Source organism: Hydractinia symbiolongicarpus, chromosome 5, assembly GCF_029227915.1.
Source record: "Hydractinia symbiolongicarpus strain clone_291-10 chromosome 5, HSymV2.1, whole genome shotgun sequence".
Taxonomy (NCBI): Eukaryota; Metazoa; Cnidaria; class Hydrozoa; order Anthoathecata; family Hydractiniidae; genus Hydractinia; species Hydractinia symbiolongicarpus.
The window spans coordinates 12,440,650-12,512,738 of record NC_079879.1 but is presented as its reverse complement, the minus strand read 5'-3'; the positions used below and the strand labels follow the sequence as shown (position 1 = coordinate 12,512,738).

General features: G+C 32.4%; 3 protein-coding genes and 1 long non-coding RNA gene across 5 annotated transcripts in view; 2 read left to right on the top strand and 2 right to left on the bottom strand.

Moving 5' to 3' along the window:
• Window positions 1-3,799, bottom strand: part of LOC130644825 (uncharacterized) — a 4,401-nt gene extending 602 nt beyond the window's left edge. The window contains exons 1-3 of the long non-coding RNA XR_008982630.1: window positions 3,157-3,799; window positions 435-560; window positions 1-288 (exon numbers count right to left, since the gene is read on the bottom strand). The exon at window positions 1-288 is cut by the window's left edge and continues 602 nt beyond it. This is a non-coding gene — a long non-coding RNA (uncharacterized LOC130644825). The remainder of the gene's footprint in view (window positions 289-434; window positions 561-3,156) is intronic.
• A 10,067-nt stretch (window positions 3,800-13,866) lies between these two features.
• Window positions 13,867-23,022, top strand: LOC130644824 (telomerase protein component 1-like). Its single transcript, XM_057450583.1, has 11 exons — window positions 13,867-13,976; window positions 16,512-17,064; window positions 17,194-17,378; window positions 18,014-18,242; window positions 18,611-18,706; window positions 18,993-19,298; window positions 19,409-19,991; window positions 20,640-20,713; window positions 21,101-21,298; window positions 21,641-21,862; window positions 22,531-23,022. Exons 1-11 carry the CDS (start codon window positions 13,954-13,956, stop codon window positions 22,873-22,875), a joined length of 2,814 nt encoding a protein of 937 aa, XP_057306566.1. The 5' UTR covers window positions 13,867-13,953; the 3' UTR covers window positions 22,876-23,022.
• A 10,417-nt stretch (window positions 23,023-33,439) lies between these two features.
• LOC130645967 (uncharacterized) lies at window positions 33,440-35,359 on the top strand. Its single transcript, XM_057452095.1, has one exon. The coding sequence runs from the start codon at window positions 33,440-33,442 to the stop codon at window positions 35,357-35,359; it is 1,920 nt and encodes a 639-aa protein (XP_057308078.1).
• A 19,634-nt stretch (window positions 35,360-54,993) lies between these two features.
• Window positions 54,994-61,374, bottom strand: LOC130644823 (uncharacterized). Of its 2 annotated transcripts, XM_057450582.1 has the most exons (16): window positions 59,975-61,369; window positions 59,648-59,820; window positions 59,494-59,565; window positions 59,041-59,409; window positions 58,822-58,926; window positions 58,423-58,661; window positions 58,165-58,349; window positions 57,960-58,059; window positions 57,507-57,833; window positions 57,228-57,345; window positions 57,008-57,099; window positions 56,700-56,820; window positions 56,243-56,551; window positions 55,942-56,118; window positions 55,642-55,811; window positions 54,994-55,538 (listed from the first exon to the last, which is right to left on the bottom strand). In XM_057450582.1, exons 1-16 carry the CDS (start codon window positions 60,223-60,225, stop codon window positions 55,320-55,322), a joined length of 3,027 nt encoding a protein of 1,008 aa, XP_057306565.1. In that variant the 5' UTR covers window positions 60,226-61,369; the 3' UTR covers window positions 54,994-55,319. The 2 variants fall into 2 exon arrangements, with proteins under 2 accessions (XP_057306565.1, XP_057306563.1); XM_057450580.1 differs by having other exon boundaries at window positions 59,041-59,565; window positions 59,975-61,374.
• Window positions 61,375-72,089: the final 10,715 nt, after the last annotated feature.

Genomic DNA, 72,089 nt, shown 5'->3' with positions numbered 1-72,089 from the left:
TGATTTTCACCACACAGTGTTCTGTTAAAGGCACATAAGACGTATATTGGTTCCATGGTTACAGAACTCTCATGCACACATTCGCTAAAATTTTCAAGAGGGGAAAGCAAATACACAGTTTGTGCTTGCTATCAACGACACAGTATCCATAAATTCGGCAGATTTTTTTAAAAGTTATATTTGGCGCACTTTTTTACATGTGTTGTAAACGACTCAGCATCCGTACATTTCTTAGATTGTTTTTCACTGATCATTCACTCGTTCGTTGTAATCTAATCAGTTTCTCCACTAAAAAACAAAACACAAAACAATAAAATATTGAAGCAATTCTCCGGAATTTGCAGACAATACATAGAGGTCTAATAGTACTCTAAAAGATGTGTTCACATATTTCTATTTGAGGAGTCTAAAGCAATAAAAAAGCAAGGACTTACATTTACATTGTATGGATCTTCGTTTAATATTATTCTTACGATTTTTCATATCAGTAATTGGCTGTCTGTTCTATATTACCAAAAATACAATTTAGCAAAGCAAAAAAATGAATGCCAAGATTTAACCTAAATATAACGTAAATATTTCTTAATAACCCTAGAAGGACACTGGTCTCTGCTTCATGTACAATAAAAATATAAAGTAAAAGAACGTTTTAGTCCAAAGTAAAAGTCTGCATAACTTTTTAAACAGTTGTGTGAAAGTTTAACAAACATTTAAGAAATTTCCTCAAATAATTATTTTTAACGTTGCAAAAATAAGAAATATAAAAACATTTATATATATGCAAATAGTAATGAATGGAAACATTTAAGAAGTTTCCTCAAATAATTATTTTTTAATGCTGGAAATATATAAATAAAAAAACCCATCTATTCATGCATGCAGATAGTAATGAATGGAAACTCGTTGTTCTTAATTGAAAAAAAATTTTTTTATAGAAAAATTCTAGTTGGTACACATTGCATTTTTGCTGTTTTTTAGGCTGAATCAAAAAGAAAAACATTTATGTGGAGTATTTGTTCCACTAGTGCTATTGGATTTATACCATAGGTTATAACTGTGTGCCGTTTTCATGAATACAAATAGGTCCAGAATCAATTTTTAAAAGCCAATTGCTTTTTTCAAGTACAAGTTTCAGGAATTTCATAAAGTTTCTTCATTGACGGTATTTTTTGGGCTTGGTGACTTGTTGATTATATTTTCAGCCTGAACACATATGTATTGGTTTTGACGCACAATCAAACACTTGCAACACTGACACTGGTCCATTGTGGCCAAAAAGTAGCGATGTATGTCACTCACTAACTGCAATGCTTGTTGATTCTTTTTTCCTTATTGCTTTATAAAAATCCAAACAATGTTTTCAATTCTGTTGACATGGTCACAAAAAGACAAATAGAAATAACAGACTTCGTAGACTACACATTCATTGAGAAAATTGTATTACATCCGGACTATTAGAGAACTCCATTTCAATTAAATTTTAACAAAGTTTTGTGATATATAGTATGATTTTCATTAAGTATATGCGGGAATATTGGAATACCATGCTTGACTCTGTACAGTTAATCAGTTAAAGCTAAGATGTTAATGGATAACAATATAGAACCACTAAATTATGTTTCACATGAATTAAATTCCATGTGGACTATTTTTTTTTGTGGATGCCACATCGTCTGTAATTAGTTTGCAGATATTTTTTGAGCTGATTAATTAATGTGAATAACTGTTTTTTGTAGACAGACTTAGTTCAAATATCTCAAGTGGACTTAATTTGACAATTTTTTTAAACAACAATACCATGAATTTTACCCATGCTAAACATAATTCACGGAATACAAACACTGTGATCAGTAGGAAACGCATGTTTGGCCAATGTAGCTTTGATACACAAAGAAATATTGACATAAATTCTGTATTTTTTCTTAAAAAAAACAAAAAAATGTTCCCTGATTTTTAAAATGTATGTTGGGTTTATAGTTAACGGACTAGTTTTTATGTGTCTTGAGCCATCGTGACAACGTTTTGCAAAATAGAAAATGTTTGGTGGCTAATCCTGCTTGAAAAGGTTTTAATATGGTGTAGTTATTTCGTGCTTTTTTCACCGCTACTTGTGAGATTTTAAAATATATGTTCAGGTAGGGGGTACAGTACATCTGAATAAAGCACTCCGCCATGATGTGTGACGGTTTAAGTGATCCAACTGGCATTCAATGTCTTATAAATAACTCAATTTTATTTGAATCGCACTTGCAGAAAACTTCTTTCTATAACAACTCAACAGAGTTTTAGTATAACGTATATCTGCACTAATCACTAGATGAATGGCAGGGTTTAACTGCATTTAACGCTCAAACTGTCGTTTAACATAGATATTGAGGTCAAAATACCCATACTCATCGAAAAGGATTGAAATGAGTACTATTACAGGGAGCTATTACAATTCAGGCATGAGCCATCTAACGAAGTGGACGGAAATGCAATAGCAATAATAAGAACTGATTCTTTACAAAACGAAAGCATTGTTGTACACATGCCACAAAACATATCAAAAATATTTTTCATGTTCTTGAAAGTCTCGAACACTTCGATTACAGCTTAGGTTTGTGGAAAGAGAGTTAATCGTGGAGGTGGATATGGTCTGGAAATACCAGTTGTGTATAAGTTTTATGGACAAGAAAAATTGATTGACTGGTTTGCGAAGAAGATTGAGACTGTAAAAGCAGACATTTCCTGTAAAGTTTTAAAGTGTTTAAAATAGATATTTTAAAATTAAATGCTTGTCTCTAATTTTTTGGATTGTACGCTAATTGGAGAGAAAAAAAGCCTATAGTTGCCATTTCGTGCAAAAAAATTTGTCCGCTCGAGTGTCCGTTAATTAAGTGTCCGCTAATTGAAGAGAATACTGTATACATTTATTTTCAGCAGCGTTTTAAGCTCTACTCAATAAAGGCGACGGGGAAACACGGGGAAAATTTTTTTTTTGTGTATTCACTAAGTAGATTTTTCTGCGGGCCTTATCGACTAGTGTAGGTGCTTACACGATTTCAACTGAGTTAACTATTTTTACTCGCTAAACGACAAAATTACAAGACGAAATTTAAGCAACAAATTACACATGTAAGATGACATAAAATATAATAAGAAATAAACACTTACTAGATATATAGTGGCGTAAGCCAAGCCAACTACATGTGAGAGAAAACAACTAAAACAGATGCTGAGATACAGGACAACTCCTGTGATGTATGAAAGAAAAATTTCACTCAACAGCAAATTTAATACAAAAATGTATGTTCGACTCTGTCATTACATGTTGAAGACTGAATGCGCAGAAAAAAGATGTGCAAGATGTGCAGAAAATTTAACTAAAAATAGTACCAAAATTACAATTATTCTCTTTACATAATTAACACGGGACAATACATCACAACACAAAACTAACAAAATGCATCTTGTTCTCCACCGCAGAGCGAACTCTACAGCAGAGCACATACGCGACACCACAAGGACAATACAAATGACGTATCAAAATAAATGTCAATACGGCCGGAAATTCATGTAGGCTGTTGTTTTGTGAGCTACTTTACGTATCCGCACCCTAAGCAACGTTCATTTACACATATGCGCATTAGAAAAGATAGAATTATCACATTTATGTTATCTTAAAATAACTCGAGTTATCTTACAATCAAGACATTTATGTGAATATACACGCATTCCGAAATCACATTAATAGAGTTATCTTAAGATAGCACTTGTTATCTTAAAATAACTTTATTAATGTGACTTTTGAATGCCGTAGGGCTGAGCCGAAACCAAAACATTGCGCTATCGCAATTAAAAAAGGTATTAAAATTAAAAACTTAAATTTAGAGTTAAAAACTCTAATTTAGTATTTTTAGAAAAAACAACTTTTCTTTTTTATTTCCAGATCTCCTTCCTGGTTATTTCTTGAAGTTAGATATGTCAGGTTAACAATAACAAATTTTGAAGAGGTTTTTCTGTTTGTGTAAAATCTTTCTGACGCTATACGTTAATTATTTACTAAGGGTAATCAATTTCATTGTAGCGCGCTCTCAAAATGAGCCCTAAAAGAAAGCCAGCCCTTAGCAAAAAATGGCTATAAATATTTCATAAGTTATTAAATGTTTCAATCCAAATATTAAATTATTACGGTTCTTGACATTCCTTTACATTTCGGGGATCGTGTGCGCGGGGTTGATGATGGGCTATGTTACGGTAATCCCCTAAAAATAAGTTAATAAAAAGGGAGAAGAAAAACGCGAATGGTCTGAAAAAGATCCTGAATCTAAACATAGATCTTGATAAACGTAGGTCTCTTTTAATGTGTTTCTTTGTGAACTAAAAAATCTCACTATAGGAGTCTCAAAGGCTCTTTATAGGAGAACAGAGGTTTCTACTGTTACATGTATGTTAGCAATTTATTATGTATAAATATGCCTCAGGGTAAGATATCAAAGTTTCCAATAATCTGTTAGGTTTACTGAATTTTGTTTGATCTGACCTACATACTAACTATGAGTATAGCCTAACGCAACTATGACATCATAACCATTGAAACTTTAAATTGCTTCTAGTCAACATTAGAGTAAAAATAAATAATAAAAACATGTCTGTCATGTCACATCATACTTCATTTTAAGTGAAGAAAATAAAAAAAAAAGTTTGACCTTTGTTTCCCGTTACCGCGAACGTTTGTCTGTTTTATAAAAATAATGTTTTGAGTAAAAAATTTTGGAATGAATTTCTCTACAAATTGTCATTTTGCTCGATATTCAGCAAATTATAAAGTGTAGCCTTTCTGGAGTATGGCATTGAAAAATAGGTGCAACTTACACTCGTTTTTCCGTAGTATATTTCGTGCACATTAACCAATCACAGAAAAACTTAACCACATAAGAATATAAAAACCATTTCCGTTAAGGTGGATTTCCACTTAAAATCAAACAAATCGGAAAAAAGCAATAAAAATACTGAAATTTGATTAAATATCTGCTAATTATTTTGTTTTTAAAATTTTTGTTCCTAAAAGTTGACTGGCTTTAAACCTTTCTGCTTTCTTAGCGTTGAAATAATCCACTCCGCCGCTATTCCTTTGCAGGTTTAATTTTGTTTTAAAAAGATTTAATCTTTGACGTCAGTTAACTAGAGAATTGATATTAAAACTGGCTGAACTGACTTGAACAACGCTCAATCAATAGTCATGACTATGCCAAACCTACAATCTTGGGCGACGTTTTTAGTTATAAAATATGGTGTAGGTAGGACCAGCTCATACACGTTGTTAACATTTCTGAAAGTACTGAGAGAAAAAGATATTTTTATTTTCCCATTTTTTGCTAAAATTGACCCAGTCCCAAGTCATTTAACGTACAAAACGCCTCAGATTATTCTGGGGCCTGTTAACAATACAGTTGATAACTCCAGCATTCATTTTATCAAATCACTTTCTCGAGTCTCTTGAACTTTCGTTAATACTTCATGGAGAAAGACATAAACAGAAAAATAACTGATACAAATATAATCTGATTTCTAACATATATACATTGTGCTTTTAAACAATTTTGGCAGAGCTACATATCAGTCCAGAACCTTTAGGACTGTGAAATATTTCTACCAAGTAATTGTAAAAAATGTTTAGTAAAATAAAAAAAATAATAAACCTATGTAAATAAGCAAAATAGAAAGAAAATAAAACACTTCAACACTACAAAACAAAAGTAGGTTCAAATAAAAAAGATATCGTTCTAAATTTTAAACACTTTCTAGACAAAACAGTGATTTTATATATGTCCTTTTTGTTTTTCGACCAATAACAGCCTTGACAAATTGTGCACTTAATAAGGTTCAGCATAATTAACGTAATATATATCTACGATATCTCCAAAATTACATAAGATGTAAACTACATTTATTAAAACGCTTAAAAACGTATTTGTCCGAATCATGCTACTAGACACAAAAAGTTATTAAACAAAACAAAGAAGCACGACATTTTATAGTTTGTTACCACTTGCTATTTTAATATAACACAGTAAAAAAAAGGAGGTAATTCAGCACGTCTTTTATCTCATTTTCTTTTCCGCTTCCCTTCCACCCTCTCATTAGCGCTCAGGCTGTCAAATAGTATAACGCTTTCTAAACGAAGTATAATACAGCTAGTTATTTATATACTAGTTTATACTTCATGCATTTTTAGCACAAAGTGTAGATTATGAACGATTAGTTAGTGCAACACTCCAGTTCTATAAAACATCGCCTAAAAATTTTCTAAAGAGATTCTATTTCGTCGGAATTTTTTTTTTATACGCCGGTTTTTACAACGGGAAATGTAATTGTTTTGTTATGAATTGGTGTGTTGGTATTATTTTGTTTTAATCTGCAACATTTTTTAAAAATTAGGGTGATAAGAATGCACGAAAAAAACTTCGATATTTCGACTTACAAGAACACCGTCAAGGAATATTAGAGCCAGTATTAAACACTGCAGGACCTCTGAAGCAAGTTATATATATCCTAACATGGGGAGCAATGATTAGTGCATATTATAGTATCAGGATACGAAATTGTAGGAATCCCGCAATCCCCCCTTGCCTCTGCATTCCACCACGCCACACGCATATCGATGTTAAAAATTCCCAATTAGAAATATTGTCGTCCCAAATTTTACAAAATTAAAGATAATCTTTGAAGCTCAAAAATAAACAACTTAGCTTTGGTCTAATTTAGGTAACGCAGTAGTGTTCATCTTATTGGCGTATAGATATTTGAAAATATAAAAAATCAAACAAAAACAATAGGGATAATACTAATGATTTGTCAAACTACAGAGTACCACTGTTTATTCAACATGCTGTCGTCGAGTGTTTATTGTAGCCTCTTTGCAACGGTTGTTGGTTTTCGACTAGTGACTTACACGAAAGTCAAGCTAATGGCGGGGGAAAATGTATGATCACTGAGGACAAAAACAACAAACTTAAATCATCTTAAATATCACACTGGACATCCAAATACAAATGACAGAAAAGTGCCATATATAGCTTTATTACCCAGGTAAAGGGCGGCATGTCATTGGTTACAACTTACGTCATAGCGGGCAATAGCAACCGTGTTTAAAGTTTTAATAATCCACATAACAACGTATTACTATTATTGTATTACCGAATACTACAAGGTATTACAGTATATTACTGAATACTACAAGGTATTACAGTGTATTACCGAATACTACAAGGCATTGCAGTATATTACTGAATACTACAAGGTATTACAGTGTATTACTGAATACTACAAGGTATTACAGTGTATCACCGAATACTACAAGGCATTACAGTATATTACCGAATACTACAAGGTATTACAGTGTAGTACCGAATACTACAAAGTATTACAGTGTATTACCGAATACTACAAGGTATTACAGTGTATTACTGAATACTACAAAGTATTACAGTGTATTACCGAATACTACAAGGCATTACAGTATATTACCGAATACTACAAGGTATTACAGTGCATTACTAAATACTACAAAGTATTACTGAATACTACAAGGCATTACAGTGTATTACTGAATACTACAAGGTATTACAGTGTATTACCGAATACTACAAGGCATTACAGTATATTACCGAATACTACAAGGCATTACAGTATATTACCGAATACTACAAGGTATTACAGTGTATTACTAAATACTACAAAGTATTACTGAATACTACAAAGTATTACAGTGTATTACCGAATACTACAAGATATTACAGTATATTACTGAATACTACAAGGTATTACAGTGTATTACCGAATACTACAAGGCATTACAGTATAATACTGAATACTACAAGGTATTACAGTGTACTACTGAATACTACAAAGTATTACAGTGTATTACCGAATACTACAAGGTATTACAGTGTATTACTGAATACTACAAGGCATTACAGTATATTACCGAATACTACAAGGTATTACAGTGTATTACTAAATACTACAAAGTATTACTGAATACTACAAAGTATTACAGTGTATTACTGAATACTACAAGGTATTACAGTGTATTACCGAATACTACAAGGTATTACAGTATATTACTGAATACTACAAGGTATTACAGTGTATTACCGAATACTACAAGGCATTACAGTATATTACTGAATACTACAAGGTATTACAGTATATTACTGAATGCTACAAGGTATTACAGTGTATTACCGAATACTACAAGGCATTACAGTATATTACTGAATACTACAAGGTATTACAGTGTACTACTGAATACTACAAAGTATTACAGTGTATTACCGAATACTACAAGGTATTACAGTGTATTACTGAATACTACAAAGTATTACAGTGTATTACCGAATACTACAAGGTATTACAGTATATTACTGAATACTACAACGTATTACAGTGTATTACCGAATACTACAAGGCATTACAGTATATTACTGAATACTACAAGGTATTACAGTGTACTACTGAATACTACAAAGTATTACAGTGTATTACCGAATACTACAAGGTATTACAGTGTATTACTGAATACTACAAAGTATTACAGTGTATTACCGAATACTACAAGGTATTACAGTATATTACTGAATACTACAACGTATTACAGTGTATTACCGAATACTACAAGGCATTACAGTATATTACTGAATACTACAAGGTATTACAGTGTACTACTGAATACTACAAAGTATTACAGTGTATTACCGAATACTACAAGGTATTACAGTGTATTACTGAATACTACAAAGTATTACAGTGTATTACCGAATACTACAAGGTATTACAGTATATTACCGAATACTACTAGGTATTACAGTGTATTACCGAATACTACAAGGCATTACAGTATATTACCGAATACTACAAGGTATTACAGGGTATTACTGAATATTACAAGGTATTACAGTATATTACTGAATACTACAAGGTATTACAGTGTATTACCGAATACTACAAGGCATTACAGTATATTACTAAATACTACAAGGTATTACAGTGTATTACTGAATACTACAAAGTACTACAGTGTATTACCGAACATACAAGGTATTACAGTATATTACTGAATACTACAAGGTATTACAGTGTATTACTAAATACTACAAAGTATTACTGAATACTACAAAGTATTACAGTGTATTACCGAATACTACAAGGCATTACAGTATATTACTGAATACTACAAGGTATTACAGTGTATTACTGAATACTACAAAGTACTACAGTGTATTACCGAACATACAAGGTATTACAGTATATTACTGAATACTACAAGGTATTACAGTGTATTACTGAATACTACAAAGTATTACAGTGTATTACCGAATACTACAAGGTATTACAGTATATTACTGAATACTACAACGTATTACAGTGTATTACCGAATACTACAAGGCATTACAGTATATTACTGAATACTACAAGGTATTACAGTGTACTACTGAATACTACAAAGTATTACAGTGTATTACCGAATACTACAAGGTATTACAGTGTATTACTGAATACTACAAAGTATTACAGTGTATTACCGAATACTACAAGGTATTACAGTATATTACCGAATACTACTAGGTATTACAGTGTATTACCGAATACTACAAGGCATTACAGTATATTACCGAATACTACAAGGTATTACAGGGTATTACTGAATATTACAAGGTATTACAGTATATTACTGAATACTACAAGGTATTACAGTGTATTACCGAATACTACAAGGCATTACAGTATATTACTAAATACTACAAGGTATTACAGTGTATTACTGAATACTACAAAGTACTACAGTGTATTACCGAACATACAAGGTATTACAGTATATTACTGAATACTACAAGGTATTACAGTGTATTACTAAATACTACAAAGTATTACTGAATACTACAAAGTATTACAGTGTATTACCGAATACTACAAGGCATTACAGTATATTACTGAATACTACAAGGTATTACAGTGTATTACTGAATACTACAAAGTACTACAGTGTATTACCGAACATACAAGGTATTACAGTATATTACTGAATACTACAAGGTATTACAGTGTATTACTAAATACTACAAAGTATTACTGAATACTACAAAGTATTACAGTGTATTACCGAATACTACAAGGCATTACAGTATATTACCGAATACTACAAGGTATTACAGTGTATTACTAAATACTACAAAGTATTACTGAATACTACAAAGTATTACAGTGTATTACTGAATACTACAAGGTATTACAGTGTATTACCGAATACTACAAGGCATTACAGTATATTACTGAATACTACAAGGTATTACAGTGTATTACTGAATACTACAAGGTATTACAGTGTATTACCGAATACTACAAGGCATTACAGTATATTACCGAATACTACTAGGTATTACAGTGTATTACCGAATACTACAAGGCATTACAGTATATTACCGAATACTACAAGGTATTACAGGGTATTACTGAATATTACAAGTTATTACAGTATATTACTGAATACTACAAGGTATTACAGTGTATTACCGAATACTACAAGGCATTACAGTATATTACTGAATACTACAAGGTATTACAGTGTATTACTGAATACTACAAAGTACTACAGTGTATTACCGAACATACAAGGTATTACAGTATATTACTGAATACTACAAGGTATTACAGTGTATTACTAAATACTACAAGGTATTACAGTGTATTACCGAATACTACAAGGCATTACAGTATATTACTGAATACTACAAGGTATTACAGTGTATTACTGAATACTACAAAGTACTACAGTGTATTACCGAACATACAAGGTATTACAGTATATTACTGAATACTACAAGGTATTACAGTGTATTACTAAATACTACAAAGTATTACTGAATACTACAAAGTATTACAGTGTATTACCGAATACTACAAGGCATTACAGTATATTACCGAATACTACAAGGTATTACAGTGTATTACTAAATACTACAAAGTATTACTGAATACTACAAAGTATTACAGTGTATTACTGAATACTACAAGGTATTACAGTGTATTACCGAATACTACAAGGCATTACAGTATATTACTGAATACTACAAGATATTACAGTGTATTACTGAATACTACAAGGCATTACAGTATATTACCGAATACTACTAGGTATTACAGTGTATTACCGAATACTACAAGGCATTACAGTATATTACCGAATACTACAAGGTATTACAGGGTATTACTGAATATTACAAGGTATTACAGTATATTACTGAATACTACAAGGTATTACAGTGCATTACCGAATACTACAAGGCATTACAGTATATTACTGAATACTACAAGGTATTACAGTGTATTACTGAATACTACAAAAAACTACAGTGTATTACCGAACATACAAGGTATTACAGTATATTACTGAATGCTACAAGGTATTACAGTGTATTACTAAATACTACAAAGTATTACTGAATACTACAAAGTATTACAGTGTATTACTGAATACTACAAGGCATTACAGTATATTACCGAATACTACAAGGTATTACAGTGTATTACTAAATACTACAAAGTATTACTGAATACTACAAAGTATTACAGTGTATTACTGAATACTACAAGGTATTACAGTGTATTACCGAATACTACAAGGCATTACAGTATATTACTGAATACTACAAGGTATTACAGTGTATCACTGAATACTACAAGGTATTACAGTGTATTACCGAATACTACAAGGCATTACAGTATATTACCGAATACTACAAGGTATTACAGTGTATTACTAAATACTACAAAGTATTACTGAATACTACAAAGTATTACAGTGTATTACTGAATACTACAAGGTATTACAGTGTATTACCGAATACTACAAGGTATTACAGTATATTACTGAATACTACAAGGTATTACAGTGTATTACTAAATACTACAAAGTATTACTGAATACTACAAAGTATTACAGTGTATTACCGAATACTACAAGGCATTACAGTATATTACCGAATACTACAAGGTATTACAGTGTATTACTAAATACTACAAAGTATTACTGAATACTACAAAGTATTACAGTGTATTACTGAATACTACAAGGTATTACAGTGTATTACCGAATACTACAAGGCATTACAGTATATTACTGAATACTACAAGGTATTACAGTGTATTACTGAATACTACAAGGTATTACAGTGTATTACCGAATACTACAAGGCATTACAGTATATTACCGAATACTACTAGGTATTACAGTGTATTACCGAATACTACAAGGTATTACAGTGTATTACTGAATACTACAAAGTATTACAGTGTATTACCGAATACTACAAGGTATTACAGTATATTACTGAATACTACAAGGTATTACAGTGTATTACTGAATACTACAAGGCATTACAGTATATTACTGAATACTACAAGGTATTACAGTGTACTACTGAATACTACAAAGTATTACAGTGTATTACCGAATACTACAAGGTATTACAGTGTATTACTGAATACTACAAAGTATTACAGTGTATTACCGAATACTACAAGGCATTACAGTATATTACCGAATACTACAAGGTATTACAGTGTATTACTAAATACTACAAAGTATTACTGAATACTACAAAGTATTACAGTGTATTACTGAATACTACAAGGTATTACAGTGTATTACCGAATACTACAAGGCATTACAGTATATTACCGAATACTACAAGGTATTACAGTGTATTACTAAATACTACAAAGTATTACTGAATACTACAAAGTATTACAGTATATTACTGAATACTACAAGGTATTACAGTGTATTACTAAATACTACAAAGTATTACTGAATACTACAAAGTATTACAGTGTATTACCGAATACTACAAGGCATTACAGTATATTACCGAATACTACAAGGTATTACAGTGTATTACTAAATACTACAAAGTATTACTGAATACTACAAAGTATTACAGTGTATTACTGAATACTACAAGGTATTACAGTGTATTACCGAATACTACAAGGCATTACAGTATATTACTGAATACTACAAGGTATTACAGTGTATTACTGAATACTACAAGGTATTACAGTGTATTACCGAATACTACAAGGCATTACAGTATATTACCGAATACTACTAGGTATTACAGTGTATTACCGAATACTACAAGGTATTACAGTGTATTACTGAATACTACAAAGTATTACAGTGTATTACCGAATACTACAAGGTATTACAGTATATTACTGAATACTACAAGGTATTACAGTGTATTACTGAATACTACAAGGCATTACAGTATATTACTGAATACTACAAGGTATTACAGTGTACTACTGAATACTACAAAGTATTACAGTGTATTACCGAATACTACAAGGTATTACAGTGTATTACTGAATACTACAAAGTATTACAGTGTATTACCGAATACTACAAGGTATTACAGTATATTACTGAATACTACTAGGTATTACAGTGTATTACCGAATACTACAAGGCATTACAGTATATTACTGAATACTACAAGGTATTACAGGGTATTGCTGAATACTACAAGGTATTACAGTGTATTACTGGATACTACAAAGTAATACGGCATATTACTAAGTACTACAGTATACAATACGGCATATTACTAAGTACTACAGTGTATTACTGTATATTACAAAGATATTACATTAGGCAGTAGTATGTATTAACAACATCACGACGTTGATAAATTGTTTAACGTCGCGTGTCGGAAGCAGTTGAGCTGTCGTGAGGAAAGGAATACGACAATGTCGGGTAAAGGTGAGGTTGTGTTAGAGGTTCAAGTATACGACATATTCACAGACTATATGGATCCTTCCATGAAGTGCTTCCCTAATTTAGAGGTTGTTCCGTTTTTTACAAAGAGGATATGATATAGCTACTTACAAAAGGAAGAAGAAAAATGGACGTAGAACAACAAGCAAGGTAAAAAAATATCTAACTAGCTATCTAAATAACTTTTTATGGGTGCATGTTCTTGTAGGTAATAATATTTCCCATGTGTGTGCCAAAACTAAAATGTGCTTGCAGGCTTTTTTTCCAATTCAAGAAAATATTTCCCACAATAAAACAGACAGGATCAAGAAAGCTTGTGGGCAGCATACTTAAAATGTTAACAACATAAATTTTCTTCAAGTTCTTCATTGCATTCTATATGTAAGCGACAGGCAGAAGATTAGTTATTCAAACAGATTTTTGTATTTTATGAGAATTATGTAAAGTGTGTTTACTTTTTTTGTTAAAATGTGTATCAACCATATAAACTGGAAATAACCAGCAGAAAATATTCTGTTCTGTCCTTGACCTTCTTCTGCGAAGCATTTTCTTGAAGTGGAAAACAGCCTTCATCCTCTTTGCAAAATCAATACATTATATACATCACACAGAAACTGGTCTAGCTTAAACAGTAGATACAAGAATAGATTTTGGATTTATTTTAATTTATTGCGAGTATATAAATTATTTTCTGCATAATCACAGCTACACTTTATCAAGGTGTTTAGGAACCATTCATAGGGTAACTTCTTATCCTAGGGAAAACATGATAGTTTCTTAGCTCTGTTTTACCAATTTGTCCATATCACCTCCATCCAATTCTGTTGTTTCATTAATGGTGACCTAGGTATTTTCATTTGTTTTAATTACAACAAATCATAAGATATTTCGCATTTCGCAAAGCAAGTGAAAAGATTAGTGAAGGATTTAATATCTAGATCAAAATAGCTTACCAATGGGTCAAGTCTTAATTTCAGTTTGTCGATTGATTTATTAATCCAATGTACAAAACAAGAAAATACATAAAGTATATAGGTGAAAAAAATAGGAGCAGCCTTTGTCCTTCAGATCTCTTTTTCATGAATAACTAACTTTGACTTTTTTCAATTCACTGCAAAAAAGTTATCAAAAGTACCAGAAGAGTTTGAAGTAAAATGCAACAACTATACTATCAATGTTACCGACGAGTACAGCTATTTGGGCAACATCATTACTCTAACTTTAAACTTGGACAGAAACTTTCAAGAGCGTTATAGAAAATGTCCAACAGGATCAGATTGTTAACAAAAATTTGTGAATATCTAACACCTGAAGCTACATATAAAGTATATGATAGCATGATTGAACCACTAATGTTGTATTTTTGTTCATTAAACTTAGATCTTACTTCAACCCAGCAAAAGAAGCTCACAAGTAATGAGAATCGGGCATCAAACCGGGCTGTTATTGAAACTCCCTAAAGTTAGGTTGGAATTTGGAAGAAAGTCTTTCCTCTTTCTTGGGGCTAAACTTTACAATTCTATACCCAGGAATATTAGAGAAGTTGAAACTTTAATTCTTTTAAAAACCATATCAAGATGCTAGAATTTTAATTTGTTTTTATTAATAATAAACTTTTGATTAAAAGTATGAGTGTTTGGTATAGTCTGTACTTCTAGTGTTTTACGTCTTGCTTCTTCAGCTTCTTTCTTCTTCAGCTACACTTTTCCAGACACTCTGTATATTAACTTCTTATTTATTTTTTAACCTTTCAACTTTATAACATTTTATTGAAAATTTTTATACATTTATTGTAACATTAATATATATATTTTTGGTCCAACATTTATAGCAGAATATTACTTTCTGAAGTTTGTAACCAAGTAAAATATTGAATACTAATACTAATAATAATAATATTTTTTGCTGGTTTTTTCTTAAAATGAATAATCATATTTCAGAGAAAAAAGAGTATTTTTCACAAGATTTTACACCATTCTCATTTTATGCACACATCAAATTGATAAAGTTTCTAGTGAGCTATTAATTACCTGTTAATAAAATTGCTTCCTAAAAGTTATTTCCTTGACTTCTGTACCATTCATTAATTACATCATATCCACTGATATCAAATCAAATGGTGGTTAATTTGTGATTAAATTTAATTACATGCTGAAAGTTTTCATTTGTGTAGTTAATATTTTATTGATACAAAAAACTAATTATATACATACAATGGTAATGGAATGAAATTTGGTTAATAATTATATAAAGAATCATGCTAAGCTATTAATATTGCCAATATTTTAAACTTGTGGGGATCAGAAACATTTTTTTAAATTGGGTTTGTTCTCTATATATAACCAATCTTAGAAGAATCTGCAAAATTAAAATTCTTCTTATTCTTCTGCGAAATTTAAACCTTGAATTTTTCCAGGTTAGTTATTTCTGTTTATGTATGAAGAATTATAATCTGAATACTATTTTTTAAAAAAGTAAACTTTTTTAAAATTTTGTATTAAAAATTGAATTTTGGATACATTTATTTATCTGCAAAAATGAATATAAGTATATAAGTGAATTATTATTATTATTGTAATTATTTACCCAGGATAGCCTTTTATGTAATTCATGCTGATAAGGTATTTAATGTTTGAAAAGATAATAGGAATTGTCTAAATCTTGCTAATTCTTTTTAATATATAGTATATCTGATGGACATGCAGAAAAAGTGAAAATAAAAATCACTAATTCAACTCCAATAGGACATTTCATAAAAAAGACACAGAAACAGGGACATGCAACACCTCCTGCTTTACTACATGATCAAGTAAATACTACAAAGAAAATGGGTGTTATTATAAGCTCTTGTATTCGTGGTACAACAAAAGACTTGCATTCAGATAAATTTAGAATAGTTGGACATGGAGGTGGACACGGGCGGACAGGAAGAAATATTGAAAAATGTGAGGATCAAAATATATCTGGTGGTGAGGGTCATGGCAGTCAAAATCCAAATCTTGCCTTAATTGTTGAAGATGAAATTGCAGAAGACCAATTACAATTCATACAAACTGAAATAAAAAATGTTATTGACAAGGTTTGGAATGACATTGAAACAAGTAAGACAGTTGCACAACAAGTTGCGTCTAAAAAGTCAAGTACGGTATCACACAAGAAGGGCTGGAAAGTCATCAGGATTTTTATCTCTTCCACGTTTGCTGATTTCCATGCAGAACGTGAAGTTATTGTAAAAAAGGTAAGGTAACAAAAAACGTTCAATTACAACGTTAGGACGTTGTCATTGAAATTTTTGTTCGTGCTATATAAGCATTTTTTCTTAGTTATAATAACATTTTTTGAAGCACGTATATACCTTTATTTTTAGGTTATGCCCGAGCTCAAAGAATGGAGTGAACAGTTCAAAATCCACATACTAGAATGTGATCTTCGTTGGGGAGTGCCAAAAAACACTGACACTGAAGAAACAATATCAATATGCTTGGATGAGATAACAAAATGTATCAGTGAGACTGATGGGGAACCATTTTTTGTTAGTTTACTTAGTGAAAGGTGTGACTATAGATTGATTTTGACTTCATAGTATTATATTTTAAGCCACTTGTATTGACCCTTGTCACAGTCAAAAGAGAAACAAAACAAAATTGAAAAAAGTTTTTTGGTTATATACACTTTTTTGTGACATCATCTATAGACTTAAATTTAGTTTAAATTTTTTTACAACATATCTTCTAAAAAGAAAATTACCAAAAATTCATCTCTTCATGATTTTCCGAAAAAATACAAAAAAGGGAGAAATCAGGTCTTTTTCCATTAAAATTTTTCTATACTGATTCTTCTTGATAAAATATAGTTATGATGGTGTAAATTTTAAATTTGATTCGTAATTGTAGCAGAAGTAACCTTCGATTATAAGGATTTTTTTATAAAAAATTAGGGCATAGATTTGAGTAATATCCAATATCTAAGGCTCTGTGAGGTGGAAAGCTATTACTTTGGAAGCTAAATTTTCCTATACATAAGTATACCCCCACCTCTCTGAATAGGGTGAAAACGAAATTGTTAAAACCTTTGGAATGTACATTTTAAACTGCTGAAGTACTAAAAATTATTTAGGAAGGGAAAGGTAGGGCTTTATGGAAGTATTATGCTATGATTGTTAATTTTTTATTTATATTTATGTTAAGATATGGTTGGATTCCATCTTTACAGAATTTATCCCAAAATATAATTGAAAGATATAGTTGGGTATATCCTGTGTCTATTACACATATGGAAATTATTCATGGAGCTATTCGTACTTGCTCACCGAATGCATTATTTATGTTACGGGATAAAGAGTCGTTGAACGATTTACCTGATCATTTTCATCATGCATACATAGACAACTCAATCCTTTCGAGGCGTTGTCTTGAGGTAATTGCTTTTGTTGTTGTTTTTGACTTTCCAGTTTTAAGAAACTTGAACCCCGTTCTTGACAATCTTGTAAAACCAACTTAGTATACACTTTCTTTTTTAATTTTTTTTTGCTTACTTGTGACGTTTTCTTACCAAAATTTCGAAAAAAAAAATTCTTTCAAATGCATTAAATTTGGAGAATAAATTTTTTGTCTCAACAAGTCGACTATGAGTAATTGTGCAATCCCTTACCAATTACTAATTAAAACAAATGAAGTATTTGACCATTTTAAAAGGAAAGAAATAACTCATACTCATACTCAAAGACCCTAAAATATCCTTTAACACTCTATTTACTAAATATACTACATTTTTTAATTAATTAGAGGTTAAAAGAAGAACTGGTGGAACAATTTCCGAAACAGACATTGAAATACAATTCTGTAGTTATTGGAACTAGTGATGTCACTGGGTTGCAAAAGGTATATGGTTCAAGTATAAGCAAGTGATATTTTTACCCTACACTCTAAAAAATTGTTTATAGAGTTTCGTGACAACGATAATGTTTCCTCATTGTATGTACTTCTTTTTTAATGGGCTCTGTTATGGTTAATTTGGGAAATTGCTATTTTTAATTTGTTTCTCTATTACTTTTCAACAATTATGTCTTTAAAAAAAATATTGAAATGTTATAATCTAAGCTCAATTTTCGATCTTAACCACAATTGATGTGTTATGTGATGTTTTTAATGTATGACTTTCTTTTAGGTTGAATTTGACAAATTAGACGTCTTCGCAGCAGATGTTATAAATTTTTTCAAAGAACGTATAAAAAAGTATGTCTCAGCCCATAACCAGGTAACTGAAGAATTATCAGAAGTTGAGAAAATGCAGGAAATGCAGGACATTTTCATTGAGAAGCGAGGACAATTACTGATTGGAAGAGAGAAAGAATTTCAAGTCATAACAGATTTTGTTCAAAGCGAAGGACGAGAACGATTTTTGTTTGTAATTGCTGAACCTGGAACTGGTAAATCTTCTTTGGCTGCAAACTATGTGATGAAGTTAAAGAAGGTGGGTTTTGTTATTGACGTTGTCATGACAACTTAGTTGTAAGATATATGAAAAAACATTTTTTTATGTTCGACGTCTGAAAGTATTTTTAAACCTATTTCTTTGTTTAGAACAACTCGCCATGTCTTTATAATTTTGCAAGTTCGGCTCCTGGATCGACAGATTCGATCACCGTGCTTCAACGTTTTTGCCAGGAACTCTCTAAAATGTTGAAGGAAGATCCTCCGAATAAAGAAACGCTCAACGATTACAACCATCTCTCAGAATGTTTCTCTCGCCAGTTGAAAGATATTTCTTCTAAATTTCCTTGTTTTGTGATTGTCTTAGACGCCGTGAATCAGTTTGCAGATGATTGGGGACGCACTTGCGACTGGCTGCCGCTATTTCCTGCAAACGTAAATATTCGATGTATTATAACCTGCGTACCAGATTTCCAAGGTTTTGACAAACTAACTACAAAGTTCCATGATTTCTCTCAAAAGATATATTTGACAGGATTTAACGTCGAGTGCAGGCGGAAGTTAGTGGAAATATTGTTTTCTCGTTACAACAAGCAATTAGATCCTGGTCAGATGGAGTGCTTGATTTCACTGGATGCGTGTGCGTCTCCTTTGTGGCTTGCACTTGCATGTGAAGAGTTAAGAGTGTTTGGTGTTTTTGAACAAGTGACTAAACGCATCAAAGAATTACCAGGTATATTAATGTGTTATATGGCTTTTCCAATTGCAGACAAAATAGCAAATAAAAGCACAGTTTGAAGATGGTCTGTACAAGAACATATCAACTCTCTTCTGTTACATACACGTAATTTGAGCTTATCAAGGCCCACATTAAGAGAAAAGCTAGGATGTATCCTTTGCATGGAGCCGAAACCAGATTTACCTGGAACGATATTTACTCGAAACGAAGTTTGGTTAATTTTACAATAATATTACGTTTTCATATCAGGTTTATACAAACTGCACATGCGTGTTAACTTTTAAAACATGCGCAAAAGTTTCGCACGCATGTGCAATATGATTTATTTGGGGTAAATTTCGTTAGTATGAACAAATATGAGCAAAATGAAATTTTGTATTAGTCATTTTTACTGAAATGAGTTTTGTTTCGCCCGAAATCATGTGAACATTTATAAAGAGCATAAAGAAACCGGAAAAAAATTGAATTTTAACCTGAAAGAAAACATTTTTTAAAAGCTGTCTTGGGTAAATTCATTTTCATCTGAAAACTGTTGCTAATCTAACCTCTTTTAAGGTACAGCAAAGTGATTGTTAAAAAAATTAATCATGAAAAAAGTTTTGCTTCGTAATTTTTAATTTATATTTTGATTTTTTTTTTCAGATTCAATAGTTGGGTTATTAGGTTTAATTTTTAACCGATTAATTGCAGAAGACGAAACTGAGAAGCTAAAAGAGGTGATTTGTATTTATATATTTCCTTGCCATGTTATTCTTAAAGAGGGGAAAAACAGTAGTCATCAATTTTTTTGGGATCCCCACCATTAGAATAAGACAATAGTTATCACATGACCAGTTTAATGAAAACCTAGACTAAAGTTTTTTAGTTTTTGTAAGCTTCTTATAACTTAATGTGTTAATGGTGTTTTTATGACGAATTTCAGTATTATTTCTCATAAAAGTGTTTTTATACATCTTTATACATACAAATACGTGTTCTTTGATAAGTCTTCTAAACTAATCACCAATTTTTATTATATCCCTTCAAGTGTCCTCGAATTTGTGCGTTGATTTTACTTGTTAAGTTATTCAATGTTCCGTAATTTCCTAACCTTTTGATTTCAGGCGTTTAGCTATCTCTACCTCGCAGGATCAGGATTAACTGAGACTGAACTGCGCCATCTTTTAAACACAAACAAAGAAGAATGCTTACCAATGATGACGTGGGTGAAAACACGAATTAAAATAAAACCGTTTCTTCTCAATACTGGTGCACGTGGAGACGAAGAGATGTTCTCTTTCTTTCACAATGCTGTTGCTGAGGTAACCAGTTTCTGTAATATTTTGAAAAGATGTATGTTTTATACTTTTTTTTTCAAGAAACATATATTTTGAGTTCAGCTTAGGTGTTTCTAAACTTAAAAGAGGATTTTTTGAAAAATTATAGAGTCAGACTTCTCTTAAAGTGGTTTAAATGCAGCGACTTGTCTATGTATCAATTTACCTTTTTTATTTTCTAAATATTTTGCGAGTTTAGCAGTTGAACGTTTCTACAATCTTAGCCTCAAATTAAGAAAATTTATATTTCTTCTAAAAAAGATTGTGTAATGGCAAGCCTAAGCTTCATTGTCCTTACTTGTTGACAATGGAAATTTATCTTTATAGGCTGTCTTTAAACATTTTGTCATCTCTAAAGATACTGAGGTACAGTTTCATCAAGATTTGGCCAATCATTTTCTAAAATACGGTCAAGATGGCTACCGCACAGCTAATTCAATTATGAAGCATTTGCAAAATTCGAACATGAACACCCAGCTTGTTGAGTTCCTTCGTAAAGATCCGAGAGGAGTTCGAATTTCGGACGTTCAGAAAAGTTTTACATTAAAGGTGGGCTCTCACGTGTTAATTTTTTTACTGCTCGTTTTACTTACGTTTTTTATGAGCAAGTGTAATCAGGCTAATGTGTACTTTTTAAAATAAGCATAGCGTATATATGTATGTTATGCTTGTTAGAGAAATAAATTAAACAAAAATTAAACGTTCCTTTATGAGCTATCTTGATAAATAAAATAGTTTCTGTTATTAGTTTAAAAAAACAACGAAAAAAACTGAACGATATGGTAGTGTTAATCAAGTCTTATTTTGCATAAGAAAAACAAATATTGTGTCTAATTAAATACCCGTAACAAAAAAAAAAAAACAAACGTCAAAAAGATTTACCACCAAGGCCGAGCATTAGGCTTAAAGTACGCCTAATTAACCTATCTGAGCCTGAAAATTTTATGCATGTAAAAAAAACTGTCATGTCTCTTATGTTCCTGTCATTTTACCTTTTCTATACAAGCTGTGTTTGAGTGGTTCGTTAACGAATGCCTAGAAAACGAATTCTGTATTGGAAAATACTTTGTGGAGGAGAAATTTCATTGCCTATTTTTCTTTTCCGCACTTTGTTCTATTACTATATGACCTTGAAACCGCATGTCATTTTTTCAGGCAGTTTGACTTCTGTATGTGTGCATGTATTTTCTTTCAGGAATGTTAGCTACTTTTTTTAGAAACTTCGATGTATCCAAAGAATAATGCCAGGTAATAGTCCATTTAAAGCAGAAGTGCGCATGTGTAACAGATGTAGTTTCAAGTCAAAGTTAATTACCCAGAAACCATTGCAAATGAAACAGCTGTGTATGTTATGCGGAGCGTTTGCGCCACGGCAGAAACCAGAGTACAAAGCTTTCTTGTGTCAGAAACACAAACCGTTTGTTCCACCGTCAACCGATAAGTGTTACTTTTGCAAACAGGTTTTGTTTCTGCAACAGAAGACTGCAATGCCGTTGTATGTGAACTGCTACTTGTGTCATTTGTGCAGTGTTGGTAATATGTGTGTTGAGTTGACATGCTGATATTTGTTTGTGTGAACTGATGCGCGTTTACTTGTGCAGTGTTGGCAATCTATGTTCAGTGTTAATTTATAATTTATTTAGCATAGTGCTTTTTATGCTTCTTCGTTTTACAATTTTTTGCATGAAATAAAAGCATATTTTCTTTAACCTCTTATTTAATAAATCTCTAAATATATTTCATAATTTATATTGTCCTTAATTTTTATCATCTATATTTTAATACCCGTATACGTCTGTCTGTCTGTCAGGCAAAATTGTAGCTTAGCTGCGCAATAACGAGAAGCACGCAATGCGGTATAGAAAGGACGGGCGAACCCCTGGATTTTCCACGGGCTAACGACTAGTGCTGATAAAAACATACAGACATCATACCGTACGTGCTTACTTATTTTATTGGTGAAATCCCGTTCGTGAAAAATATACATAAAAATAATATAATAAAGTTATTGGATTTGTAAAAATATTACACTTTATCTTTACTCGAAACAGGAGGTTGTGCATAGCTTATTCAAAAAAAACAAAAAATATTTTTTATAGTGCCATACTTGCGGTAAGTCATTGATTTCTTTCACGTTCAGTCAATACACGTTTCAGGAGTTACATGTTTTTCATAATTTTATAATTTTGATGTTTTGGCTTTAAGATCGTATTCCAGCATCATTGAAATTGTTGCGTTATAAAATTTTTAAATTAATTTGACATCCGACAAAATGCTGTTTTGGTGGTATCAATGTTACAATTAAAGTCTTTCTACTTCTCGACTTGTACTAGCCTCGGTTTCAAACAGAGGTCATTAGCAAAAAATAAAAAACCTGTTGCAACAGATTGTTGTTTTGCTGTATGAATCTCAAGAAAACTAATTCGAGCAAGGTGTATCGAACTCGTTTCCTTTGTTATTTCTCAGAATTGATTTGAATACAGATTTTTAATAATACATATATTTATTTTTATATATGCATTTAAATATTTTATAACCTACAATGCAATAATTTTTATAAAAGCTGCTCAATGATTTGTAATAGTACAATAATTTTTAGTTTATGCCTGGAGCATAGTATAAATTTTTCTTCTTTTCGTATCCTAAATGAACTAATCTCTTAACAACCTCTTTTTTATCGTTAGAATTAGAAGGTTAGGACAAATTCGATTAAATATTCACACCCAAGTACCTTAAAACTTACCTTCCGAGAACGCTTTCAATTGTCCATATTTTTTTTTCAAATTCTTGATTGGTTTTCAAGAATTTTGTCTTGAGGTTCCACTAATTATGCAATGATGTCAAATCCCCGAACTCCCGTCGATTTTCAACGAGCTAACTATCAGTTTTCAATATCATCTTATTAGATTGTCGTAATGATCCGAACAAGCGCCCTGGGCGCTTATTAAATTTTTGGATTATTTGCATGGGCGCTTAATCGAGGAGGGCGCTTAAAAATGCTGAGCGCTTATAAATTTTTCCTAATTTTGTACAAATTAGAAACAACAGTAATTTTCAGTTTTGTTTTTTAATCCTGAAAAATAAAACTGAAAAAAAGATGTAACAACATAAAGTTTGTCTTGGTAAACTATACCAATGCTCCAAACAGGCGTTGTTCACCAGGATTTTCTTACAAATTATTTTCTTGGAATATAAATTAAAATATTATTATTGTTGTAAATTTTAATATGGTACAAACCATCGATTATGTATGTTATGTTATTTGAAAAAAGGGATAAAATTGACGGTAATTTTGTTATCATGGTTTTATATGTTTGTTATAATGTAGACACCACTAAAGGTTCATTTGTACAGACAATTTCATGTGTCCGAAGTCAGGTATGTATGGAACTTGTATGGACAAAAAAAATAGTTGAAAAAACTGTAGACATATTTTAAAGTATGTTGCGAAGAATGATTTTTGCAAATCTGCCAGTACAATATTTGGAGTTTTAACTTTTTGAAACTGTTTATGAGGTAGCCTTTAATAGAACTTGCTGGTCAGGCAGGCTGATCACTTTTATTTGCATCAAAAAGAAAATTAAAACCCATAACAAGAGAATATTTTTTTATTATGAAAAAATCACATCGATTAATTTTTCGTGCAGTAAGATCTTCGCAAGTATGAAATGTTTATGAAATTGGCGAAGATTAATTGCCTTAATTTTTCCCATTGTTCCTAGGGAAACGATGAACCAAAGAAATATGTTACGTAAAGAATAAAATTTTGTTGATGGTTTTTTGACAGTGGAAAAATGTTGACTATAAAAGTTATTACTATGAAAAAATGGAATAACGCTATCATCCTGCTCGCTTCCAAACCTCACTATCATGTATACTTTAATTTAAGATTTTGATGTCATTGTATTATTTATCTCGCTTTTGTTTGTTTATTGTGCTTTTTCCGTCACTTTACTTTTTGTAAACATTTTTTAATATCAGTTAAAATGTATTCGGTCCTTCTCTTTCTCTTGAAATTTAGTAAATGTATTGTTTCAAGTATTTGTTGTCATAAACAAGGTAAAAAACCCTTCAAAATAATGACAAACAGGAGAAATTAAAAAACAGTATAAATGACAGGTGAACAAGAAAAGATGCCGATTCCCGTTATCTCGATAGTGGCGTTTTCTTTTTTGGCGGATTGATGTTAATAAAATACAGCCATATTTTCGAATATAGCGAAACAAATTGATTAGCGAGGCTGTATATACTGACGGGACACACACTACGATGTTCGTAAGATGGTCAGAAATGGATTTGTTTCGGTTCTGTGAGCATGCGTAGTAGGGTAAAAACAGGATATAAAAGAAGACTGAAGAACGAGGCCTTTCTGAATTGTACTCAGAGGTGGATCACTACAGTTAATTTTATACCATTCTAACTAAGGTTATCATATCCTTCTGACGTTGTCGATCAACACTTACTTAATGCAATCAACAAATCGATCGCACAATCAGAACTAAGAATACTTTATCGGTAAAGAAAAATCGACAAAAAGTGACTAAATTTTGGCTAAGTGAATAATATTTTTTGCCGACTACAATTTTTGCCGACTTTTTTATTTCCGACCAAACTTTTTTGTCGACATTTTTATTTCTGACCTAACTTTTTCCGACAACCTTTTTGCCGTTTTTTTCTGTGTTGCTAATTTTTATCAGTTTTATGCAATTATTTTTTATTAGTGACCAAATTCAAAAACTTAGTCGGCAAAAAGTAATTAAAATCAAAAATTTAGTCGCGGCAAAAAGTGACTAAATTTTGTCCAAGTGACTAATATTTTTGCCGACTTTTTATTTTTGCCGACTAATTTTTTTGCCGACTTTTTTTACGGATAAGGTAGTTGAATTAGCAGCAGCTGCAGCAGCCAAAGTGATGCAACAAATAACAGAAAAACAGGATGAAAGGCTGGATCAGTTGACATCAAACCTAGAAAATAAAAGAAAAAAAGTAAAGGCAAAATTTAACAAGAAAGGAAACGAAGAGATGCACGATTATAACCTGAAGGTTTTGGAGAATATGGAAAGGAAACAGGGACAGTTAAACGATGGGAAAATAAACGAAGCAAAGAAACACTAACGAAGGGTAAGAGTCTTGTTGAAAAACGATTGAAATTAATTAAACTAGCAGCTAGAGAGATGTTTAGCCTCTGATACTAACGATAAAAAAGAAATAACGAAAGTTATTAGGAGTGCTAATGCAAAAAGAGAGAAGCGCAAGAAGGAACAAAAACCTTATTCCAGAAGCTTCTATCGTTCACGATTAACTTACAATTCACCTCGTGTACCCGCGAGTACACTCAGCAAAATCCTCTTTTTTTTTGGTTTTGAATTAAGACATGTCAACGAGCATTTCCAGTTAAAAAAAGTTTCGATACAAAAATTTTTAAAATACACGGAATCTTATTTGAAAAATACTTTTTCTTCGGAACATTTCATCATGTTGAAATAGCCGCGCAGAATAAAAAAGAGTTGTTTAGACTTTGATTGGACTTTTAAAGATGGAATGACAAGATATTTCCAATTCTTAGCTCTTCCATTCAGATTAGCCGGTGCTTGTTACGTTTTTACAAAAACTTACAAGGCCCTTTATTAAGAAATAGAGGGAGATGGAATAAAATGTGTTGTGTATTTGAACGATGATATCGCAGGCGAGCAAGGTTATGAGCGTGTCCCAAATATTCTTGAATAAATCCAACAAGATTTAACTTGCTGCGGGATTTACTCTTAATTTACAAAAATTTATCCACAAAAACAAGCCAAAGGTTTTATAGTCGAAACAAACAAAATGGTTTTTTTCCCTTCCAATACACCTTTCCGAATTTTATATACAGTAGAGTCTCCATAACTCGAACCTCTATAACTCAAATCTCTCCTTAACTCGAACAAATTCGTTGGCACCGTGAAAATTTCCTAATAAACTCTTATAAAAAAACCTCTACAACTCGAACCTCCATAACTCGAATCTTCCCTTAACTCGAACAAATTTTTTTGTCCCTTGGAGACTTTTCTCTCCATAACTCGAATTTTCTGACATCATAATCAAAATTCGAACAGTTTTCCTGATAAATTGGGTCTAAAAATCTTGTTAATACGTGTTTTGCAGGCCTTATTATTAATTCGAATGATTAATGATGCGTCATCCAAACCTTTCGAACGTCTTTTTCGAACGTTTTCGAGAAAATCTAAAGAATTTCAAAAGAAAGACACTCTCATAACAATGTCGTTTGTGGCAGGATCAAAGCGTCGAATTGACAATAAGTCGTGCAAAATCAAGTACAAAGCTCTTAAAGCGTTGGAAAAGGGTACTGCGCCAAAGGATGTGGCAAAAGAGTTCAAAATTCCTCCAAGCACAGTCTTTTCTAAATAAACATTAAAAAATTCATTAAAAGTGTATTGTTTTGACTTTCATTAACCTAATAGCCCCCTTAAAGTTAGACTTAAGATTAAATATAACGTTTTTATCCAGCTGGTTCACGTAAAGGGAGGATATTGCGCTAAAAGTTGAAAACCTCTACAACTCGAATGTCTCCATAACTCGAACGATTTCCTTTTCCCCGTGGCTGTTCGAGTTATGGAGACTCTACTGTATTATAATGATTATGACGTCGTCCAGTTTTTTGCGCAATATAATACTTTGGTTGGATTTTATTTAGATTTAAAAAAAAAACGAGACGATTCTTAAGAAGCTCGGCTATATGAAGGGTTTGACTGTAACTTTCAACTTGCAAATGAGGCACTTAAAGAACAAAAATATTTACAAAATTAGGTAATTTTTTCTACCATTTACTGAGGAATTATTTTTAGTATCGACCTCTTAATTGAGTTGGACAGAATTAGGAAATTCTAGAAAGGACCATTCTTTCATCGCTTAACGTTGGTTAATAATAAAATTTTCACATAAGTATTAAGCTACAAATACTCACGAGCATCGTCGTCACATTTAGCGCCTTGAAAAGCAGAGAAGTAAATATAAAACCGCCATTTTGGATTATTTAACTAAGACATCCGTAGACTAAATAGGAAACTTTTTGTTCTACAGAAAACAAAAACACGCACAACAGGACTACACCAATGCACTCCTCCGTGAGCGCACGACCTCAAAATACACAGGTATTGAACTGTGCGAGTGGAAAAAAAAACGTGTTACGAAAACACAAAATTATATATTTCATTAGATATTTTTTATCAGCTTTGATGCGAAGGGAAATACGTGATATTTAGATAAATATGTGCGAAAACCTGCGGAAATTCACATACTAAGAACTGGTTTTAACAATAAATTTAAAAATAACTGTGTATTTTCACAATCACCGTATTGCCTTTTTACATGATAATATTATAACCTTTTTAAACAACATTAATTTCACAAATCAGAAAAAAATAAGATATTCTTTTCTAGTCATCCATCTTTCTAAATCAAAATCCTGGTTACGTGTCTTTCTTGATCCCACGGGAGCATTTTTGTACTCTACAGATTTTTCTATAATACGAAACAATTTTGTTAATATCTGTTTTTATTAGTACCGACGCTGGATTCGCTTTCTAGGATCATTTACCTGCTTATAAGTGTTAAAGGTTTGGTAATTGACATATCAAGCAGATTTTGGACACCCGTCCTGTTTATTCTAATTTTATTTATTAACATGTATTCATACCGAAAAAAATCCAGTTTGCGAGAATGTCCAGTGTAAGTGTAAAAATATGACTGACTGCATGACGAGTGGCAGGATGGGGGATGACTGTACGAATGATAAAAGTCAGAAGAGACGTAAAATTCTATTGTCTTCGCCGCTTTAATTTGTATGCTAATTCAAGTGAAGTCGAAAGAAAAACAAGAAATTCTTTTACTTTTCAACGAAATTGCTCTGTTCGTTTTACATGTAAAAAGGATTAAGTCACGTCTCCTATCTTAATGTTCTTTATATTTGCTGCATGTGTAATCTGATAGAGGATATTGTATAAACCACAAAATAACGATGATGCACTGGCGTATTTTCAGTAACCATGGGACATTCTACAATGACAAATTTATTAATTTTAGTAAATAAATATTTCCCTTAAATTATTTTTTTATAGCAGAATGTTGACGTGTGTAACGTTTTCCTGTGTAACATTGGCAATTTAACTTTTTGGTTTCAATTTTATACCAATGATTAACCAGGAGAATGCTTGATTTCATTTAAGGCAACTCTATCAAAGGTAAACGTATTTCATTAATTTACAGTTGACCAGAAATTTAGAGAATTGTGAATAAATTAGAATGAATAGAAAAATATGCGTTAAAATACCTGCATTTTTGACAATTGATTGACGGTTATTTGACTTGGTTGGTGGATAACATACAGTCGAAAAAGAAAGTGCGTCCATGTGTTTCTGCATGGAAAGCAGAACATTTGAAATCGTTGGAAATTAACCAAGGGAGATGCAGATGATAAAGAAAACATAAAAAAATTTTAAATGGTAAATGTGAAATTGACGTACTGGATGTAATCCCGTCTCAAACTCAAATCAGAAAATAAAGTAAGAACTAAATAATCATGGACTACATTTTGAATAGGACACACGAAGATTGATAAAAATTAAATCAACAAGAATGAACAGAAAATTAGCATGACGTATTACAGAAAGGCGTACAGTTAGAAAGGTTATGGATGGTTAGTCAAACGTAGCCTAACCTGTTACCTATGACATTATGAGGTTCCTAATTAACATTCCCTAAGTTTCAAAGACTTTGGCATAAACAATATAACAATATATAAAATTATATATAAAGGTAATTCATTTGCGTGAAAGTTTTATATCGGAAAGACAGCATTTTTGACCAGACTAGTCGTTAGTTAGACGTATACGGGTATTATAATATAGATTGAAGTTTCCTTTAAAAAATTTCTAAGCACTGAGAACTTTGTCCATGATAAACGCTCCTAGACGAGATTCTGAAGTGTCGCCGTTGATGTTATTCACACGTGACAACGTTGCTTTGTTCGTGGACAACTACATAGGAAATGACACAATGTGAAAATTCTGTCGGCATCCTGCCTTTTGGGATTTTTTATGAAATAATTACATAATGAGATTCCTCTGGTTGTTGTCGTTACTGTCTAGACATTTGTAAATATTTAATAATACATATACTAAACGTTTTATTAAATAGGTTTGTAGCTTTGGACTATTTTCCCTAAGCTATGAAAACGAAGTAATGCGAGTCTGTAATTACTAAGGTAGCCTTTGGACCCAGCGTGAGATTTGTCTAAAATGAGATTTTAAATCGTTATGAATTATCATTGTGTTCTTCATATCGGGATTGTATGAACTGCACATGCGCCATAACTTTGTACACATGCACACTAGTTTCATTTCGGGTAAATCGTGTTTACATTTTAAGTGCGAAATAAAATTTCATGTAAAGGCTGCCTAAGAAACAAATATTTCAAAACAATTTTTCTTTCTTCTTCTTAGTAAACGTGTATGGAAAATGAAGAAATTTTTTAACATCATTCATGTCTTTCCTGTGTAATCTTTCTTGCTTCGGTTATAGGAAACTGTTTGCTATGTTTCATCACTGTCCTTTTAGTAAATAAACAAAACCACATGTGTTTTTACCAAAATTTAAAGAATTGTGAGAAAGTAAAAAAATAGGACATTTATCCGTCTGCTAAAAAATTTTCACAGGCTCTAAGGGATTAAAGTTAGCGCCAATAAAGTTTGAGTCAAAAGGCAGGCTTTATTATCAAACAAACCTCGCGCAAAAGTCGTGCATTTTCGTTGGATAGACCCGCCCCAAAACCGCTTGATATAGGGAAATCCAGTCCATTTTATACCGAGTTTCCAAAAGTTACCAGATTTACAGACATAGCAAGAATGAAAAAATACATTTATTTTATTCCAATTGTTTTCAATCAGAATCTTTAAATTCCAGTTTAGATTTTCCTTCGAAAAATCGCTTTGCTTAAAAATACAAAAAAATATTCAATCAAAGGGAAGGGAATCATTAGTCTTTATTTTCATAAACATTTTTTATTTGTAAAAACAATTTTATTTTTGATAACAAATGTGCATTTAAATTCAGTAAACGTATTCAGTAAGTTTTGTCATTGGATAAAGAAAAGTAATGTCCATTCTTGAACATGTCCGCTAATGAAAACTCGAATGTGATTATTCTATACAATTAAAAAAAAAAATGCTTTTCAAAACATCGCAAAATGAACAACAGAAGGTAAACAATAACAACAGGAAAATTTAAATACATTAAAGAAGAAGTGAGTTAGCACTGCCCACAGGGACGACAAAAATGCAAAACAAGAAGTGACTATAACATACATATCATTCGTAAAATAAAAATAATATTAATCACAGTGTACTATGTTATATAAGATGATAAATAAACGTGGCGTAAATGCTGCATTGCAACCTTAAAAAAAACAGAACCGGAAGAATTTTGAAATTACTGTAGTTGCACCATGGAATGTATATAGAATCTGACCACTCCGTACATTACAATCACAGCAAGATAAAAAGTGTAAAACCACTATCATCGTATATGCATCACATTTGGTTGCTGACCAAGAACATTTTTACTAAAAATGCTGACCGGATAACATTACGAGGTTGAACGGGAGATGGCCTAACAAAATTAATATTGACAAAGAGGAAACACAAGCGCTCACAATATTATAATGGCATGGCTGGTAAACAGGTGAAAACTGGGTAATTATGAATTTTAAGAGTGGCTGTTGCGTCCGTTTTTATCCTTACGTCAATGTGGATTTTTATTATTACATTTTATCACAGGATATCCTTTACCCACATAAATTTTATAGATGTTATAATATTTATGCGGATGCTAGATATTATGTATCCAGCCTAGGAAATACTAAAATTGATAATAAAAAACGGATCTCAAAATCTATGCGTTAATTTTATCTACATCCTTAATATCTGTGTCACCTATGTAATATGTCAAGATATAGAAGATAGTGTTGAAAATATACTATCTTAAAAATATTAATAAGTCCGTGCTGACTCGTTAAAACGCATGATTACATAAATTTTGTTGTCATTTGACCTAACGTAAAATTTGCTAAAAAAACAATATTTTCATTCAAGGTGAAATGTACCTTGTATACCAAAACCGTCTTAAAGTAAAAACATTTACTTTTATTTCACAAAATTTCTCCGATTAATATTCCTAAGAGATACTCTTGTTTCAGAAAAAATTTGTTTAAAAAAAAATGCAAAACTAGAAGTAAAACCAAAGACGGAAAGAAATCTATTTGTGTTTGATTCAGATGTGCCATATCTGGTTCATTATAAGATCGTCTAAAAATTATTCCCCCTATTAATTGAATAATTGTTGGATCAGTGAATATTGAATTCAACAAACCATACTTTTTCTTTTTTACCGTCCTCTTATTAAAGGTGCACGTAATAAAACGTTGGTCAGAAAGACATAGAGGTAGTTATAAATCCATATGTTTGGTTTGGGTCAGCTGCATCAATTCCCGGTACAAAGGTGCCTTAGAAATTTTTATGGAACGAAAAGTACATGCAATTGGCTGTTAGGAACCATTTGGTCCTGGATGGTGACATCCACTGGCTAATTAAACAGAAAATATAATAACTGATAGTCTAAAATAAAAATTATTTTCCCGAAATTTGTTAAGGGGTGGTTTCACAGCCAAGCTGTTAAAATGAGCATAAAATATTTTTATATTACCTACATACTTTGTAAGTTTCCGGATTTAGGCCCGGGTGACTCAACGTTACATGTGAACTGTAGCACTACAAGAAATACTGTACTGTGCTGTGTTTCTGCCTTGTCCAAAAACTAATATGATATGTCCAAACACCTTATTTACAGAAATACTTCTATTCTTAATGTCGCATTATGTCATACTGCATTGTGATTATTGAGTGCATTATAATATATAATATATATCCAATGTCTTATGACTTTTTATAGCCCAATTAAGCAGCTAAGATTTTTTTTTTTTTTTTTTTTTTTTTTTTCAACTGACGTTCAAAAAGTAAAAATTTAGAAGTTTTTTCGCAAAATTTTTGACGAACTTGCAGTTTTAAGAGCTCAAACATGTTTCAAAAGAAGAAGATTGTCACGCTGCTTCTTCTGGTGTATTTTTTGTCGTGCAGATTGGAAAAGTCGACCGACAGATCGAGATTTGCTTCTACGAAAAACAACAACAAGCGAAGATTCTGCTCGCCAATCCGTCTGTACGCAAACCATTGTGCTACATTTCAGCTTAACATCTCAGGTACTGATATTCTTTTGTCCGGCGATGTCGAATCGAATCCTGGACCGTCCTCGTGTTCCCTGTGTCCGAAAACGGTTCGCAAAAACAGCAAACTCGTCAGCTGCTGTCGATGCCAACAGAAGACTCATCTCCGTTGTGTCGATCCTAAAAGAAAATCTACAATAACCGACTGGTTGTGTCCGAACTGCTTGCCTTTCATCCTACCATTTTGCAACGTCCGAGAACTATCCCAAATCGAGCAAGAAGTCGCTCAACAACAGCTCCAAGACCTTCAACTCGAACAACTCAACCAAAACAGAAACTTGTTTAGTATCGCTCATCTCAACACTCAGTCAATGGTGTCTACATTCGACGAATTTGTGCTTTTTGTACACAAGTACGATTTTGATGCGATAACCCTCACCGAAACCTGGCTAAAAGACAACCCTTTCCTACTCGAGTACGTAAAGATCGAAGGTTACACAATGTACTACCATAATCGAGATAACAAGCGTGGTGGTGGTGTAGGCGTTTATATCAAGGATAATATAAAGCATAAATTGCGCAAGGATATCGTCAATATCAATCCAGCTCTCGAACATTTATGGGTTGAAATCGATGGGAAAAATAAACACTCGAAGCTACTCCTTTGTGTCGCCTACCAGCCGAACTTCACACACCAAGAAAAAGCAGAATGGCTCGACAACTTCGACCGCATCATTGGAAACGCTACTCTCGACTGGTCAGGAAATGTGGTGATAACAGGTGACTTCAATATTGATCTTTTGCAGAACTCTCAAATTAAAGACTCTTACCTCGAAACCCTTCGATCGTTCGACCTCACTCAGCATGTCAACTCTCCATCACGAAAAGGATTATCCCTACTCGATCACATCTCGACCAACTCCTCCTGCAAAGTGAAATTCTGTGAAGTTCTTCCAACACCAGAAATCAGCGACCACGATGCTGTATTCGCTTGCATCAATACTCGTGTAGCCAGATTTGAACCACGGTACAAGATCATTCGTGACATGAGAAATTTTGACCTGTCGGCGTATGTTGCTGACACCGCAACCATCCCTTTCAATATCGTTTATGCAACTGATTGTACCGATGACAGCCTAAGCACACTCAACCATCTACTCTTTGAGTGCATCGAACGTCACGCACCGTTGAAGAGAATCAAGGTCACCCGTCCTCCGGCACCCTGGATGAAAGACTTAAAAATCACCAACCTACAACAAACTTGTCACGAAAAGCGTACTTTAGCCCACCAGACTCAGTTGAATGCCGACTGGAATGAATTTCGAAATGCTCGAAACGCTCTAAAAAGACAGATAAAATACACCAAAAAGACTTTCTACCGCAGACTTCTTTCATCGAAAAAGCCTAAAGAGGTTTGGAAACTAATCCACCGATTTCTCCATCCAAATAAAAACGTTATAAACATCCAACCCTCCGAACTAAACGCACATTACATATCTACGGCACCCAGAATCCTTGGATCGCAACCGACATCTAAAGAAGAAATTCAACTCCTTCTTCAAGACCTCGTTACTGAAGCTGACCAAGAATTCCAATTTCGTCCTGTCACATACGATCAAGTGCTCAGAGAAATTAGAAATCTTCGAAGCGACTGTTCCGCTGGCTACGACAACCTCCCTGTAGCACTCATCAAACCCATTGCTGACCACATCGCATCCCCACTTACTCACATCATCAACTCAGGGATAGCTGAAAACACCTTTCATCAGCTGTAGAAAATCGGCAAAGTAACACCAATTCCAAAAACAGAACAGTCCATTACTCCAGACCAATTCAGACCTGTCACTGTTTTACCGATCTTATCAAAGCTTTTCGAACGTTTAATGGCAAGACAGATCGTTGATTATATCGAACAGAACCATATATACCACCAAACGATGTCCGGTTTCCGCAAGCGTCACTCGACCGAAACACTCTTAATGAAGATTCGAGACGACATCGTTGGCGCGATGAACAAAGGCGAGGTCACGCTAGCAGCATTTCTGGACTATTCAAAAGCATTTGACACTGTAGATTACAAAACCCTGTTGATTAAATTACGAAGGATAGGCTTTTCCAACAATGCTGCTATGCTGATGTTATCGTACCTCAGTGACCGCCGCCAATTCGTTCAGATAGACGACAAACAATCTGACTACGGAACAATGTTATTTGGGGTACCTCAAGGTTCAATTCTTGGTCCTGTACTATTTAACCTCTATACGGTCGACCTACAAGACATCGTCGATGGTGGGACCACAAACCAATATGCAGATGATACAAGTATCTATGAACATTGTAAGACTATAAACATACAACCTACAATCAACAACTTGACTCAACGATTAGACCAGCTGAAGCAATGGTCGACCACAAATAATCTTGCGTTCAATAACAGAAAAACGAAAATCATGCTTTTGTCAACACCGAGAATGGCAAAACTTCACGATCTCATGAACTCCAACCATTCAACATTCCATATCCACCACTCGGACCAACTGATCGAACGCGTTACCGTTTACAGACTTCTTGGCATCCAGTTCGATCAAAATCTAACCTGGGAAACCCATATCAATAAACTCTCTCAATCAGTTTATGCGAAACTATACGTTCTTCGCTATCTTCGTCGCACAGCAACATTTCGTTTGCGGAAGCAACTGGCAGAAGACCTTCTAATTTCGAAAATTCACTATTACTGTTCATTGTTTTGGAACCTGCCACTATTCCAGCTGAAAAAACTTGATAAACTATTGTGCAGAATTGCGTCTTTTGTAACGCTGAGATATTCCACGCTCGAGGATGTAATACAACTTGGTTGGCTACCAATCCAGCAACAAATACACTTTGAAATTTTAAAACTTGCCCACAAATCGATTCACCAGGATGAGTTTCCATCGTATTTGAAAGGTTTCAAGTTGAGAATTGCTGGACGTGGAACTCGTAATGTTGACGAAGTTATTTCTAAGTATGAAATCAATGTGTCGGAGAAATTGTTTCTTGGTAAGTCAAGTCGCCTTCTAAATGATCTTCCCAAAGCTATCAGGGAAGAACCTGATCACAAAAAATTTCGTACTTTTTTGAAAAAATATTTATTATTAGACCATGGTCTTGCGATTTTTATTTTATTTTTTTTTTTTAAACGACAATTTCTCAATATCCTAACTTAACATCTACTGACCGATTGAGACCAATCCACTAGCAATACTTTATGCTTTGATTTATTCCTTCTGCTCTACTTAGTCTCAATTTTTGTCCATTTGCTCGATTGTTTTTATTTCTTAAGCCCGTCGATTAATAAATATATTTAATATATGTATATTTTTTTATTATATATTTTGGTGTATAATTTTTATTTTCATATGTTCTGGTCTTAATTTTCCGTCAGAATCTATTATATCGATGTCTTAAATCCTTCGCCACTTTGAACTCTGCTAATCTTGTCTACAGTTTTACAGTGTCTTTTTTATAGAATAACTTATTTCTTTATTTAAATATTATTATTATTTTAATAGGACGAATAGCCATTGTAAAATATGGAAGTGCCTGAAAGACAGTTAATAAAAAAATAAATAAAAAAAATTAATAAAAAAAAATAAAGGCTAATTTGAAAAGTCAATTAAATGATATAATCATAGTAGTTATACCGTCATGGCTGATTGTAAAACAAAGCAATGCACTCTCTTGAGTAAAAAGAGTTACTAGATCCGTCTAAATAAAATAACAGAAAGAAAAATTTTATATTAGCCATACTTTCTCTTGAGTTTTAGAATTTGAGTATTTTGAATGAAAACTTTGTTGGTTCCTAAAAAAAACGTAAATAAAAAAAATAATTTATTTACCAATTACTAATTCATGTGTATATATAGAAATTATTTTAAATCCATGTACTTACATTTTAGATCATATGCCTGTAAAATTTTTCAATTTTCTCAATTCTTTTTTACAAAAAATTCCACCGTAATAAACTTCGTATATTCAATGTTCACGAGTAATCCAATGTACAGAGTACAATGTTTTAGTTTTGTAGCAGCTAGTTGTAACTAACACTGTGTGTAGTATGGATGTCTTTCATTAAAGTGTTTATGCCCATCTTCTGTGTTAATAATATATGGTGGTGAGTTTTATATTAAGATCATTCAGTGTGGTATAATTAATTGAAAATGGGCACTTTGCTACCAGCCATACATCCGAGCACCATTCTCATTTCACCTTGCAATTTTTTTTATGTTCTATAGACAAAATTTTTTTTAATTTTTCAATAGCCAATGGTTCCATTTCTTCTTCTAACACAGAAATGTCATGATTTTTGCCTTTTTTTAATTTTGTCCATTTGTGTTTTGAATTCATGTGCTTTTGAACCTGTAATAACGCTCTTTCTAAAAGAACATAAGGCTTCATTTTCACTTTGAACACTAGTTAACGTTTCATTTTCTGTACTAAACTTGGTGTAATGATGTAAGCTAAACTTTTTTGTTGCGCAAAGACACTTTTATGTAACGGTTCTGCTGAGTACAAAATACTGTCAGATATAATAACATTCAATGTTGTCGCAAGGTATTTAGTTGCAAAGCTTTTTGAACACAATTTTTAGTTTTACGTCGTAAATTTATATCTTTTAATTTTGTAACACTGTAGCACAATTTTGGCAAACATTTAACAAGCCTTTGTAGTGCACGCAGGGTTAGTTAGGCAACATGCAGGATCAACACGAAACAGTATCTTTAATTAACTCCGTACAGGGAGTCAAAAAGCAATCTGATGCTCTGCAGTCCGCTTTAAGAAACCAAAACTGTTACGCTTTGGACACTGGATGATATCATCCCTTTAGGAAAGGATGATATGATAACTTATTACCCGCTACTTTCAATATACGTTGTCTTAGATAACTTTTAATTCATACTTCATACTAATATATATGTTATGTCACCTATTGAGTTCATGTTATATAACTGAACAGATTGGGAATAAATTATTCGTTGTTTAACCTGGAATATTAATTGATCATAGTTTTCGTTAACATATTACTTGATTAAATAGTTTGATATTAGGAGGATCCCGAACTTTCTTATTGATGTGGAAAAGTATGTCCTATAACGAAAATTCTAATTCAGATGGGTGATCAATTTTTTAACACCAAATTTGTCTTAAGGATAAAAACGGACGTAATCAGCCGTTCTGAAAATTCTAATCACGCTTATCATTTGTTTAATAAGTCTCGTCATTATGATATTGGGCGTGGTTCTGTGATAATTTCTCCTTGTCATTATTTTTTATTTGTCATTTAATTAGACCATCTACAATGTAATATCCGTAATACTATCCAGTTAATGCTGTTATTGAAAGTGGTCATAAGTGATATTCATCATGGTAAATGAATCAAAGACAAAATGATTAAGAGTTTTTGTGATTTCCCATGTAGGCAGCGTTTCCTTACATTTAAGTCTACATAATTACATCTTAAGCCACTATTTTCTTGACGACGGGTAATACCCCTTCATGCGCCCGTCGTCAGGAGCGCTAAGCTAATCTAATTGCCACAGACCCGTAAGACGGTCACAACTCACTGTATACATTATTTAATATCTTCTTTATTTTGATAATATCTTCGTGAAAATGGTTTATCACTTTTTTATTATATAGCGTCACTGTGGACATTGTTAATTTACTCCTTGTTCGGCATATTATACGTTTCTTGTTGTAATGGTTTCCCTTCATTTTGAGATATTTAGAATCATTTTCTTTGTAAGATTATCACATTTTCACTGCCAAGCATGTATAATAATGGAAATCAGTTCGTTTTTGTCAAATGGCCACATAAAACATTTTTCTTCTGTATTTGGCATGAGAGAATTACTTTCACATTTTGAAAATGTTGTCAAAGTTGATGTCCGAGAATAGTTTTATACAGGTAATTTGCAAAACACTGTTTTAATTTTCAAAACACTATTGGGTAAATACCAGCATGTTGTTTAAAATAAAGCTTTGTTTGGCAAGTTTTGTTAATAATAAGGCATGATCTGATCGGTTTAACTTTGTTCGCTTTAGAATTTTACACATTCGCAGAATTGTCGCCTTGTTAACCCAAAGAAGCGTTTAAACGGACAAATAATTTAGTTTTCGATTTAGAAAGTGCCAAAAAGCTTTATAGTCAGAAACATAATGGTGTGAGCCTGGTCCTTATTAAAAAGTCCAAAAAACTATAGCATAGCTTTTCATTGTTTTGCTTTTGACAGTAAATTTAAGAGAGCAAGATCAATAGTATGTAATATCTTACTTAGGAATAGTTTACTGGCGTATGTATGCACTAAGCCAGAATCAGTTCTCATATCAATTCACTTTTTAACGCATTGATGAAATCGACTTTGTAAAATTTCTTAAGTCTAAATATTTTGCTATTCCTATTTTTATTACTTTCACAGGGGCGGGAATGTTTAGGTCAGTATGTAAATTATTTTTAGTTAAGCACATTCCGTAGTTTTATTCCCCGGGATAAAATTGCTGAATTTGGCATTTCATTTAGTGTATCGATTCATTATTGCTTGTGTGCCTCAATCTACGAGTAGCCTTATAGATTGAATTGCAAACAAATCTTTAATAAAAGAAGCAAGAAAACAGTTCATATATGTATTTTATTTACCAATACAGTTTTTGGAAAAGTTTAGCATTTTTATTTTATAAGAACTAACAGAGAAAGAAGAAATCAGTCTTACAAACAAAAGTCTAGACATTTAGACATCATTAACGAAACTAAGAAGTCAGGATGTCAAAAAATTTCCACAATGTAATACCATCAATCCAAATTTTTTCAATTTAATGGAAGTATGTCATTTCCCATGTAGTTTACGAATATAACAACTCTTCCATGTTTAAAGTGCACCAATGCCTACGTCATTCCAGAAATTCGATTTGGAAAGATTGTTGCAAAAGTGTTTACCTTATGTGTAGAAAAAATCAGTCAAATTTAGTAATTAAAAAAAATTATTAATGGTTAGTCAACTATTCACAATCATAATAGTGTACCGCTACGTATTACTTATGACGTCATAAAATGCCTAATTAACTTTCCTAAAGTTGGCATCAACTAAAAAATCAAACGCAGTTATTAATTTGCATGAACATATGTAAAAAAGAGCATTTTTAATCAGATGTAATTTTCTATGCTTTCGACTTCAATCCAGGATATTTGTTCGTTTTTTCTTAATTCCTAGTGCGACTAAATTAAAGTTTCGCAATCTTTCTAAAAATTTGTTGGCATGCAAAATTTCTGCTGTGCATTCCTGAAATGCATTAATCTCCGGCAAACCCACCAAAGAGATGCAGAGGTTGCTGAACAGACACAATTTTCCGCTGATGACGGTACAAAATCGAAACAAACAAGCTGGATTACCTAACATACACAGGAATGCGTTGTTCACGTCGAAATTTCGTTTTAAATCGGATTATTCATTCATTAAAATTTGCCAAGTTGGTTATGCAACAGTTCCGTGTAATCCTCTTAGCAGAAAAATAAGGATGATTACTGAAAAATGCAAGCTCGCTGTCGCTTTTTTGTGGTTTATACAATTTCCTTTATCAGATTACACATGCCGCAAATACTATCATCATCATGTTAGGGGACATGACTTTATCCTTTTTACATAATTGACAACTATTGTTTCCACACTAAATTGACAATACCACGCTTCCTGACGATAATTATATCCTTAATGAATAATGGAAGTGACTATAGGCAACAAAGTGAATAAAAGAACTTTAAAACTTCAACATGCGATATATAATTGTATGACATTGAAAGCGCAGGTCGCCTTCTACTCTGAAAAGAATAAACCCGAAGAAAATATATTTTTGCAACTACACGCAGACAACGAAAAACCAAAATGGTAGGTTAAGTGAATCTTGAATGCTTCATTGACAAAAGATTGCCTTACTAAGATTTTCTCACTTTGTAAGTGTGCATTAATTCCTCGTCAAAATGCTGAATTTTCTTTCATTCTGGATTTTTGCTTGATAGTTGGCAATCGTAGCTCAAGGCTTAATAGTCAGTTTCTTGTAGTGAGCACGCGATCTAAAAGTCACATCCTAATTAATCTTTTCTCTTTAGATTAAGGAATTATTATTCATCTTGTTCATTGTAATGATTACTCATGCTATTCCAACCAAACAATCAAATGGCTTATGGAAAATTAAAAAACTTGGCGAAAAAGCATTGGTAAGTACTATAAGTCATGAAACAGGGATTTTTAAATACCGCTCCAATTTTAAAAGCTCTCTGCAAGAACTGTTTGTTTACCTTGGTGCAAAATTACCCTTTTTTTGTTAAACACTAGCATACAATTTGATTTCTTGTATAAGTGTCCAGCAAATACCTAGTATAAAGTCGGCAGCATACATTCTAATTCCTTAAAAAAATGTCGAACGAATTACGACTGGTTGTGTGGAATTACCACCAAGATAAATTTCGTGCATTGTTTTTTCTAGATAGAACTAACTAAAGAAAAAGTCAAGTTTTCGCTACGTCACTGTAAAAAAATATTTCATCAATGCGACACTGATGCTGATTGTGAGTGTTCGAAACGTTTGACATGCTCCAAGATATTAAACAAAAAGAGATGTGTAAACAATTATCAACTGGATCCGATGTAAACTTTATCTCTTGTTGGCATGATGTGACGAATGTTTGTCAGATAACAAAACTGCTTGAATTAAAAGTATTCGTTCAGCAGCAAGAAAACCAATGGTAACGAAACAAGATGAATTTCTGAGTAAAATCTAAACCCAGTCTAGATACTTAAGGCAAATGAGAAGGGAGAAGAATTTATTTTGACAATATTTATTCTCAGACGCGTTAATCGCACTTTAAAATTGCAAAAATGACTTAAATAGCTATTTATTGATAGAGTTTTTATTATATTTATAATATTATTTATTGTTAGAGAATATATGAACATAATTCTTTATGTTTCACTTAAGTAGCACAGAACACAGCTAAATTTAAATTCATATTCAGTTACGGTTTGCAATGCACTGTATTGAAAACCTTAAAACCAAATACCTGTGCTTAATAAGTGCTAAAGAAGTTTCTTATTGGACTGAACGAACAGAGCAATGTCTTTGTCAAGAAAAAATAAATATTCTGGAAGTACAACCAACACTTGTTCTAAACGACAAAGTCTAAAATGGTCAAATATTCCTAATGTCATCATTAACATAGTTACCAATATCCTCCAACTTTAATGTCGCAAGTGTTGTCAGTCATTTTTTACACACATGCAATGGACTTTTCCGAATGGAACATATTACTAGAATGTATTTCTGTATGAATACAAGTTTATAAATAATACCGCGTAATCATGTGAGAAACTAAACATGGCGTTCATTGTCAAATGAACTTAAGAGGCAAAACACTCTCATAAAAAAGTGTGCAATGTGGATTAAGAAAATACACAGATAAAGTTAGATGTTTTCTTCATTTTTATTAAAAACTATTTGTTACACCATGGCAAGAAAGTTGGCCTGTCATTTTGTGCATCGTTGGCAAGAAGTAGAGAATCAGTTGCCGTTTTGAACAGAATACGATATTATTAAATGAAGTGGAACTAAAGAAACATTATAGAAGTGAATCTATAATTACATTCTACTGAGTGATATTGTAGGCAGCGTTTAATTGAAAACTAACAAATCAGACAATTGGAGGATGTAAATGAAGTTATTAGGACAGCTTATTTAATTTTGATCCTTACTTTTTTTAAACGCGTAACTTGCATGAGAGTGTTTTAGCATTTGACAAACACAATTATAATATAAAAAATCGACAAATTTAGTGATCAGACATGTCTGTGGCACACAATAACACATTCTTGTAATTCGGATGTAATACCTTTGATAAGAACCACGATAGTGGCTGTAAAAAGTTTATTTACTTCAAAATGTTTATCTAAGCAAAGCCCGTTGTTTATCCTACACTCACTTTCTCTATTTTATATTTACTTATTAATATTTCGGATGTATCAGAAATCATATTTAAACGAGCGGTCGTTTCCCTTCTTCTTCTTCTTCTTCTTCTTCTTCTTCTTCTTCTTCTTCTTCTTCTTCTTCTTCTTCTTCTTCTTCTTCTTCTTCTTCTTCTTCTTCTTCTTCTTCTTCTTCTTCTTCTTCTTCTTCTTCTTCTTCTTCTTCTTCTTCTTCTTCTTCTTCTTCTTCTTCTTCTTCTTCTTCTTCTTCTTCTTCTTCTTCTTCTTCTTCTTCTTCTTCTTCTTCTTCTTCTTCTTCTTCTTCTTCTTCTTCTTCTTCTTCTTCTTCTTCTTCTTCTTCTTCTTCTTCTTCTTCTTCTTCTTCTTCTTCTTCTTCTTCTTCTTCTTCTTCTTCTTCTTCTTCTTCTTCTTCTTCTTCTTCTTCTTCTTCTTCTTCTTCTTCTTCTTCTTCTTTTTCTTCTTCTTCTTTTTCTTTTTCTTCTTCTTCTTCTTCTTCTTCTTCTTCTTCTTCTTCTTCTTCTTCTTCTTCTTCTTCTTCTTCTTCTTCTTCTTCTTCTTTTTCTTTTTCTTCTTCTTCTTCTTTTTCTTCTTCTTCTTCTTGTGTTTAGTTGGGTTAGTATAATTATTTAACTGCCTAAATTACAGTTCTATCAATGTTTAAGATATTTTTTCCATTGTCTCTATGTTTTCACATAATAAAATGAAAATATCATCTCGTTTTCTCTACCCATGTGTAAATCTGAATCCAATCAATTTCCAGATTTAGCTACTTCAAACGTAGATTGAAGCCAGGTAGCCGCAACTAGCTCTATTTATTTTATTACTTAAAAGTTTGGTATATTACTAATTATTTTTATGTTGCGGTTGTGCCCCACTAACTAGCTAGTTCATTAGCTACCTCCGGCTAAAAAGTAAAAGAAGCCAAATTGTTTTGGTTAGCTACAACAAAATTCTTAATCAATACTTCTTACGCAATATGCAGTTAGTAGGTAGCGACAACTTTTATTACTGCCGTGAAAACTTAATTCGTGTATTTTTAGCTGAACGAGGTAACGACAGGTTAATAATGCCTGTTTCCTGTGTTTCTGTTTACCCGAAGTTACGATAAAGTTTTAAAAAAGGGTATTATAACTATATGGATGTACACGTTGTTTGCCTGGACTAATCACTTAGCCCGCAGTAATATTTATTTTTGAATTTCATCGAGAACGTTCTCTGAAAAATAAAAAAGGTTGACCAAATGTTTTTGCTATGACAAGGTAGCAACACGAGTTGTAAACTTTGTTTCTATTTCAGCTACAGTTATAGAAAGTTATTTTTAAAAAACGTATATCACACCGGAAACACCATAATATTATGCGCCTATCTTTTGAAAAATATATCACACCGGAAAGACCATAATGTTGTGGCCTCACTCAATTTATGACATATTTTACTAAAGCGCTCCACCTGAATGTGTGGCACACCTCAACGCACGCTCCACCTGAATGTGTGTGTGTTGGTGTGTTTACAGTTCTTTTTAATCGCTCTTCATGGCGTTCAATGCGGGTAACACAGCTACTTTTGGCTTAACACAACCTTTCGGCTCTGGGTCGCCGGCTAGTTTAAGTATTAATACCACAGAATTGTATTTTGGATTTGTTCTCTTTTGTTATTTTTTAACCAATGAATGTACTCATAACCTTTTTGTTTCTTTCACCTACGTCTATTTCTTTTTGTTATTGTTAAACTTGTTGGATCTAACTTCATGGTTAAATCTTGGATATCTTATACTTTATAACGACTTTAGTCATGTTGCAGGTATATATAATAAAACCTTTTGAAATATCGCTGCACCCACCACAAGCAATGATATTTAATAAATTGATATGTTAAAGTGTCTTCATTTTCTTCTGAATGCTAAGTGTAGTGCAGTATTGTTAAAGTATTAATTTTCACAGATTTCCTTTTGTACATTTGGCGAGACCTTAAATCTAATAAAATTTTAAAACCTTAAAGATTCACGATCAGTTGCAGTTTATCTGTAGGGCTACGTCGTCCCCTGAATATGTTTATAAAAAATTGTAAATACACTATGAATGCTTTAAAGATATACTAATAACACAAAAACAATTTTAAAAACTGCTTGAAGTAAATTATTTTGTTAGGGTTAAGGAGATTCTGAAGTCTGATAGGCTTGCATTTTTCACCGCTGTAAGCTACTCAAAATTACATAAAGCATTTTGCAAGTTCAAGATAATACCATGGAATAATACCTATTTGTTTCAAATGACGGAAGAGCATTGTAGAAGTTCTGTACAAAACAGGCTACTGGAACCTTTAATGGCATAGGAAACAAAATTACACACCAACAAGAAGTCAAAATATTTTAGCTTGCAAAGGCTTTTTATGACTTGTTATAAAGCATTAGTGCTTTTAATATGTTGTCTGCAATGGTGATCATGTCCTTAACGGCATCACAATGACCATTGTTTCAAGCATTTATACATGTAAAAGATGACCTTGATTAATAATTGGTTCACATCTTAGTCAAATAACTTGAGTCATCACTGACAATAGTCATTATTACATTGGCGCCTTATTCTTACAGTAATGCAATGAAAACCTTAACCTTTTCTTTCGTCAATTTAACCTACAATTGCACAACACAAAAAGTTTCACCTCTATCTTAGCACGTAAGCTTTTTTGTACGTAATGTGGGTGTTTGGACAAAGACCAAATGGCTAGATATGAAAACAATTAATATAAAATTGCATATGATTTTAAATTTTTCTTGCAAAAATTATGGAGGAGAAAATTACTGTTTTTGTCTAAAAGCTATAAATGATTCTTCTGTGACTTATCCGGCGTTTCGGACATCTTTCTAACTAACTTCTAGATAAGCTTACTCAATTCAAGTTCCTAAGTAACGGCTTTCAGTATATTATAATGTTTGACTACGCATAACTATGGCTGCGCAAGTTAGTCCTTAAGTTTTGTGACATTTCCCTACTTTAAACTAGGCTTTTGATAAAAAAAATATAACCAAAAAAATAATTTGTAGGACGTATTGCACCGTTGAGACGGTGTTAAATTTTTAAAGAGCTTTTAAAAGTGCTCACATGGAGGTGTAAGAGGGTTGCAAAACGTTGTATTTGTTTTATATGTAATTGTTACATTTATGATATTCACAAGATAGTTATCAAAGGATTGCAGAGATATAACCAACATACAGATCAGTTTTATCATATTGATCCAACTAAAATGACGTAATTTTTTATCCAACTGACACTGTCTACCTTACCATCTTTTAATGCAATTTTTTTTATTTTTTTATCCAATTGGAATGAAAAAAAAAATGTTTTGAATATTTAACAGTAGAATAGGATTCTTTTAAGACAATATGACCATGCTGAATCAAAAATTGTACAAACGTTTGGTTGGAATACTATTAAACTCAATTTATTTCAATGACGCAGACCTTAATCAAGGAAGTAGATAGAATAAGCTCATTTTTCATGTTGTGATAGCATAGAGTATCTAGGATTCTTTTAGATAATATGAACATCCCAAATTTTTCTTTATGTGGAAAAAAATATCCTGTGATAGAAAATCAAAATAGAGGGTCATTAAGAAGTTTTATCAATAGATAAGAGCGGATGCATTCAGCCATGTGAAAGATTCTTAATCCCTATGCTATTGGGCGTGTCCTTAGTATTTTTTCTCTTCGTCACTTTTATTTGTTATCATTCATCCTCATTGGGTAGAGTGGCTTTAAAACGGCTTAATCTTGTGGGAAATTCAATCCACTTTCATGAAAACGATCTTGAGTTTCCAGAAATTACTAAATTCGAAGATATAGCTTTTGCGAAATGGTAACCAAGACCACCAGCCCCGAATGAAATGAAAGATTTAAACAAAGGTTTAGAATCACGGTTGATAGTAAGGTGGACTACAGAGTGTCTTTGTTTCTTCAATACGTACTAAATTCTATGTGTAAATGATATAGTGCTGGAATGTTGTCACTTTTCCTAAACTTTTAGCGAGGCTTCTTTGACTTGTTCATTGCATGTTTGTATTAAGACTTACATACCTAATTTAAATTCAATACTCTAATACAAATAATTCAGGATGAATGGCCCACAGTCACTTTATGCCACCCTTCCCACCAATAGATGTTACTGATAAATTAAATTGAATTGCACGAGTTAGCAGCAATAAAAGTTTTGGTGAATGTACACTCATAAATAAAGAAATGCTTACACATTTTCTGGGTAAAAGATAAAGACAGGCCTTTTGTCTCTATAAGAAAAGTATTCAAATTTGACTGTTCTTTTTTACTTCAAAACAATCGTGAGGTTTGTGAAAACAATTTTGTTCTTGAAAGCAAAAGTGCGTTTAAATCAGTAAGCGTATTTGGCAAGTTTTGTCATTGGATTCTTATGGTTTGCTTCACAACAGCTTTTTTGTCACGGTTGAAAGCTTACTTGGCAATTTTTTGTCTTTTCTTTGTTGATGTTGTCTGTGCACATTTGATAAAGGAAAGTGATGTCCATTATTAAACATGTCCTTTAATAAAAACTGCATGTTATCTATTTAACTGAAAAGAAAACGACTCCAAAACATCACAAAATGCAAAACAGAAGTGAAACAATGCAACAAGAAAATTTAAATGCACCGAATAAAGTGAGTTAGCACTGCCCACAGGGACGACATGAAATGCAAAACAAGGAGTGATTACAACATCTCATTCAGATATTATCAATCGCAAATTAAGAAGAATATTAACCACAGTGTTCTATTAGATGTGAATAAACGTGGCGTAAATGCTGCATGGTGACATTAGAAAATACAGAATCGGAAGAAAGTAGTCATGTTATCATTTCATCATAGAATATAGTTAGAAATTTACCACTCGCTACACTATAATGTCAGCAGGATAAGAAGCGTAAACACTATCTGTATCATCCTACCTGCATCACATTTGCTGCATCATATTTCACAAATGTTGACCGGATGGCATTAGGGGGGAGAGGGGGGGGGGGATGAACAGAAGATGGCTTAAAACTGGTAATCAGATGAAAACTGCATAATTGGGAATTTTTAGGAGTGGCTGTTGCGTCCGTTTTTATTCTTACGTCAATGTGGATTTTTATTATGATTTTTTATCACAGGATATCCATTACCCACATAAATTTTATAGGTGTTATAATATTTATGCGGATCCTAGATATTATGTATGCAGCCTAGGAGATACTTAAATTGATAAGAAAATACGGATCACAAAATCTATGCGTTAATTTTATCTACATCCTTAATGTCTGTGTCACTTATTCACTGAATCGAGTAAAATTCCAAGACATAGATGACGTTGTCTCTATATGATTAATTAAAACTGTGCTGACTCCCTGAAGCGTATGATTACATAAATCCTTGTTGTTATTTTATGAAAGAATAATTCTGACTTAAAAACATTTATCGTCATTTCAGAAAATTCCTCTGCTTGATATCGCTAAAGTAATACTCTCCTTTCGGAAAAATCAAATATTCCGAAATATGCCAAACTAAACGTAAAATAAAAAATATCAATAAAACATGTGCTTGATTCAGATGTACCATATCTGGAGCATCATAAGATAGTCTAAAAATTATTTTCCCTTTTATTTGCACAATGATTGAATCAGTGAACATTAAATTCAATATATCATACTTTATCTTTTTTGCTGTCCTATAATTAACGCTGCCCTGTAAAAAAAAAACGTAAGAGAGAAAACCATATAAGTAGTCATAAATCTAAATTCTGAGTTTGATACCTGTTTTTTCAACATAGTCACCTAAGAAAAATGGATATAATAGCGATAATGCAAAATGGATATTATATCCATATGCACGGCTTCATGAAATGAATATAATATCAATTTCTAGCGAAAATGGATATAATAGCTGATATCAGCTTTGTTATGTTTTCATCAACTAATCAATCCGTTTATTGCAAAAAAGAAAGATGGTGTACTGAGCTGTGGAAGCCACAACTTTCTGATTTGAACGAATCCTATACTGCCCTTCCTTCGCAGCTGGCGACTTAAGGACCATAAAAAGAAGTATTGTGAAATTATCCACCAAGATCTAGTTTAGCTATAGCCAGTCTGCTTAAATTTAAAAGGTCAGAGAGAAGAAGAAAGTGAAAAAAGGAATGGCTGTCTGGGTTGCAAAAGTTGTGATGGTGGTATGTTGTTAGCTAGCTAGCCAGCTATAAGCTAATAACGGATATCACTGATAGGTGTTTGATAACTCTTCAGAGAAGAATACCAGACGATGCTTTATAGCACAATCTTATATAACTATATGTCGATTTTTGTGTTACTTATAGTCTAATTTCTAGCTAAACACAGACAGTTTTCTTTGTTTAGTTTCAGCAACTGACATCTCCTCGTGTGGCATGCAATAATATGCTAGCTAGATCTTGCTAAAATAAAAAATTTCTAGCAGATTTCTCTTACAAAAGCATCATAGAGCACACATATGTTAGAGGACCACTGAAAATGTAAACAAAGAAATCTGCCTAGGGGCAGGCAACAAAATAGGTTTGTGACGCTTAGCGGGTTTTTTCAGCAAAAGGTGTAGTGGTCAGGGTTGAGATAAATTTGCTAAAGATATTTATTTCATGGTGAAAATCTGTTTAAGCATGAGTCATGGTCATGGCTTTTTTTCTTTGTGTTTTTGCTGTGCAGTTAAACCACAAAGGCAGAAGGTATGGGATAAAGTTTCTTGGTTATTTGAACAATGGCAAATGTCATCCATGACAGGTTCATTTTCCAGTATCAAATTCCGCTCTCTGCAAGCTTGTTACAAGGGTTTGTTCTGTCGATCAGAAGTTCAATGTGTATATAGTTAATTTTTGGGTGGATTCTGGGGTTAGGAATAAAAGTATCCATTAAGGGAGTGGCTGGGTGTGTGGGGATGTTAATAGACGAAATCTCCTAGGCGTAACAAACCTCGTTTGTTATGGCCCCTTATGTTTTTTGTTTTGACCACCCTCAAAATATGTTTGGTTGGTATTATTTCTAATTACAAAAGTGAGTCTGTCATATTTTATTCTCTGTTTTTATTGTGAGCGCTAACTGTACTTAGCTAGGCTCCATTTCAAGTTCATTTTTTTTTCAGTTATTATTTCTGTGGTTTTTACTCTTTTTGCGCAAAACATATGTTTGTTTTGCAAAGTGGGAAAATAAAAAGGGTGTGTATGTCTGTATGTTTACAAAATTAAGTAATTGTTTTCACAATAGTCCGGGACATACAAAATATTTTAGTGCTGCTGTAAATATATTTACCAGGCTTATCAATAAGAAAATAACACCAGAAAAATACATCGTTCCCCAAGGTTACAATAATTTAAACTGGTCGAGCAATCTGAATAAATAGAATAAGATTATAAACGCATATTTTATCACAGTCTTTTTTTATTTATTTTGGTTCTTTTTTACTGAAAATAATAAGAAAGAGAACATTGATTTCCATGTGAGATAAATTCATATTGCTCAGCCAGAATTTTTTTTGGGGGGGGGAATTAATGGCAAAACTAGTGTTTCATTTCTCAGAATTGAGTGAGCCTTTGCTCTCCCCTTATTGATAGCCCTGATTTACGCAGTTTGGTTCCAGGTAAGCTTTCCAAAATTTTTGTAATTTTAAGGTTGAATCTTATTTTATTTTAAAATTTTATTTGACAGACTGTTTCAATTTTTTTCAATTTGAAAATTGCTTTGGACTTTTTAATAGTGCAATAAACTCAAGCCAAAGAAATTTACAGGAGCTGTATTAGAATTAGGTGCTGTAGGAAAATTATGTTTTAGTGACACACCAAATTCAATTGTAAATATTTTAATATGAAGATTGTATATATAAATATATTCTTTGTAACAATGCTATTTGTTGTTTACTATTTGTTGTGGTATGTTATGTCAAAAGTTAATCTTTCCTAAAATTTCTTGTTTTCAAATGTATTAAACTTAAAGTTCCTAAAGTGCTCTTATCCCAATTAATATATTAAAAGTCTTAAGACTGAATTACTATATTGCCTGCACCTCGTTTTACGTTTTGTGGTTGTTTTGTAAACACTAAAAACAAGACCATTTTCATCTTATACGAGGGAGCGTTTAAGTTTATTTGTTTCTGCAATAAGCATAACGTAAGCATTATTCTAAGTCTGCTTGTATTGTTTGGATAAGCATAGCCCAGCTTGATTTCGAATTTTTGCTTGCTCATGTAATGCGCTCTTTTACTTGTGGCGCGATGTTTTTATTTCATGAGTCACTTAAAAAAGGAATAAGAATTATACCGCAGTGGGGCTGAACCTTGAAAGTTATGCCGGAGTTCAGGATTAATATTAGGGCAGGGTTATCTTGGTCGTTCCGGGTCGTGTTTTTAGGAATGTTTAATGCACGCTTCCTACTTTTCTTTTCAAATTTTTCACCACATTGTCGGCAGTGACCACAAGCAGATGCATTCAAGGTAGAACAATTGGGGCAAATCTAAAAATTAAAATGCATGTTTATATGAGAAATAGGGCAAGTCAACAAAAATTTCTTGTTCTCCTTGTGAAATCATATTAAGTAACCTACCTTGCTTCCAAATGGCTTTTTGGGATCTGTTTTGCCATCACTAACTGCATATTTTGCAGACGAAGCTGACTTTGCTGACGCAATTGACTTTATTGACGAAGCTGATGTCGCTGACGAAGCTGATGTCGCTGACGAAGCTGATGTCGTTGACGTAGGTTCTGTCGCTAACATAGCTGATATTGTTGACGTTGTCATTGACAATACTGACGTTAAAGATGTTGACATTTTTTTCTATAAAACAAAACACTAATGAGAAAACAAATCAAGTATGGCTTCAGAAAAACTAGCAGCTCACACAAGAAAATTAAGAATGAACTAAAAGAAAGTAAAAATACTATCATACAACGCTTAAAAAACATTTCTGCCCAAAAATCCCTACCTCTGCTAAAAAGATGGTACAGATTCACAGCAATCAAGTTTCTTCACGTGGAATCAAAAAGAGAGAGTGGAACTGTTTTCTTCATAGAGCTCATTCAAAACAATACCTTAAAGTTGATTGGCTATCTAGCGTTTCTCAGGCGCGGGGTGGGGGAACTACCTGGGACCAAAGTTTCGCTGTTGGCTCCTCTGCTGGGGGATGGAGTTTGTTTCACAGATTCAAACTTCACACATAAGGAAAAGTTATAAAATTTCCGGTGAACTTAAATTTCACTGATAGAAAATAAATTCTCCGAAAATGGAATGCCCAGTACTCGTACGGTTAAGATGGTTCGGCAAGATCCCGCGTACGTCAAATCATAAATCCAATTCTTCGATGGTATCCACGTTTTGATTGAATTTTTTGATAGAGACACAAATACCCCGAAAATGGAAGGTCGAGTTGAACTCGTACACGTACGTCAAATCAAAAATCCAATTCTTCGCTAGTATCCACGTTTTGATTGAATTTTTTGATAGAGACACAAATACCCCGAAAATGGAAGGTCGAGTTGAACTCGTACACGTACGTCAAATCAGAAATTCCATTCTTCGCTAGTATCCACGTCTTGTTAGAATATTTGGATTCAGACACAAATACTCCGAAAATGGGAGGACAAGTTGAACTCGTACACGTACGTCAAATCATAAATCCAATTCTTCGCTAGTATCCACGTCTTGTTTGAATTTTTTGATAGAGACACAAATACCCCGAAAATGGAAGGTCGAGTTGAACTCGTACACGTACGTAAAATCAGAAATTCAATTCTTCGCTAGTATCCACGTCTTGTTTGAATTTTTTGATGGAGACACAAATACCCCAAAAATGGAAGGTTGAGTTGAACTTGTACACGGACGTCAAATCAGAAATTCAATTCTTCGCCTGCATCCACGTCTTGTTTGAATTTTTTGATAGAGACACAAATACCCCGAAAATGGAAGGTCGAGTTGAACTCGTACACGTACGTCAAATCAGAAATTCAATTCTTCGCTTGTATCCACGTCGTGGGTTAATTTTTGGATTCAGACACAAATACTCCGAAAATGGAAGGTCGAGTTGAACTCGTACACGTACGTCAAATTATAAATCCAATTCTTCGATGGTATCCACGTCTTGTTTGAATTTTTTGATAGAGACACAAATACCCCGAAAATGGAAGGTCGAGTTGAACTCGTACACGTACGTCAAATCAGAAATTCAATTCTTCGCTAGTATCCACGTCTTGTTAGAATATTTGGATTTAGACACAAATACTCCGAAAATGGTAGGTCGAGTTGAACTCGTACACGTACGTCAAATTATAAATCCAATTCTTCGATGGTATTCACGTCTTATTTGAATTTTTTGATAGAGACACAAATACCCCGAAAATGGAAGGTCGAGTTGAACTCGTACACGTACGTCAAATCAGAAATTCAATTCTTCGCTAGTATCCACGTCTTGTTTGAATATTTGGATTCAGACACAAATACTCCGAAAATGGGAGGACGAGTTGAACTCGTACACGTACGTCAAATCAGAAATTCAATTCTTCGCTAATATCCACGTCTTGTTAGAATATTTGGATTCAGACACAAATACTCCGAAAATGGAAGGACGAGTTGAACTCGTACACGTACGTCAAATCATAAATCCAATTCTTCGCTAGTATCCACGTCTTGTTTGAATTTTTTGATAGAGACACAAATACCCCGAAAATGGAAGGTCGAGTTGAACTCGTACACGTACGTCAAATCAGAAATTCAATTCTTCGCTAGTATCCACGTCTTGTTTGAATTTTTTGATGGAGACACAAATACCCCGAAAATGGAGGTCGAGTTGAACTCGTACACGTACGTCAAATCATAAATTCAATTCTTCGCTAGTATCCACGTCTTGTTTGAATTTTTTGATGGAGACACAAATACCCCGAAAATGGAGGTCGAGTTGAACTTTTACACGTACGTCAAATCATAAATCCAATTCTTCGCTAGTATCCACGTCTTGTTTTTTTGATACCCATGTTGAAAATATTGCCGAAGTTCTATTACCTTTAGTGCCTTGAGTTCCTTATTTCGAGATTTTTTTGAGTGTGGGGAACGAATAACTTACTTCTTTAAATCAAGAGTTCACTATATCGGGAGTTCGTTACAAAGAACGGTATATAACAGTTTCTTCAGGGTAAAATTCAAGGGGAATGGACCTACATCGAAACTTCCACTATATCGGCGGTTGATTACATCGACAGTCCTCTGTATATTTTATAGTATTTTGTAGTATAGAAGACAAATACAGTAAAAAATAATGATTTGAGGAAACTGTGATATTAGAATAACCGCATTGTATAGCTCAGGTGCTATTCGTGTGGAGAAAGACAAAGACAATAAAAAATAATTATTTGAGGGTACTGTGAAATTAGAAAGAAGTTATACTTCGATTTCGTGAATGTTTGAATAATATACTGTTTACATATTTTACTCTTTTTGTTAAAAATACAATTATATATAAACACAGAAAGATACTAAAATCTCCTTGGAGTTAAAAACTCATGCGAAATTAAGAAGTCATGTTTTACGTAGCAAAAGAACCCCATGGTAGAATTCGAAGAATGCAAATATTTAATCGATATCTTGATTAAACTGATGGGATAATAGAGTAAAATAATTAGGAAATTGCTGAAAGGTGTAAAAACGGCAATCCAAAAACAAATAAGTTATTTATTTACAACTAATTACTCGTATTCGTTTTCTGAAATCGAATCATCACTATCATCATCATCACTATCAAGGTCATTGTCGGAATCATCTTCATCAGTCAATTCTTCTACACTATAGGTACTGTCGGTATTCGTCTTCATTATGTCCAAAAAATGTTGGTAACCATTCAATAATTGTTTTTTTGCAAATCGTACACCTTTTTTTATGAAGAGAATTTTCGATTGGGATATCACCTAAAACGTAAAATTTCACGACTTACTAATTTACACAAAAAAGAGAGTGTAATCTCTTAAATTAAATGTTTGATCAGTTATGCTGTGCAGGTAAATGACTAACATTTGGAGTCTGTTGAATCACTTTCGTAGATTCTTCAAGTTTAACAATCACGTTTTTGTAATACGACAGATAGTTTGTCATTTCTCTTTGCAAAATTTCGATTTCTTCTTCGCATCGTTTTATCAGTTCAAAAAGAATGACAACAGAACGTTTAAAGTTCATCGATAATCCTGAAACATAAAAAAAAAAATAATATGAGGCAATAAACATAATAAAAAATGCACACACCATACATTCAATGATTTAATGTGTCACAGAGAGTACAAAGGCAAACACAAAGTAACATTTTATTTGCAGTACCTTCATGACCTTCCTCTTCTAGCCACGGAAAGTCAAAGTTGTCTCTTCCAACATCTACATTAATTGTAGCCACACCCACTTCATCAGCAACTTGATTATATTTCCTGATAAATTTGCTAAGTTTTTTTTTCTCTTCAGACGTTTTAAGTCGAATTCTTTTTCTCATTTTACAGGAGTCTATGAAAGTAAAGTTCCACACGTATTATAAAACTTTATTGTTCCAAAATTTTTGACCACAAATATAAAACTCGGAGTTTAATAGATATTTATCATCCATACATATAAAGAAGAAAATAAGAACCTGCTAACTTTGACATCTGCATGTTACTTTGGGCTATGCCAGAATATGCTTTTTCGGTTTCATCTTGGAAGATCTGCAGAAACTTCCTTTTTATAGGAACAACATCGTCCAAGGTAGGTTCAGATGATACTTTAGATCTGAGAAACGTTGCTCTTTCGAAATTTTGTTGATTTGTGTTTCGCAGATAAGGTGTGCCAATTAACAATTCTGTTAGTTCCTTAGATAAAATATCACTTGTCCCTAGATAACAAGATAACACGACCAACTCTTCCATTTCAGTGAAGATTTTCCTGTTGTCATTCTGGGATTCTGCAAAATTTGAACATATAGTAAATTGATAAAAACACTATGAATTGAAAAGAGAGACAATCAATAAAATCTTTATGTATAGCCTAGTATAAAAACACATTAACACGTGAAAAAGTAATTTTGAAAGCAATAAAAATATCAATATAACCTTTAGCCCAAAAAATAAGTTCTTCTTTCCATTTTAATATATTCTGTTCCTGAAACGCACACCCCTTTCCCATCATTTTATCTTCCAGCTGTGTTTTCGATAAAGCCAACAACTTTTTTGTCTAACACAATAAAGAAAACTGGATTAATTTAATAGCCATTAATAACTGTTCAATTATTTTTCCATCTTTATTTGCCTTATTTACCAGTTTTTACATGCTGGATGTTGTGCTAGCATTTATTCTTTATAACATTATTATATAAGGGTAATGACAACAGTATAACATTGCAAGGGCCTTTAAATCCTACCTTAAAGAATTTCTTTTTTAATGTGGATGATAATTTGATGACTTTCTGACGATTCCAAGACAATACCATGCAGGTAATTGTATCATTTCGAACTATGGTGAGAGACTCTCGAAGGTAGGGCAAGCATTACAATGAATGAAACAAGAAATCTTCCTGGTCATTACCATATTCATAATAGTAAATGTTTCCAGTTAATTGTTTTTATTCTAGATTAACATACCTTCACGCAACTGATGCTTTGTTGAATTTCCTAAACGAGACAAATAACTGTTGACCTGCTCCACCTCCTCACCAGTTGTCAAACCTGTGCCACTCTTCATACGACCGTCCCAGAGTATCTATTAATTGATAATAAAAATGTTATTACACAACAATAAATATGTGTTATTTTTATTGTACTAGGATAAATTTAAGAACATAAAACAAAAAATAAAATAAAAAACATATCTCGTTGTGATACAAATTTTTCATAAACATAACCTGAGAAATTTAAATGTACCTGACATGATGATGAATGTGCCTTTGCATGCATAACTGATAATGCTGGAGTCATAGATCGGCTGAGGTTCACATCAACATCTGCTAACCATGGATAATATTTGCAAGCAACATCACACCAAAAATACTTTACTTTATTTAAAGTCATAAAGGAAGATTGTAGGTGATATGAGTATGCAAATATTTCTCCCTGAGTCATATTCAGTCCCTTTTGAGCAACACAGTGTCTGCATGCACAATAACTCAGTCCAGTAACATCTAATTTGTTATTATGCTTTGCAGTGTTCTTAGCAGCCCTCCAGACAGTGTTACCACAGTCATTCTTAGTCTAAATTTTAAATTTAGTGTTTTAATTAAAAAAAAATCTTGAAAAATTTCCACAAATTTCAAAACTACATTAAAGAGTTCCAAGAAAATGAAAAAAAGGAAAAAATGTTTTCATTTAAGCACACACCTTTACATAACCGGACTTCTTTGAATATACATTGTCTACAGTTCTTTCCACACATTCCGAATCACAAATAAATAAATCTTGATAGAACGATGGCCCAGAGTTGAAATATGGTACGCAAATCTAAACTACTCCAACACACTTCTTGAGGTAAATGAATTCAAATTGATAAAAATTTACTTGGAAAAATGAATATAACAATACCAACCTTTTATTACCAGCAGATTTGTAGCGATACAATTTGTTGTTTCCATCTACATGACAAGAATGTTGATCATTATGACACGAAGGACATTCCATCCAATTTTTCTGCTGCAGCATGTCCATCTTATGCATGCAAAATTTGTATTCTCTCCAAGATGTACAGAATGCAGTGTTGTTTATGCTTGAGGACTGAAATTTAAAATTAAATCAAAAGTTTTTTGCATACAATTTATATGTTTCATTTTAAGACTCTTAAACTCACCCGACCATTATCTGTAGATAACATTTTGAGTGTTGATAATAAACTATGCTCTGATGAACCTGGCATCCTTTGTTGAAGTTTGGTTAAAAATTCCAACAAAGCAATATCAATGATTGTGTTAATGCGTTTTACAGTCATTGGCCAATAATTGCTTTCAACAATGTTTTCTATTGTCAATGGATCGAAGGTAGCTGAGCATTGGACACAAATGCAGGAAAAACCAAACAAATCGTAACGTCCTAAGGTAAAATCAAATCAAGAATTACGGGTTGTTTATCAAATCATCTAAACATTGATATTGACACTAATTAATATACATGTACTTTAACATTGTTTCTGCAAAAAATGTGTTTATCAAATAAATGCAATGTTAACAAAATATTAGAAAACAATTGTTACCTTTAAATGAAATAACAGATATAATACGACTGTTGTCAGTTCTTTTATGGAAAATAGAAGAACCACACTGTGGACAACTCTTTACTGCCAGTGGTACATGCTTTTCTGAATATCAAAACATTAATTTTGTACAGTCATAGCAAGTATAGATATTAGCATGCACAGAAGTGGTGCTTTATTCCAACAATGATGCACATAATATCTATATATACACTTTACCAAATTCGATTAAATTTCCATTGAAATCAATTGACTGTATTGGTTTTAACTCAACCATTTCTCCATTAACATAACCAATGCGATCATGAAATGGTTGATGTGAATGTAGCATCTCATCACAGACAATACAAAGGTGTTTGTACTGCTTACAATCCATACAGATCACAGAACACTCAGCTTCATGACAGTTAGTGCATGAACTATGCCCTGGATTTTGTGATAGCATAAATGCTTTGTGCAACTGCTCACGTTCTGCTATGAAAGATGTTTGAAATCTACTTGCTCTTTCAGCCCAGGTTATAGGAGCTTTCCGGTTAGTTGAAATTTCGCCCAAAAATTTCTCTGATAATTGCAGTTGTCTGTTTAAAGCTAAAGTAAAACATATATAAACTAAAACTCGAAATGACACCAAAGCTTCAATGAATTCACATTTATATATGAATACACCCCAACCTTCTTCGCTGTTTTCCATAACATATTCAGGCATACTGGGTGTTTCGCAGACATCCATTTGTAATTGTGGAGCTAAAGTTTATTGTAAATTTCAGGTTAAACATATTGCAGAAATAAATACATCTTTCAATACTTCTCACAAATTTCAACTTACCAGTCAATTCAATTTTTTTATCCCTTTCATTTACTAACTTCACTGGTCTCTTAGATTTGTAAGTTCCACTCCTTGACATCACAAAGGGAACTATCTTTTTCTTTAATGACACACTTTTCTTCTTCTTTTCATTTAGAAGTGCGACCATACTTGATGTTAATAAGGATTGTTTACTTAAATAAAATGACATAAATCTAAAAAGGCTATTATAACCGGACTATACTCGTACTCCGATAAAGTTGTAGGCACAATGTTCAATAGAAGATATATTAATTCAATCAAAAATAATATATTTCATAACATTTACATGCTAATTTATGTTCTTACCCTAATTTTGAACTTGCAAAGCATGGTGTACTATTACTACTAATAAAAGAATCAGAACTGGCAGAATTTGACGTTGAAGACGTGCGGCTATCCATTGATCTTTCTAATTTTGCTTGGTAGATTGCTTTGAGAATATTGGGATCTTTAAAAACCCTGCCTTCCTCTTCTTGCATTTTTAACAATAAGTGACGACTAGGTACAGACAAATAGTCACTCAGCTTCTGACCACCAGCTTTTTTCTTTGGTCCCATCTCGATTTTAGTTTTTACCTACTATAAAGAAAGTTTAGTCAGAAAGATAATTTACCACGTTTTTCTAATACGGATCAAGACGCAAAAGCCCTGCAAGAAAGAAAAGCAAGGGACTATCACAAAATACATTTTTTAACTGTACTAGGCTACTAGCAAAATTATGTGATTAAGCTGAGGCAGTCTATAAGATTTTTCTTTTCTTTATTTTTTTTTTGTTCTAATGGCCACAGTGGAACAATCCCCTAATTATAGGTTTTTGTTGTTATTATTATTTTTCCTAAACCATTTATATAATAACAGATAAACCTCTGATAGTTTTTACTTCTTGTTGGGTTTAAAGAAGGTTGCTTATAATTTCGTGATCTGACAAAAGACAACAATTTAAAAAATATTTTCAGTGTAATTAGTGAAGTGGTGTGGTGCTAGTTTTTACATGCCATATCATTAGCTATCCTGCATCGATAGATGAGTTGTGAGTGTTTATGTGCGTGCATCCTCACAGGCAATAGAAGAACAAGAAAGAACACAAGGAAAATTGAGTACTCCCTGTATCAGCCCTGAATATCACCGACTGTGATATTTTTTAGCTAGCTAAGCCAAGAAGAAGAGGGCTTATTTATATTATTTTTAGACCCTTACTAGCTATGTTCCTGCCTTGTTATCCAATGAAGTCACCGTAAATGTATCCCATAGCTAGTTAGCTATAGGTAGCTAATATTGCTGTTTAAAAAAAGTACAAAAGAAAAAAAATGGGCAGATATGGGATGGAGTTGTCTTTACAATAATTGCCACACCAACACCTACTAAGAGTCAGGACATCTAGTTGCTTCTTATGCAGAAACTTCTAACCAACAAAAAATACATAAATCAACACTACATTATCACAAAACACACTTGAATTGAACTTATTTTAATCTAGAAGCAAACGCAAAAAAGAGAACCGTCTTCGTTGGCCAGGTTTGTTTCGCAGTTCCGAAACTCTCTTCAAACAGCCTCGTATCCATAACTAAAACCTCAATGTGCTATTATTGGGACGCTGCCAGTTCTCGTCGTTTCAAATTCAATATTATATCCATTTTCTCTAGAAATGGATATTATATCCATTCTAATATCTCCGTACATATGGATATAACATCCATTTTGCATTATCGCTATTATATCCATTTTTGTTAGGTGAGTATGTTTGTTTTTTCTACGGAAGCTTATTAGGACCATGTCTACACATTTTATTGATCAATGTTGTATCTCGATATCGAAGTTCCATCTCGACATCAAAGTGCACCTTTCGATTTTGTTTATCAAACCTTCCATTTTAAGATCGAAGCTTCCATCTGAAGATCGAAGTTCCTTCGATCTCGAGATATCCTGCGATAAAAGTTCAAAATAGAATACTTTAGATGGGTGAGTACTTTTCAACACCAAACTCGACTTTAGACTAAAAGCGGACGTAATCAGCCGTTCTGAAGTTTTTAATCACGCATTTGTTCTCTTATTAATCAGTCTCGTCATTATGATATTGGGCGTGGTCCTGTGATAATTTCTCTTTGTCATTATTTTTTTGTCAGTCATTAAATTAGACTATCTACCATCCGTAATAGTATCCAGTTAGTGCTTCTACGGATAATGATCACGAGCAGTATTTGTCATAGTAGCTGAATTAAAGACAAATTAAGGACAAATGATTTAGCATTTTGTGATTTCCTATGTAGGCAGCGTTTTCTTACATCTTAATCTGTTCAATTACCTTTTAAGCCATCATCTTCAAGAGCGCTAAGCCAATGTGAATGCCTAACAATCCGTGTTGCACACTTGCAAAATCCAGACGGTTAACAATTCATTGTAACATCTCTGTAGAAATAGTTTATCAGTTTTTTTGATCTATAACTTTGCTGTGGGTATTGTTAACTTACTCCTTGTCCAGCATGTTATACATTCATTGCTGTAATGGTTCCCCTTCATTTTAAGATGTTTGGAAATTATATTGTCAAATGGCCACAAAAATCATTTTTTGTTATTTGAAAATATGTTCAGACAGGAAAGATTTTCATTCACATCTTTATGTTATGATCACGAACAATGTTATATATAACAATGTTAACAATGTTGATTTTTTTCTCACGCTGCAAGCGTCTATGCATCTTAATTGTTCGAAACACTATTGAAAACTTTTTCTCATTTATAGTTGCATTACATTTCCGCAAATACGAAATAAGATTGAAAATAAAGTTGTCGGAGTAAAATACATAGCGCAATGTTTTTTAAAATAAAGCTTTGTGTGCAAGTTTTAACTAATAATAAGGAAAATCTAATTGTTTTATGTTTTGTTCGCTCTATTATTGTATACATTGGAAGAATTGTTGCCTTGAAGACCCGAAAAGCATTTCAACCGACAAATATTTTAGTTCTCGAGTCAAAAAGTGCCACAAGATTTGACAAGAAAATTTGATGCCATGGACAGGGAAAATTTAAAACTATTCTGCCCATTATTAAAAAGTCCAGAAAACTATAGCATAACTTTTAAATGTCTCGCTTTTGACAGTAAAATTAGGAGAACAGTACCAATAGTATGTAATATCCTTACTCAAGAATAGATTTTGGCATATGTATGCACAAATGAGCCACAACCGGTTCACGCAAAGCCAGGTCAATTCGTTTCTTAACGTATTGATAAAATCAAATTTTTAAAATTTCCATGTAGCTTAAATTTTTTGCTAGCCCTATTTTTATTACGTCTACAGGGACGATAATGTTTAGGTCAGTTTGTAAATTATTTTTAGTTAAGCACATTCCGTAGTTTTATTCCTCGGGATAAAATTGCGGAATATGGCATTTCATTTATTGTACCGATTCATTATTGCCTGTGCCCCTCATTCTACGAGTAGCCTTGTAGATTGAATTGCAAACAAATCTTTAATAAAAGAAGCAAGAAAACAGTTCATATATGTATTTTATTTACCAATACAGTATTTGGAAAAGTTTAGCATTTTTATTTCATAAGAACTAACGGAGAAAAACGAAATTATTCTTACAAACAAATGTCTAGACATTTAGACATCATTAATAAGAATAAATGTAAGCCTCATTATGCAATTAATTAACAACGAAACTAAGAAGTCAGGATGTCAAAAAATCTTCACAATGTAATACCATCAATCCAAATTTTTTCAATTTAATGGAAGTATGTCATTTCCATGTAGTTTACGAATATAACAACTCTTCCATGTTTAAAGTGCACCAATGCCTACGACATTCCAGAAATTCTTTTTGGAAAGATATGTCACAGCAAAAATGCTTACTTGAAGTGTAGAAAAATCGGCAGGAAATTAGTATGACGTATTAAAAAGTTTATAATTAAAAAAATGTGACTGGTTAGGCAACTGTTAATAGTCATAAAGGGCTACCTGTACCTATTTTCTATGGTTAACAAATTTCTTGAGATTTAAAGAATTCCACAAGAACTAAAATATTAAACACTGCGGAACTAATTAGTGCGAAAAAATTCTGTAGATTTTTTCTTGGACTTTAATCGAGGATAGCTGTTTACTATTTCCTGCTTACTTGTTGTCTGCAGACTTGATTCTGTGACAAAACGACATGGTGTACTTCCAATATTCCAGATTCATCATTTACAATTCCTTTTTTGTTTGTCAACTTTTTGTGAGCTATGAGTTTAATTAATTAACAGTTGATAAGATAATATAGACACAACAAAGAGCTTCTGATAAAGTTTCAGCAGTCCTGCAAATTTTGGTATGTTCAAATTTTTAGTACGAATCAATTGGTTCTTACGGTTTTGCATTCTTGGTAATAACTTGTTGGCATTCAATATTTATGTTGTAAATTCCTTAAATGCATTCATTTCCGTCATACTCACCAAAGAGATGTAGAGATTGCTAACAAGACATAATTTTCCGCTGATGACGGTGTAAAATCAAAAATCAAAAGCTGATACACTTATGTTACATATGAATACGTGTTCACGCGCAATTTTGTTTTAATGGATCATTCAATCATTAAAATTTGTTAAGATGGTTATGCAACGTTTTCGTGTAATCCTCTTAGCAGACAAATAAGGATGATTACTGAAAAATGCAAGCTCGCTTTCGCTTTTTTGTGGTTTATACAATATCCTCTATCAGATTACACATGCCGCAAATCTAATCATCATCAAGTTAAGGGATATAACTTAATCCTTTTTACATAATTAACCACCTATTGTTTCCACACTAATTTGACAATACCACGCTTCCTGACGATAATTATATCCTTAATGAATAATGGAAGTGACTATAGGCAACAAAGTGAATAAAAACTCTAAATTTCAAAAAGCAATACATAATTGTATGGCATTGAAAGCGCTGGTCGCCCTCTTCTCTAAAAACAAATATCACAAAAGGAAGATATTTTTGCAGCGAAACGCACACAAGGCAATCCCAATATGGTAGGTTAAGTGAATCTTAAATGCTTCATTGACAAAAGATTGCCTTACTAAGATTTTGTAACTTTGTGGGTGCGAATTAATTCCTCGTCAAAATGTTGAATTTTCTTTCTCTCTGCATTTTTGCTTGATAGTTGGCAATCTTAGTAGTTTTAGGCTAAGGTTAGTTTTAATAGTCAGTTTCTTGTAGCAAAAACGTCATCTAAAAGTCGCATATTCTAATTACTCTTTTCTCTTTAGATTAAAAAATTGTTGTTCGTCTTGCTCATTATTGTGAGTGCTCATGGCATTGAAATCAAAAAGTCCAATGGCTTATGGAAAATTAAAAAACTTGGCGAAGAAGCATTGGTAAGTACTATAAGTAATGAAACAGGGATTTTATATACCGCACGAAATTTAAAGGCTCTCTGTTTTTATTTGTGCAAATTTAACCTTATTTTGTTAAACACCAGCATACAATCTGATTTCTGGTATGAATGTCAAAGTAGTAACGACTTTTTGTGAACACTATCTGGTCTCCGCCATTAACAGACTCTTAATTACCACCAAGATGAATTTTGTAAGAATTTTGTTTTCTTTAGATAGAACTAACTAAAGAAAAAGTGAAGTTTTCGCTACGTCACTGTAAGAAACTGTTTCATCAATGCGACACTGATGCTGATTGTGAGTGTTCGAAACGTTTGACATGCTCAAAAATATTTCACAAAAAAAGATGCGTAAACAATTATCAGTTTAGTCCGATGTAGGCATTATCTCCTGTTGGGAATGTTTGTCAAGTAACGAAACGGCTTGAATTAAAAGTATTCGTTCAGCAGCAAGAAAACCAATGGTAAAGAAACAAGATGAATTTCTGAGTAAAATCTAAACCCAGTCATAGATACTAAAGGCAAATGAGAAGGGAGAAGAATTTATTTTGTTAATATTTATTTTTCAAACGCGTTGATCGCACTTTAAAATTAGGAAAATGACTTATATTGATAGAGTTTTTATTATATTTATAACATTATTTATTGTTAGAGAATATATGAACATAATTCTTTATATCTCATTCAAGAAGTACGGAACACAATTTAAAATTATAACCAGTTACGGTGCAAAAAGCACTTTATTGAAAACTCTAAATCAAATACATTAAATGCTAAAGATGTTTATTATTTGATTGAAAGAACGGAACAATGTCTTTGTCGAGAAGAAAAGATATTGTTCTTGGAATAAGACCAACATTTGTTCTAAACAACATTGTTTAAAATGGTTAAATATTTTTGGGTCTATGTTAGCCCATATCCCCTATATGGGCTAACATAGATCAGATTCAAAGCACATATTGATCTGACTAAAATGACGTCATATCTGATCCAATTGACACTGCCTACCTTACTTTGAACATCTTTAAATGCAATTTTTATACAACACCAATGGAGTTCAAGATGGAATAAACAGCGATTGGGAACGAATATTTAACAATTAAATAAGATTCTTTTAAGGCTTCTCAAGCAGCAGTATGTACAGAAGTTTTATCAATTGATGGAGAACGGTTATTAAGCCCTTCTGAAACATTCTTAATCACACATTAATTATCTGTTTAATCAATCATGTTATTATGCTATTGGGCGTGTGCTTAGTATAATTCTTCTTCATCACCTTTCTTTCTTGTCACTCATTTCATTATATTATATAGCATTCGTAATATTATCCCGTCAAAGTTTCAATTCAATTCAGTTTTGCAGCTGTTGTCAGTCATCTTTGCACACATGCACTTGAGTTCTCCGACTGGAATGGATTAAGAGGCAGGAGTGTATTCCTGTATGGATGCAAAACAAAAAATAAAAAATAGCATTAAGGTCAAAAGTTCTCTCAAGGATTCTACCAACATGGTGTAGAGGCTAGTAACATTTGACACTCAGAAATTATTATTATAGTAATTTGTGGAGTACACAAATGTTGCATACCGCTTAATCAAGTGAGAATTGTTTTACCTCGCAATGAACATGGTATTCATTGCGATCAAACCCATCCATAATAAAGGGGTGAAACAATACGATATAAAAATGTAGGTTGGGATTATAAAAGTAAACAAAAAAAATTAGATAGGTTTTTCATTTTTAGTAAAACAATTTTTTAAGCCATTGCAAGAAACTCTGCCCGCTATTTTGTGTATCCTTAGCAAAAAGAAGCGAATCAGCTGAAGTCTTAAAAAGAACCTTAACGGCAGTATTAAATAAGGCGGAAATGAAGAAACAAAATAGAAGTGAACTGATATTTACATTCTACTGAATGATCTTTTTAGCCGCGTTAAATTGAAAACTAACAAATTACACAAGTGGACGGAATTTGATCCTTAGCTTTTCTAAACGTCTAATTTTCTTTGAAAAACACAATGGAAACATAAGAAAATCGTCAAGGATTGACAAAAGTAGCGATCAAACATGTCTGTGTGACACAACAACACATTCTTGTAATTTGGATGTGATATATTTGATAAGAACCACAATAGTGTCTATGAGAAGTTTATTTACGTCGAAACGTTTATCGAAATAAAGCCCCGTTGTCTATCCTACATTCACTTTGTCTATTTTATTATCACTTATTACTTTTTAAAAACATTAGTGTTTTTAAGACGTTGTTTGCAATGGTAATAACGTTTTTACCAGTATTACAATTGCCATTGTTTTAAGTATATAAACATATAAATGTAACATGTTATGTATAATATGTAATAGAAACTTTGACCCTTTCTTTCTTCAATTCAGCCTACAAGCTGACACAACATAAAAAATTGTACCTTCATTACATTAGTTGTAAGGTTTTTTGTACACAATGTGGGTGTTGCAGCAAAGGCCGGATGGCTGGCTAAATTTCGCGTAATTAATATAAAAATGCGTGTCTAAATTTTGTGACATCTGCTAACTTTAATCTGTGCTTTAGATAAAAGAAATTATTTGAAAAAAATAATTTGCGGAAAGCATTGCATTCTGGAGACAGTATTAAATTTTTTTGGGAGTTTTTAAAAGTGCTCACGTAAATTGAAAAGTGTTGTAAAATTTTGTATATGCCTTATACATATATATTGTTCACCAAGGGGTTGCATGGGTTGCATAGATCAGATTCAAAGGACATATTGATCCAACTGACGTCATTTTTGATCCAACTGACGTCATTTTTGATCCAACTGACACTGTCTACCTTACTGTGACCATCTTTAAATGCAATTTTTATACAACATTGATTGAGTTCAAGATGGAATAAATAGTGAATAGGAACGAAAAGAAAAAGTTGTTTTGAATATTTAACAATTAAATAAGATTATTTTAAGGCTTCTCAGCAGCAATTGGTACAAAAGTTCTATCAATAGATAGAAGCGGCTGTAATAAACCCTTCTAAAACATTCTTAATCACACATTTATCATTTGTTTAATCAGGAATGTCATTATGCTATTGGGCGTGTCCTTGGTACAAATCTTCTTTGTCATCTTTCTTTCTAGTCGCTCATTTAATTATAGTATATAACATTCGTAATATTATTTGTAATATTATCCGGTCAAAGTTTTTACTGAAAACAGTATTTGTCATAATAACCGAATCAAAAGCAGGCAGTTTTTTATTTTTGTCTTCACTGTTACATTAAGCAGAACAAAGTACTTTGTTTCAACCACATTCTAGGATGTCACTGTGGTATCAGTATTCTATAGATGATGAGTGGTTAACACATCCTTCTTATTCTGGAATTCATAGCATTTCTGTAGGCAATTAATTCTCATTACTTGTTCTGCATATAATGTCGCCTCTATTGTTGTAATTAATTGTTGACATGGTTCTCTTTTAGTTTTTGTCATATCTTCAACACTTTCTTTGTCGATTGCATAGATTACTCTTGTAAACACTTATAAAGACTAGACAAGGAACAGAACAAAATAACATTATTATTTCGAAGGCGAAATGAAACTTCGTGTAAATGCTGCCTAGTGTCGGAGAAATTGTTTCTTGGTAAGGCAAGTCGCCTTCTAAATGATCTTCCCAAAGCTATCAGGGAAGAACCTGATCACAAAAAATTTCGTACTTTTTTGAAAAAATATTTATTAGACCATGGTCTTGCGATTTTTATTATGCAACATACCTAGTTTTTTTTTTTTTTTTTTTTTTTTTTAAACGACAATTTCTCAATATCCTAACTTAACATCTACTGACCGATTGAGACCAATCCATGAGCAATACTTTATGCTTTGATTTATTCCTTCTGCTCTACTTAGTCTCAATTTTTGTTCATTTGCTCGATTGTTTTTATTTCTTAAGCCCGTCGATTAATAAATATATTTAATATATGTATATTTTTTTTATTATATATTTTGGTGTATAATTTTCATTTTCATATGTTCTGGTCTCAATTCTCCGTCAGAATCTAATATATCGATGTCTTTCTATCCTTCGCCACTTTGAACTCTGCTAATCTTGTCTACAGTTTTACAGTGTCTTTTTTTATAGAATAACTTATTTCTTTATTTAAATATTATTATTATTTTAATAGGACGAATAGCCATTGTAAAATATGGAAGTGCCTGAAAGACAGTTAATAAATAAATAAATAAATAAAATAAAAATAATGGACACCATTTTCCTTTGTCAAATAAAATGGCAGGCAGTAGAAAACAATTTTGTTATATTTTAAGCTATGCTAAGACACAGGGGCATTACGTTCAGGTTTTGGACATGCTATATCAAATTCATGGAATAGCTAACGCAATACATCTTATCGAATACTTTTAGCGGTGACGAAGAACTAAAATGAAACAAATGATCAGATCAATAGCAAAGAGCAGTTGAGGTAGCATCAAGCGCTTGCAAGATATATATTATGAGTTACTTTTTTTAAAGTTATGTATCTTGGTACAGTTATTGAATGTCTTGATACAACCTCATTCCAAGTAAACGAAGCCTAAATAAAAGCTAGAGAGAAAAAACAAAATTGGACCACTATATCACATTCACAACAAAAATCGTTACTGATCAAACCATTGCTCCCTTCTCGATGTTGATACAGATAACATTTTATGTTCTCAGTGACATATAATTAAAAAAAGACTTTGTCGGCATAATTTTTTATGAGACTGACAAATCATTCTCTGTTAACAAAGCACACCTCAAACCTTATCGGTCCTAATCTTTTTTTTTACTTAGAGCCAATAAAGAATTTTTGCAGACAAAAAATTTGAGCAACTTTTTGTTATAGATCTGGAAAAAGCCAAAAAATTCGCTGACCACTTATTATATTATTTAATGTTCATTATAGTGAGAATATGAACTGTGCACCTTTTTGAATCCTTATGAGCTTTAGTTCTCGAGATAATTAAGTCGAAGTAGTACCACGGTTACCGGTAAATTACTAACTTGTGTGTCGTAATTCCGTCTGGATGTAAAAATCGCATTCTAAATAAACAAAGCGAAGGAATGCTAAATGGGAAAAACAGTGTCTCCTGTGGTTGTATGAATGTAATCTTATTCATCATGTTTTGAAATAAATATCTTTTGCAGAATAAAATAATGTTTTATTGCCATAAATATAGTTTTGGACATAAGTTGATCACTTAAAAAATTAAGTATTACGTGTATTCGAATTTATTTTGAAATTCTTCTTGCGTTATTATTTGCATAAAATTTACTAATTAATGTATAATATGCTAGTTTTGAAAACAACAATTCAAATGATAATGTGAAATTATTATTATGTGAAAGCAAGGCAAACCAAAACAAGAACAGTTTCAAAGTTTTTGTTTATACCTGTTTTCGCATGTAAGATTCTTCTTGCAAATTATTTTTCTACGAGGATGTCTCTCTACTAGAATTTAGCTTGTCTTTTTCATCGCTCGAGTCTAGCGATAAATTTAAATAACTCTGACAAGACGGAAAAGTGGCTAAATCCTCATCCATTGTCTTAAAAATCCCGTTGAGCTATGCACGTCGTGTGACGCCACAATTCTACGACACAAGTTGGCTTTTTATCGATAATGGCGACGACCGTTAATGTAATTATGGATTGTGAGGGACAAAATTTGGACACAAAAAATATAAAAAATAAGCCATGTTGTTTTCGTGCTTTGTGAGAATGTTTGATTATAAAAAACATATATGTAGGTTTTTTTAGTAGTTGTGCTTCATAGTACTTGTTAAAATTACATAAGAAAAATAATTGGCCCATTTAATTCATTATAACTTAAGAAAAAAGACGTTTGTCTAAGGAGCAAATGTCTACACAGCAACGACACCAAGTGTTGCAGCCAAAATTATGGTAATATATAATCAGAAATCTGGAGGTTCTGAACAACTTTTATAATATCATCTAAATTATCCATTGGAAAAATGTCATTTCTTATGTACTTCACCATCATAAATACTTTGCTATAGGATTCAAAGAAAATCCCACAAAAAGTGGAATTGTCTTTAAATTTTCTTTTTTCGGAAAATAATAATTGTATTTGATTTTTTTTCAAGACAACTTAAGGAATGTTAATTCTTATGACGTTATAGGTAACAGGCAAAGGTATACCTTTATGACTGTTATCATCCACCCACAATCCACCGTCATACTAATTTTTTGTTGTGTCTTGTTACTGCTAATTTTTTAGCAATCTTTTAAATAACAATTAAAGCCATGATGCAAAGCCATCAAGTTAGTGAATACGTAAAAGAAAATATAAAAATGGAAAATTTTTGTTGGATATCAAAATCGAGTCTTTTTTATCCATTTGATATATGAAGTTTTTTTAACGTAGATTATTTATTTAAGAATTTGTATAATATTATATATACTAACATTTTTTTTTATTTAGAAAATTATAAATCGTTTCAATGCTGAATTTAACCAATTCTACAGTGAAACGACCATTTCAACTGACGCTGACATTCTCAAATTTTTCTTATTGTTTCCTCTTGAAATTCTTAAAATAACTTTACATCCTTAAAAACCACCCATTGAGGTAACCTCTATGATTAGTTATAAAACCAGACCTTATCCATCTTAGCTGATTCTCGGGATAAAACAAGAACTCCAGATTTCCAATGTTACACACGAAGGTGTCTAATATTAGCAGCTAGTACAGTAATTGGTATGACATAATTTTCTATTAGCAACAAAGATTTCTGTTGAGGGTCAATATTGCCCCGGTGTAAAGAATTAACTCTAGCTTATTTGTTACTTGTTGACTATGTACTTTTAGTTTGCATGGTTGCTTTTTCTGCCCTCGGCTAGTACGTCAAGCAAAATCAAAGTTTATTTTTACTCAAATCTACTTATGAAACTTACCTAATTGTAAGACCTATCAAATTCTATTGTTGTTTTTTAACCACCGTGTTTATTCGATTTTATTTACTTATTTCAGGCAGGGACACAGCCTTAAATTGATTATAAAATGTTGCTTAAAAAAAGCGTGTATGC

Excerpts from the sequence above, each read along its gene's own strand:
- LOC130644824 (XM_057450583.1), top strand. The coding sequence starts at position 13,954 with ATGGACGTAGAACAACAAGCAAG. Across the intron at positions 17,379-18,013 it reads GTTAGTTTACTTAGTGAAAG|ATATGGTTGGATTCCATCTT; the intron begins GTGTGACTATAG and ends ATTTATGTTAAG. Across the intron at positions 21,863-22,530 it reads AGAAAAGTTTTACATTAAAG|AAACTTCGATGTATCCAAAG; the intron begins GTGGGCTCTCAC and ends TACTTTTTTTAG.
- LOC130645967 (XM_057452095.1), top strand. The coding sequence starts at position 33,440 with ATGTTTCAAAAGAAGAAGATTGTCACGCTGCTTCTTCTGGTGTATTTT.
- LOC130644823 (XM_057450580.1), bottom strand. The coding sequence starts at position 60,225 with ATGGGACCAAAGAAAAAAGCTGGTGGTCAGAAGCTGAGTGACTATTTG. Across the intron at positions 56,119-56,242 it reads GCAGATGTCAAAGTTAGCAG|ACTCCTGTAAAATGAGAAAA; the intron begins GTTCTTATTTTC and ends TTACTTTCATAG. Across the intron at positions 55,539-55,641 it reads TGATTCAACAGACTCCAAAT|GTGATATCCCAATCGAAAAT; the intron begins GTTAGTCATTTA and ends TTTACGTTTTAG.